Source organism: Schistocerca gregaria, chromosome 2 (assembly GCF_023897955.1).
Source record: "Schistocerca gregaria isolate iqSchGreg1 chromosome 2, iqSchGreg1.2, whole genome shotgun sequence".
NCBI lineage: Eukaryota > Metazoa > Arthropoda > Insecta > Orthoptera > Acrididae > Schistocerca > Schistocerca gregaria.
The window spans coordinates 410,671,834-410,743,922 of NC_064921.1; the positions used below are offsets into that span (position 1 = coordinate 410,671,834).

Consider the following 72,089-nt stretch of genomic DNA (forward strand, 5'->3'; position numbering starts at 1 on the left):
ATACACTCCTTCCACCTTTCTGCTTTCCCTTCTTTGCTTAGAACTGGGTTTCCATCTGAGCTCTTGACATTCATGCAAGTGGTTCTCTTTTCTCCAAAGGTCACTTTAATTTTCCTGTAGGCAGTATCTATCTTACCCCTAGTTAGATAAGCCTCTATATCCTTACATTTGTCCTTTAGCTATCCCTGATTAGCCATTTTACACTTCCTGTCGATTTCATTTTTGAGACGTTTGTGTTTCTTTTTGCCTGCTTCATTTACTGCATTTTTATATTTTCTCCTTTCATCAATTAAATTCTATATATTTCCTCTTACCCAAAGATTTCTACAAACCATCGCCTTTTTCGTCCTTAATCCTTCTCCGCCTTCACAATTTCATCTCTCAAATCTGCCCATTCTTCTTCTACTGTGTTCCTTACCCGTGTTCTTGTCAATTTTTCCCTAATGCTATCTCTGAAACTCTCTACAATCTCTGGTTCTTTCGGTTTATCCAGGTCCCATCTCCTTAAATTCTCACCTTTTTGCAGTCTCTCCAGTTTTAATATACAGTTCATAAGCAATAGATTGGGGTCAGAATCTACAACTGCCCCTGGAAATGTCTTACAATTTAGAACCTGGTTCCTAAATCTCTGTCTTATCGTTATATAATCTGTCTGAAACCTTCCAGTGTCTCCAGGCCTCTTCCACGTATACAACCTTCTTTCATGATTGGATACCATTAAATTATGATCTGTGTAAAATTCTGCCAGGCGGCTTCCTCTTTCATTCCTTACCCCCATTCCATATTCACGTACTACTTTTCCTTTTCCTCCTATCGAATTCCAGTCCCCCATCCCCAGTTTTCGCCTCCCTTCACCATCTGAATAATTTCTGTTATCTCATCATATACTTCCTGAATCTCTTCGTGTTGTGCGGAGGTAGTTGGCATACAAACTTCTACCACTGTGGTAGGTGTGGCCTTCGTGTCTATCTTGGCTACAATAATGCATCACTACCCTGTTCGTAGTAGTTTACCTGTGCTTCTACTTTCATTATCGAACCTACCCCTGCATTACCCCTATTTTATTTTGTATTTACAGCCCTGTCTTCACCCGACCAGAAGTCTTGTTCCTCCTGCTACCGAACTGCTCTCATTCCCACTATATCTAGCTTCAACCTATCCATTTCCCTTTTTAAATTTTCTAACTTGCCTGCCCGATTAAGGGTTCTGATATTCCACGGTACCATCCCTGTCTAGGGATGTCAGTTTCTTTTCTCCTGATAACGACGTCTTCCTGAGTGGTACCCGCCCGTAGATCCAAATGGCGGACTATTTTACCTGTGGAATGTTTTACCGAAGAGTACACCACCATCATTTAACCATACAGTAAAGCTCCATGCCCCGTGAAAAATTACGACTGAAGTTTCCCCTTGTTGTCATCCGTTCACAGTACCAGCACAGGAAGACCGTTTTGGTTAATGGTACTAGGCCAGGTTAATCAAATGTCCAGACTGTTGCCTCTGCAACTACTGAAAAGGCTGCTGCCCTTCTTCAGGATCCACTCGTTTGTCTGACCTCGCAACAGAGACCCCTCCGTTGTGGTTCCTGTTTCTCTTCATTCACATCAGATACATCTTATACCCTAATAGGGCCTTCAGCGTACGCTTTCCACCTACCCGCTGTCTCCTCTGAATTTAATAGTGGAATTCCCGTTGCACTCTTAATATTATCACCCATTACTTTAATATCAGCAACTGTTGTTTTGACTTTCCTGTATACTGAGTCAGTCATTCCGACAACCGTTTCTTTTTCTATTTCTTCACATTTTTCATGCAACCATTTCGTCTTAACTTCCCTGCACTTTGTATTTATTTCATTCCTCAACGACTTGTATTTCTGTATTCCTGAGTTTAACTGAACATTTTTTTACCTCCTCCTTTCATTGATCAATTGAAGTATTTCTTCTGTTAACCATGGTTTCTTCGTAATTACCTTCTTTCTATCTACTTTCCAACTTCGGAGATTTCCCATTTTAGAGATGCCTAATCCTCTTCAGCTGTGCTGCCTACTAAGGTATTTCTTATTGCTGTATACATAGCCTTTGAGTACTCCAAGCGTATCTTGTCATTCCTTAATACTTGCATATCCCTCTTCTCTGTGTATTGATTCTTTCTGACTAATCTCTTAAACTTCAACCTACTCTTCATCACTGCTCAAGTGTGATCTGCCTGTACATCTGCTCATAGGTGCGCATTACAATCCAGCGTTTGATTTCGGAATCTCTGTCTGACCATGAAGTAATCTGAATGAAATCTTCCCGCATCACCCGACCTTTTCCAAGTACTGTATATCCCTTCCTCTTGTGATCCTTGAACAGAATTTTCGTTATTACTAGATGAGATTTATTGCAGAACTCAGCGACTTGTATTTCTGTATTGCTGAATTTCCCTGGACATTTTTGTACTTTCGTCTTGCATCGATCAGGTGAAGTACTTCTTCTGTTACCCGTGGTTTCTTCGAAGTTACCTTCTTTGCACTTATGGTTTCCTTTCCAACTTAGGTGATTTTGCCTTTTAGAAATGTCTACTCCTCTTCAATTGTACTACTTACTGAGCTATTTTTTTAATTTCTGTACCTATAGCCTTCTAGAAACTCAAGGGTATCTCGTCATTCCTTAATACTTCCATATCCCAGTTCTATACATATTGATTCTTTCTGACTGATCTGTTAAGCTTCAGCCTACTCTTCATTACTACTATTTTGTAAAAAAAAATGATCTTATGGCATTGTTGGCCGGGAGGCCCTATGCTGGGGAGTTCGGCCTTCGTATTGCAAGCCCTCTTCAGGTGACGCCACATCGGCTACTTGCGAGTCAATGATGATGAAGGACACACAACACCCGGACCCCTGCCATGAATCGAACCTGGGCCCCCTGCGTGGTCGGCGGTAACGCTATCGCTACACTATGGAGGTGGACTACTACATTGTGATCCGAGTGTATATCTGCTCCTGGGTACGCCTTACGATTCAGTGTCTGATTTCGGAATCTCTCTCTGACCATGATGTAATCTAACTGGAATCTTCTCGTATCACCTGGCGTTTTCCAAGTATATCTCGTCCTCTTGTGATTCCTGAACAGAGTATTCGCTATCACTAGCTGAAATTTCTCCTCTCTTATTGCTGAAATTCGTCTTTCACCTCTCTCATTCCTTGACCCGTGCCCATATTCTCCTGTAGCATTTTCTTCCACTCCTTCCTCTTCAGCTGCGTTCCAGTCCCCGACGACTGTTGAATTTTCATCTCCTTTTAATTACTGTATTATCCGTTCAGTATCCTCATATACTTACTCTATCTCTTAATATTCACCTTGTGACGTTGGCATGTATACCTGAACTATCGTTGTCGGTGTTGGATTGCTGTCGATTCTGACAAGAACAATCCTATCACTGAACTGTTCACAGTAATACACTCTCTTCCGTACCCTCCCATTCATAACGAATCCTACTTCCGCTATACTATTTTCTGATGCTGTTGACAACACCTTATACTCATCTGACCAGAAATTCTTGTCTTCCTTCCACTTCACTTCACTGACCCCCACTATATCTAGATTGAGCCTTTGCATTTCCCTTTTCAGATTTTCTAGCTTCCCTACAACGTTCTAGCTTCTGACGTTCCACTCCCCTACTCGTAGAACGTTATCCTTTCGTTGATATTCATTCTTTTTCTCATGGGGTCACCTGCCTGTTGGCAGTCCCCTCCCGGAGATCCGAATGGGAGACTATTCCCGAATCTTTTGCCAATGGAGAGATAATCATGACGCAGTTACAGGCCAGATGTCCTGTGGATACACGTTAAGTGTTATTAATGCAATAGTTTCCATTGCCTTATGCCTCCTCATGCTCTTGATAATTGCTGATTCTTCCGCCTTTAGTTGTTTCCCTCCCTATGGACAAGAGAGTGCCCTGAACCTATGTCCGCTCCTCTGCCCTATTTGACAAGGCCGTTGGCAGAATTAGAGTGACTTCTTATGCAGGCAGTTTTCCGCCGCCTTGCTGATTATTAATCAAAATTTAAGCGATGACGTTGTGATTACTAATTAAAAACGCTACCGCTGTATCACGATTGCTGCCCGTTGTTATGGTGATATAGAAGACTTGCACTCAGTAATCGTATTTACACTTCACCAGCGTTTGAAAGTTGTCGCTACGAATGCTGGTGATCAGAGAATAAAGACTGCATTGCGTGAATACTCAGGAAAGTCAGTGAAAAGAAAAAGAAGAGGATGAAAGTTAATGCCGTATAAACAGTCACAAAGGGGAATGGGAAAATGTTTTACTCTCGAGATATCTGCCAGTTTTCTCTCACGAGAAGATTATAAAAATGTGAGAAGCGATAGTTGCTGATAGTAACTCTACCAAGTAACCGTCGAATCTCTGGAAATGACACTTATCTGTATATTCGGTCAAAATCAACGTTTTCATTTCACGATACACAATATGTATATCTGACAGTCTGTGCTTATGTGAAATATATATGAAATGAAGATTTCAGGTCGACAGATCCAGTTCTAATTTGGTTGTTACTGTTTATAGAAATAGATCCACTTTGTCCTCCGCGAATTTTGGTCTGGTTTCAGCTACTGTTTAACGTTTCTTCCTTTCGTCGCATGTTTACAATTTCGTACGTGATTCTGACGTAAAGGAGACATGAAAGAGTCTAATACAACATCAAAGTCTTTTGTCAGCATGTTTATATGGAGATGATCTTGACACACATGAATACTTCATGAATGACTCACTCGTTATTTGAACAAAGGAGGTTCAAGATAACGCAAGAAAAAGCCTTTGTCGAGCTGTTGCCACCTCAACACTTGAAATAAATGCTACGAGGAAAGTTCGCAATGACATCGATAATATTCTCGTAAGCACAGTATATCTCCAGATTGTCTACAAGGTTACTGCTCAACGTAGCAGTATCCCAGCTGAACAGCGAAAGAACGGATCTAGGCAGCCGCACAGGCTTTGCATGAGTGTTTGCTAACGACTCCTTAATAACACAGTATTATTCCACTTTACTGATGAAAATAGCATATCTCAAACTATATCTATATTCTGAAAACTGCTTTAAAGAGAATGGAAAAGATTACTTCCTATTGCACCAGTTATTAGGGCTTCCTTACGTTTGACTCCCATATGGAGAGCGGAAAGAACAATTGCTTAAACTCATCTGTGAACAATGTACAGGGTAGCTATAGTAAGACTTTAACTATATGAGCCAGTGTGTTGTATTGTATGTTAACCGGGGGCCTAGGAACGACGGAGATGCTCTTTCCCCGGCGCAGCCGCAGTGGTGCACAATCCGACGACGACTACCGCAGTCCACTTCACCCCTCCGCCGCCTCACACCGAACCCATGGTTATTATGAGGTTCGGCCCCCGGTGGACCCCTCAGGGAACGTCTCACACCAAGAAGACGAGTGTAGCCCCTATGTTTGCGTGGCAGAGTAATGGTGGTGTACGCGTACGTGGAGAACTTGTTTGCGCAGCAATCGCCGACACAGTGTAACTGAGGCGGAATAAGGGGAACCAGCCCGCATTCGCCGAGGCAGATGGAAAACCGCCTAAAAATCATCCACAGATTGGCCGGTTCACTGGACCTCCACACAAATCCGCCGGGCGGATTCGTGCCGGGGAGCAGGCGCTGCTTCCCGCCCGCAAAACCGTGCGTTAGACCGCACGGCCAACCGGGCGGGCTGAGCCAGTGTAGTCGGAAATCTATTTACCATATTGGTATCCAACTTTATAGGAATGATATCCGGAAATGCGCTGTAGGATTTACATTGTTAGTAATGGTAAGGTCAGGGCTTACCGTCAGGCGCCGGTACTGGTTCAGGGAAATAAGGTTGAAGCAAAATTATCAGTGTGCATAACAACTGCAGGCTGTCAACATAGGTCTGGATAAGGTGAACAAGGCTTTACTCGTAAAGCTGCTTTATCAAAACAACAACAATAGTGATGCGCTGCTCTTCACGAGTATCGACGCATGAAAAGATTACAGACAGGTCCTCTTTCCCCACCAGCGTTGAAGGACGTGATTCTGGTGGTTTGGCAGTTGATCCTTGGAGATGTCGACTGAGACTTGCGTCACAAACTGTTGAAGAAGTTACTGTTGCCACTGCTGGACGAAGTGTCACGACAGCTGAATATTCCTCCCTTCAAAAAGGGCTGCGAACTATTGCGAAACGGTGTCCGTACGAACTTCCAGGCTATTGTGGATGACAATGATTGTCATCTTGAACAACTATTGCTACGCAGTTGACAAATGTTACCCTCTCGCGTGGAAATGAGAACGTGTTTCTTTCAGTGGTTGTTTTAGTTGTTTCTGTTCCACATGCCCTTACAAACGTTTTCACAATGTTTCATTGTCCTACTATCACTCCTTTTACGGGGGGCCATCACAAGTAGCCGAAGTTCAATTACAACCACCGTGTATTTAGTCTATTGGTGTCTTCATGATTAGTACGTGGGCGATATGTAAATGGTTTTAGTATAATCCTAGACTCCTCTGCTAAATCAAAATGGCTCGGAGCACTATGGGACTTAACTTCTAAGGTCATCAGTCCCCTAGAACTTAGAACTACTTAAACGTAACTAAGCTAAGGACATCACACACATCCAAGCCCGAGGCAGGATTCGAACCTGCGACCGTAGCGGTCGCGCGATTCCAGACTGTGGCTCCTAGAACAGCTCGGCCACCCCGGCCGGCTTCCTCTGCTAGTGCTGGTGCTTGAAAGTCATACGTACGTACGTTTTCGTGGGTTTGTTTCTATCTTCATGCGTCTCCGAATTCAGATTTTTCAGTTTTTCTAAGGCGCACTCCCCGAGTCAGAAAAATCTGTGCCCATATGTGCTGCCATTATTTGTACAAGTTCAACATCCCGTGATAGTCCTACTGGCCCTATCTGGAAGAGTAATACACAATCACCTGTGATGTATCCAGTTGTTTACCACTGTTTATAGATGACTGAGTATTACTTATCCCAGTACGGTGGATTTAATGTGTTGGTCCAAAACAGACGCGGGGATAGGGGCTGTAACCAGTAAGCAGCCCGCATGAGGAGCAGAAGGTGAGACAGACGTTGTCAGGAGAACTGAGTGGCTTCGGGCACGACGTTGAGCACAGTTAGTGATGCGCCTCCATCGGCTCAGAAACGGCGAGCACTATAGAGCGGGAACGGAGCAAACGGTGGCAGGAAACGACCATTCCGTTCGAGATAAGGAAAAGAGAGAGCGCTGTCGGCTCGGCTGACTTCGAGGTAGAGCGTGGCGTCACACGGCAGTGCACCTCACGCTTCTCGGCTGTTTATCGTAAGAGACCAGAAGCTCAGTACTGTGTGCAAACAATGAGGCCACGGTCGCTAATCATACGTGGAGAGCTTAAAATGCACTATGGCACCTTGCGCTTGAAGGAGGAAAAGTTCCTTTTTTTCAGGACAGGATTGCAGCACGAAAATACCCAGCGCAAAAAATATTAAATATTTCTGGAGAGACTGATTATAGGTACTTCCACGTATTACACATTACACTGTAGTTAATGAAAAGACGATCGAAAGTTCAGAGGTTGGTTTCGCAAGACGTAGTATGCAACAAATTTATCTCCGTGAACACAAAATTATAAGAAATTGCCTGATTTAAGTTACAGAGAGGTAGTCAGTATTTCTAATGTGTGGTGGTTTCCGTCCAGTTAGTACAATAAGCATGATAATACGTTCTCGTGAATATTGCTGGAACGGAGTTACAGTCATATCATAAACGCGGTGTGCAAACTACAGGATCAAATGATTCTGAACTCAGAATTCCGTTGTTTTAATGGATTATATCACTCGCAATTACACTGGTGACCTTCACATTCAATGGTTTCTATGATCTTAAGCCGCTTTTACAAAGCGTAAATTGTTTACCTCAATGAGAATAAAATCTTAATCTCTTACTGGTAGTTTCTTATGTCAAGCAACTCATTTTAGGATCCTGTGCGGCTGTAGAACTTTTACCTTAAATTTTCCGGACATAGTGTTTACTTATCTTGGAACTAAGGCGATGTTGTCGTAGTTCAGTTGGTTGTGATGACCCAGCGTTCATTGTACATCGGGTTATTACCCTCAAGCACATTATAATATCATTAAAAATCCTCCAGTATGCCTGAAAGACTTGAACTGATTCACTGAAAAGACAGAAAATGATAGGTATCTTCGTGAGGAACGAAATAAGATGACCGTAGCCTGAGATGGAGGAGGGGAACGGGGGAATCGGCGACGACGAATTTTTCCTCCATTCTGACACTCAAAAGGGTGTGGAATAACTATTAAGGTATTGTGCATAGTCCGAAATGTTCATTAAAATTTTAAGGAGAAGTTTTTAATGTGTTATCATTTATTTTGTATTGCTATTTTAGTTCTTTTCTTGTCGCACTTGTCTTTTCATTACAGTTTTAGCATATTTCAGGGGTTTTACGTTAGGGGGATGTGAGATAGCGTGCTTGTCAAGGCGACCTTGAGTGAGGTCGAGAGAGAGTGGTATTGTTCTGTAGTTTCACTCAACATTGTTTGTAAAGCTATCAGCCATTAAGACCAGCTAAACCGGTGGTCTAGGGGTAGCTTTTTTGCTCATTACTGATCAAAACGTCCTAGGTCACAGGTTCGAAACCCGCCACCGCTTAAGTTTTGATTAATAATCAACATTGGCGGCGGAAGACTTCCTGCATAAGAAGTCACCTGCATTCTGACATCGACCTTATCAAAGAAGGCGGAGGAGCGAACAGAGGTACAGGGCACTCTCTTGTCCTAGGGGTGGGAAACTGCGCCTAAAGGCTGAAGAATCAGCAATGATCAACGATATGAGGACTCATAAGGCGATGGAAACTATTGCATTAATAACACTTAATGTGTATCCACAGGATATGTGGCCTGTAACAGTGTCATGATGATCTCTCCATTGGAAAAAGATTTTGGAATAGTCCCCCAATCAGCGCTCCGGGAGGGGACCGCCAAGGGGCAGATGACCATGAGAAAAAGACTGAATAACCAAGAAAAAGATAATGTTCTACGAGACAGGGCGTGGAATGTCAGAAGCTTAACGTGGTAGAGAAGCTAGAAGATATGGAAAGGGGAATGGAAACACTCAATCAAAATATAGCAGAGGTCAGTAAAGTGAAATGGAAAGAAGAAAATGATTTCTGGCCAGATGAGTATAGGATAACACCACAATCAGCATAAACTTATATAACGGATGTATGAATCGTTATAAATAGGAAGTTACGGAAGAGAGCGTGTTACTACACTCCTGGAAATGGCAAAAAGAACACATTGACACCGGTGTGTCAGACCCACCATACTTGCTCCGGACAATGCGAGAGGGCTGTACAAGCAATGATCACACGCACGGCACAGCGGACACACCGGGAACCGCGGTGTTGGCCGTCGAATGGCGCTAGCTGCGCACCATTTGTGCACCGCCGCCGTCAGTGTCAGCCAGTTTGCCGTGGCATGCGAGCTCCATCGCAGTCTTTAACACTGGTAGCATGCCGCGACAGCGTGGACGTGAACCGTATGTGCAGTTGACGGACTTTGAGCGAGGGCGTATAGTGGGCATGCGGGAGGCCGGGTGGACGTACCGCCGAATTGCTCAACACGTGGGGCGTGAGGTCTCCACAATACATCGATGTTGTCGCCAATGGTCGGCGGAAGGTGCACGTGCACGTCGACCTGGGACCGGACCGCAGCGACGCACGGATGCACGCCAAGACCGTAGGATCCTATGCAGTGCCGTAGGGGATCGCACCGCCACTTCCCAGCAAATTAGGGACACTGTTGCTCCTGGGGTATCGGCGAAGACCATTCGCAACCGTCTCCATGAAGCTGGGCTACGGTCCCGCACACCGTTAGGCCGTCTTCCGCTCACGCCCCAACATCGTGCAGCCCGCCTTCAGTGGTGTCGCGACAGGCGTGAATGGAGGGACGAATGGAGACGTGTCGTCTTCAGCGATGAGAGTCGCTTCTGCCTTGGTGCCAATGATGGTCGTATGCGTGTTTGGCGCCTTGCAGGTGAGCGCCACAATCAGGACTGCATACGACCGAGGCACACAGGGCTAACACCCGGCATCATGGTGTGGGGAGCGATCTCCTACACTGGCCGTACACCTCTGGTGATCGTCGAGGAGACACTGAATAGTGCACGGTACATCCAAACCGTCATCGAACCCATCGTTCTACCATTCCTAGACCGGCAAGGGAACTTGCTGTTGCAACAGGACAATGCACGTCCGCATGTATCCCTTGCCACGCAACGTGCTCTAGAAGGTGTAAGTCAACTACCCTGGCCAGCAAGATCTCCGGATCTGTCCCCCATTGAGCATGTTTGGGACTGGATGAAGCGTTGTCTCACGCGGTCTGCACGTCCAGCACGAACGCTGGTCCAACTGAGGCGCCAGGTGGAAATGGCATGGCAAGCCGTTCCACAGGACTACATCCAGCATCTCTACGATCGTCTCCATGGGAGAATAGCAGCCTACATTGCTGCGAGAGGTGGATTTACACTGTACTAGTGCCGACATTGTGCATGCTCTGTTGCCTGTGTCTATGTGCCTGTGGTTCTGTCAGTGTGATCATGTGATGTATCTGACCCCAGGAATGTGTCAATAAAGTTTCCCATTCCTGGGACAATGATTTCACGGTGTTCTTATTTCAATTTCCAGGAGTGTATGAACAGTTCAGTGATAGAGTTGTTCTCATCATAATCGGCAGTATACCAACAAAACCAACGGTAGTTCAGGTTTACATGCAAACGTCGCAAGCTGAAGATTTTGAATGGGGAATACAGTACTTAAAAGGAGATGAAAATCTAACAGTCATGGGTAACTACACTGCAGTTGAAGGGTAAGTAGTAGAAGAAAAGGTTACAGTATGAGAACAACCCTGTCATTTAACTGCTGACAATAACACGCTCTCTTCCGTACCTTCCTATTCATAACGAATCATACTTACCTTTTACAAGGTTACAGGAGAATATGCACTGGGGACAAGGAATGAGAGAGGAGACAGACTAATTGAGTTCTGTAATAAATCTCAGCTAGTAACAGCGAATACTCTGTTCAAGAATCACAAGAGGAAGAGATATGCAGTACTTGGAAAAGGCCGGGTGATAAGGGAAGATTTCATTTAGATTACATCATGATCAGACAGAGACTCCGAAATCAAATACTGGACTGTAATGCGTACCTAGGGGCAGATATACACTCAGATCACAATTTAGCAGTGATGAAGAATAGGCGGAAGTTTAAGAGATTAGTCAGGAAGAATCAATACACAGAGAAGAGGGACATGGAAGTATTAAGGAATGACAAGATACGCTTGGAATACTGAAAGGCTATGTATACAGCAATAAGAAATAGCTCAGTAGGAAGCACAGCTGAAGAGGAATGGATACGTCTAAAATGTGAAATCCCTGAATTTGAAAAGTAGATAAAAAGAAGGTAATTGCGAAGAAACTATGGTTAACAGAAGAAACACTTCAATTAATCGATGAAAGGAGAAAGTACAAAAACGTTCCGGGAAACTCAGGAATACAGAAATATAAGTCGTTGAGGAATGAAATAAATACGAAGTGCAGGGAAGCTAAGACGAAATGCTTGCATGAAGAATGTGAAGAAAACGAAGAAAGAAATGACTGTCGGAAGGCCTGACTCAGCGTATAGGATAGTCAAAACAACCATCCATGAAATTGAAAGTAAAGGTGGTAACATTAAGAGTCCAACAACAATTCCACTGTCAAATGCAGAGGAGCGCATAGGTGGAAAGAGTACACTGAAGGACTCCATAAGTGGGAAGATTTGTCTGATGTGAGAAAGAAGGAATAGGATTCGATTTAGAAAAGATACTGGAGCCAGTATTAGAATCAAAATTTAAGAGAGTTTGGAGAGCTAAAGATGAAATACAGAAGGAATAGATAACATTCCACCAGATTTTCTAAAAACCTTAGGGGAAGTGGCAACGAATAGACTGTTGGTGTAGGTGTGTAGCATATATTAATGTGGAGAAATACCATCGCCGGCCGCAGTGGCTGAGCGGTTCTAGGTGCCTCAGTCCGGAACCTCGCTGCTGCTATAGTCGCAGGTTCGAATCCTGCCTCGGGCATGGATGTGTGTGATGTCCTTAGGTTAGTTGGATTTAAGTAGTTCTACGTCTAGGGGACTTATGACCTCAGATGTTAAGTCCCATAGTGCTTAGAGCCATTTTGAACCAATTTTTGAAATACCATCTGACTTTCGGAAAAATATCATTCAAACATTTCCGAAGACTGCAAGAGCAGACAAATGTGAGACTTGTAGTAGAATCAGCTGATCAGCTCATGCATCAAAGTTACTCGCAAGAGAAAAGAAAATTGAGGATGTGTTAGATGACGATGAGATTGGCTTTAGGAAAGATAAAGGCACAAGAGAGGCAATTATGACGTTGCGGTTGATAATAGAAGCAAGACTAGAGAAAATATTAAAACATATACATAGGACTCGTCGACCTGGAAAAAGCGCTCGACAATATAAAATGGTGCAAGGTATTTGAAATTCTAAGGAAAATAGTAGTAAGCTATAGGGAAAGACGGGTAATATACAGTATGTACAAGATATATGGAAGTGCATGTGGCTGCAGACGCTGCTCACAAAACCTAAATGGTGTGTTTTGCGTGTTATGTGGTACGTTGACTTACGGATTACAAATGTAGATAAGTAGAAGAGCAGACGACTTCAAAGTCAGCGCTGGAGATCTTACTCCAATCTAACAAGGAAGTAACCGTGTCCTTGTTAAAAGACTCATTTGTCTTACAACGGACAGTTAGTTGGATTCTATAGCTATTCACTTAAACGTATTTATTTGCTGCATTAGGTACGCAAGCAGGCAAGTAATGATGATTTAGCAATTCAGTGAGAACTATTGTTGTTCTTCACCACAGAATAATGCTTTTAACAAAATTTTAAACGAATCCACTATTCCTTGTCGACAGGTGAGAAGATATTTGTTGGGCCAATAGTTAGCAGGAAAGGTTCAGCGTCCAAAAAATTCCCGTACGAAGCGACATCCGCCCATGCAGCACGTGGTGAGTTACGAACAGACCAAGGTCGAGTCTGTCTGTTGACTGCAGCCGTGGCTAATGCGGCGTTACTTCTGCCGCTAAGGAGCTTGCGTCACGAGCCGTGCAGAAGTGCCGGCAGACGCAACTGCGCCTTTACAGAGCGCGGGGATGTACCCGCAGAAATTAGGCTTAACTAACACTGATTCACTAAGAGCAGTGCTTATGAGGATAGAAGACATCGGAGGAAGGACGTAAGACGAGAAGGCGTAACGGCACATTGTCTAGGGCCATCACTACAGTCGTGCGAGTCAGTATAAAGGCAGGGATATTTCTAGGAAAATTAACATTGTCGATTTCATTACTTGTGCACAGTGCATGTCCAATACTACGAGATTCAGTATATCGACAAATGCAGTCGAGCGGTATCGTATTTGATGTCACTAGTGCACTATACACAAAGACATGAACGATTCAGGTGAAGAAGGTAAAACTCTGTATAATGCATTCTTCTCTGTGCGGAGTTGGTGTGTGGGTATGTACCTTTATTGAAGACAGAAAACAAATATCATTAGTGACAGTGCGAAAATCTAATGTTTCAAAAAGATAATGCATATGTGCATGTTTTTGCTACAAATATAAAGTAGTTTGAAGACAAACATATCATTTTCTTGCCCTGACCTGCACGTACCCTGGATTTGAACCCCGTGATAAGTCTTTAGGAGCAATACTTGCAAGGCGTTTTTATAGCAATGGAAGACAACATTTGACGCCGAATGTGAACTGGAAGAAAATAGTACGAGAAGAGTGGGCGAAAATTTCACTGCAACGAATACAAGCCCTACCTAAACCAATGCCGACGAAAATTTCTGAGCTAATTAGGAAGAACGGAGGTTGGGCCTTATACTAACAATGCAATAACATAACAGAACAGTGAGTGTCTACATACCAGTTTCCATCCAGGAAATGCAAACGCCTTGTTACTAGTGTTAAGAAAGAAACCATGCTATTCCACAGTATGAAAGAAACAATGTAATTCCACCCTAACTACAAATGACTTATATGTATCTACAACTTTCATATTAAACTGGATAAAGATATGCTTCAAAAATTGTACTATTACTTTTGTGGGTACTCTACCGTTTTTTCCCTAAATACGTACATTTCTCAGTATTATATCAACTATATCCCTGACAAATGTACTTTTCTCTTAGAATAAAATATGAAACCACAGTCATTTCGAGGGCTACATAAAAATTAATAAAATTGGTCAGTACTTCGTATTGCACATGTACCAGGACAAAGTGAAAATCCGTGGGTGTGGCAGTGAAATTTTATTTTCGTTATATTGGAACATGATTAGAAGTAATGCACATCAAGCTACTATATACGATTTCTCGACTTTTTAAGATACACATGAGGTAGAGATGTCCACTAACGTGATAACAGACAGGGACGACAAGATACTGGATTTCTTGGTGTCACTGAAAACAGACATGCATTCACTGAACACAGACATGGATTCATTGAAAACTGAAATGGGTTCCATATTTGAGAAATTTGAGAAATTACAACTTAACTGGGAAGGACAATTAAATGCTAAGTTCGAAGAATTTAAAACAAAAGTATTTAAGCATATTAATGATTTACATTCTGAACTTAAAGAAAAAATAAATGAAGTAGGCAGTAAATTTGATATTATTTCACAAGGACATACCGATTTATCAAACAGAGTCAGTAGTTGCGAAAGTAGTTGCCTGAAAACGGGTGTGCGGATCGAGGAACTGTCCGCAAAACTGACAGATTTCGAAAAGGGTACGTGTAAGGGTACTGATAAGTATTTAAAGGAACAAAGTTCAAAATTGGAGGAAGATCTTAATGAATGGACTGAGGTTAAGAATAAGGAGACTGTGGAGAAAGTTAAGAACTCTCTCGAAGTGAAATGATCTGAACTTAACGAAAGGAAACAGCCGGAACACGACGAACTTGTCAAATTGTTAACTGATGAATTTCAGGAAATTAAAGAAAGGATAATTGAAGAACTGCCGAAGGGGCAAAGGGAAAGAATTTTAAAATGTCTGGTTCAGGTCAGAGGTCATCACAAAACGTTTTGACTGACGATAATTTTTCAATGCACAAATTTAGAAACAGTAGTCACTGTAGTGAGAGTAAATGTAACTACGGTACCACAATACCTGATAAATCTTATGATCGTTACGAGAATGAACATGAACCTTTTGTACAGAGAGGGTATCTATCGTCTTTAAAAGTTGAAGCTGGCATATTTAAAACCAGGCAATTTCCGTCATTTTCGTCAGAGAAGCACAACATCCATCCCATCTGCTATTCTGTTATTCTGCTCAACGGATTAATCTGAAATGTACCCTTCACCCTGTGGCTCCTGCAAAATGCAATTTTCACCCCCACACTACTACAGAAGTCAGACAGACGCTCCTAACGTTCTAAAGAGAAATGCCTGAAAAACTTTCAGCAATAAATATGTTCTGGAGTCGTCTGCAGTAAGGAAATGACACAAAAATTAACAACATTTCTTACGTAACTAGTGGGATACTTGGATAACTAGCACAGTTAGTGTAAAAGAAAACATGAAACTAAAGAAAATTTTTATTTATTTTGCAAAAATTCTGAGAAATCACAATGGCACTTTAAGTTATGAATTGAACAAGTTATATCCAGGTTCTTTTCGGAATGTGGAGTTACCTCTCAAGGATAGGATTCACTAATGAAATTTCTATACAAAGTTCAAGATTGTTATTGACTTGGCAGAATGGCTGAGAGAGGCGCCTACTCAACTTGAATAATTATACTTTAGAATGTTGCTAGGTATGGTCGAGGATGTCTCGTGTGAAATGCAGTGAAGTGTACTGTTGTGGAGGAAATATGGGGTTCTCAATAGCTGTAGCGCACAATATGGTAAGCTTCGATGACTGCTGTCTGCGGCGCTCGCTGCTGAAAAATATGATAACTCTCGTTCTATCTGGATTGACATTCGCCAATCAAACTCTCCCTATGCCTTGATGAACTCAAGGATTCCTATTCGCCCCTAGTCTAACTATTGGCGTGGTACACCGGTCAGATAACCAGTCCACTGCGATGTCACTCAAAAATTCGCTTGCAGGCGTTTAACTATTACTCTGTCCGTTCACACCGCACAATAAGTGTGTCAGCCAACATAGTGAACAACGCTTAATAGCAAGGACTCAATATAGATTAGCACTTCGATTCGCTCTCGACAGAGGTGCTCTCCCAGTGAAGTACTGAGGAGAGACTTGTTCCTCGCTCCAAGAGCGACAACGAAACGGCGCCTCTCCACGCCAGACATGAAGGGATATATCTTTCGGTCTCTTCCATTACTCCTTCAGCTCAAGGCGTCAGATATCGTCTGCCAATCAGCATTGCTCTTCTAAAACGGGAGAATGATATTTCGTTTAAGGAGACCAATCCGGAAACCTGTAGTATCGGCGTTAGGTGTTTGCTGTCTCCCTGTGAAAATCTCTGAAACTGCGTGCTATGTGTAAAGTACGCGTAGGATGGCCGCTCCCACACAATGTAGCGGATTTTTTTTAAGCCGAACATGGGGTCGTTCCTCCTTTCACTCAGGCATGCACTGTCTGCTCCAGGAGCGGCCAAGGTTGATTCGTCCTCTTAAGGGGCCGTCCTCCCGGTGTGTGGTCTGCCTCTCTCAAACTAAAAGCTCCTGTGACCGTCGTGTCTGGAATGTATATGTGTACACCAGCCTCGAGTTTTTCAACCGCGGTGCATACTTGTTATTTGCATATCATTTACATGAATTCATACAACATTGACTTTATCTTATCGAGTTCGGGTTAAAATGAAGCATCTTGATGTGCGGAATATGATTGTGAGGGCGGAATATGTAAGCAATGAAGGTCAGGAGACCACGATGTCTTTCATACCTCCCTCCTTCTTACAAAATTTTTGTCTGGGGTTTGTCAATGCCAAGGAAAACATTCAAAAAGTCAGGCAAAAATTGTTCTTTTAGATTTTTCAATTAATTTTTTCTCAGCCATTCTTAACAATTTTTTTCTAATGATTTCTTTATAGCTATTGTTTCTATTTTTTAATGCTAAAATTTATGTTTTGTTGTTAGGCACATATAGACTTTACAAAGAGTAATCAAAATATCCACGGGTGTACTGCCGGTCTATAGTGTCCAACGGGCACATTATTTCGGCGATCAAACATGTCTCCATCATCAGGTGAACTGACGGACTGAGCTCCTGTGAACGCGCCGGCACGGAGATCCGTATGCTATGGCTGCTCAGGTGGAACTGGGTTCGGTCGCGGTGGCGGCCGATTTAAATACCCTCCGCCCGCGGCGCGCCCCCTCCGCCGTCCGCGCCCCGCGCCACGGTAGCGCGGCGGAACAGATTGCGACGGCGTCTGAGATGACGTCGGTGTGACGGCTCTGTCCGTCGTGGTCGTCACAACTATGCGTTTGCTCGATTTACTCTTGATTAACCCAATCGCTGGTTCCCAAGCCTTGCTAAGATTATAGCCACAGTCACGGTTTATGAGGTCGTCATTGGTGCGAATTTCGATGGCCTCTCTAACAACGCTGTCCCAGTATCTCGACGTCTGTACCAGAATCCTCGTACGGATCTCCGTGCCGGCGCGTTCACAGGAGCTCAGTCCGTCAGTTCACCTGATGATGGCGACATGTTTGATCCCCGAAATATTGTGCCCGTTGGACACTATAGACCGGCAGTACACCCGTGGATATTTTGATTATCAAATACGCCGGGAGAAACTCAAGAATCACATCATACACCTTTACGGGGAGGAGATGTATCGCAGCATGAAGAAATTTGAAAAGTTGCGCCACCGTAGATGTCGGTTGCTAAGTACTCTTGCCTTTCTAAAGAGATGTCGTTTCGAGAATGTTGTTCCAAATTTTGCTAAGGTTATGCATCACATCGATTCTGCAGCAGCTAAGAGAATCAAGAAAAGAGCCAGCCTCGCATTGGTACGTGAGAGAGTGCAATTCACGCGCCGGAGCCTTGAGTTTATCTCACAGGAATTACTCAAATTACATTTTCAACCCGCTACTAAGTTCACTTCTTTTTCCTGGGATTGGATCGATGGTGTCACCTGGGTGTCACCTGATTTCGCCCATAAGAAGGCTACGGGACGTTAAACAGCTAAGTTCTCACGTCTCCTTGACAAACCATCTCTGCAGGTTCCGTGCAAGACTGTCATCAATTTGAGTGGCATGGTGTTGAGTGATGATGCGGTCTCGGTTTTGCAGAAAGGTCTCAACTTCGCTCCCACCCCCAAGTTCACTCCGGTCGCAGAAATTGTTAGTGCTGTTGAACAGGTTGCAGCTCGACTTCCGCCAGAATCAGGAAATACGTCGTGAAACTTGTCGTGGGTTGACGAAATCCAAGCCGATGAAGTCAAATATCAGCAGTAAAGAGAGGGCGGCCATTCGTGATCTGAGGGAACGCTCTGAAATTGTTGTCTTACCGGCTGACAAAGGCAATGCTACAGTTGTTGTCTCCCATAAGGACTACACTGATAAGATGCAGAGCCTGCTAAATGACGATTCCTACCGGAAGATCAGCGTTGACCCTACAAAGATGGTGGAGAACAAGACGAGGGTTCTTCTCAAGGACGCAGATTTATCGGAGGGTGACGCTAAGAAATTGTTAACCCAAGGTCCCGTTCCGCCTAGACTATATGGACTCCCGAAGGTTCACAAAGAGGGGGTACCATTACGCCCCATTGTCAGCAACATCAGGGCACCTACATATTTGTTGGCCAAATACCTTACGGGAATATTAAGTCCTTATGTGGGTAAATGCCCTCATCACATCCGTAATTCCGTGGATTTTGTTAAACGCCTTGATAGCTTCAGGTTGGATGAGTCAGATATCATGGTGAGTTTTGACGTCGTTTCCTTGTTTACGAGGGTACCCCTGCGAGAGTCGCTAGAGTTGATTGGTCAGAGGTTTGACGAGAATACCACTGGACTTTTTATGCATGTCTTGACTTCCACGTATTTTCTTTTTAATGGAGAATACTACGAACAAACGGAAGGAGTCGCCATGGGCAGCCCACTCTCACCGGTGGTAGCGAATTTGTACATGGAGAACTTCGAGGAGGAAGCGCTGTCGTCATCCGAATGGAAACCTACTTGCTTTTTCCGTTACGTGGACGACACGTTCGTCATCTGGCCACATGGTATGGATAAACTCCTTGACTTCCTTACACATCTAAACTCCATACACCCCAACATCAAATTCACTATGGAAACTGAAACGGAGGGTAAATTACCTTTCCTTGACGTCTTGGTCAGGAGAAGGGCTGACGGCCCCCTAGGTCATGGGGTGTATCGAAAGACAACACACACTGATCTGTATTTGCACGCATACAGCTGCCACGACCCTTCACAGAGGAATGGGGTACTTAAAACTCTTGTACATAGAGCGCGCACTATCTCTGACACAGAGAGTCTACCCCAGGAATTGGAACATCTGAGAACTGTATTTCGAAAAAATGGGTACTCAGAGTCGCAGATCCAACGTGCTCTCCGCCCAACCACTGCATCATAACCTGTTGAGATGGATGAAGTCACGAGGGAGGAGGTAGGCACTGCATTTATTCCATACACAGGCGCACTCTCGGGGAAAGTCGCCCGCATTCTGAAGAAACACCGGGTCGGAACTGTGTTTTGTACTCCGAATAAAACTCGTGCACTGGTTGGGAGCTCCAAAGATGACCTCGGTTTGAGGAAGGCCGGCGTGTACCAGATTCCGTGTCAATGTGGCAAGTCGTATATTGGTCAGACGATGCGTACCGTCAAGGATCGATGCCGTGAACACCAGAGGCACACTCGACTGATGTATACGAGCAAGTCGGCGGTCGCTGAACATTGTTTGTCGGAAAATCACGCTATGGAGTATGACCGCACGAGGATTCTGGTACAGACGTCGAGATACTGGGACAGCGTTGTTAGAGAGGCCATCGAAATTCGCACCAATGACGACCTCATAAACCGTGACTGTGGCTATAATCTTAGCAAGGCTTGGGAATCAGCGATTGGGTTAATCAAGAGTAAATCGAGCAAACGCATAGTTGTGACGACCACGGTGGACAGAGCCATCACACCGACGTCATCTCAGACGCCGTCGCAATCTGTTCCGCCGCGCTACCGTGGCGCGGGGCGCGGACGGCGGAGGGAGCGCGCCGCGGGCGGAGGGTATTTAAATCGGCCGCCACCGCGACCGAACCCAGTTCCACCTGAGCAGCCATAGCATACGGATCTCCGTGCCGGCGCGTTCACAGGAGCTCAGTCCGTCAGTTCACCTGATGATGGCGACATGTTTAATCGCCGAAATATTGTGCCCGTTGGACACTATAGACCGGCAGTACACCCGTGGATATTTTGATTATCAAATACGCCGGGAGAAACTCAAGAATTTAGAAAGGGTGTTATTCTTTGTCATTGTGTAATGTCCCCACAGCAAATACCCTCTACCACGCACCAGTTAATCATTTTCAACCAAACCATCCACATTCATTCACTTTGAAAAATTATCTGATCTGATTTTCTCGAAATATACGAGGCGAAAGCTCATCGACGCCAAAGTATTTTCTAGTGCATTTATTCTTTGAAATAACAGAGATGCATGTATGCATTCTCCATGGTTGTTAGAGTGGTAACGAGGACAGCTTCTGGAGTTTTTGTTGAGGGATTGACGTGTTTCTGAGAGATACATATTATGATTTTCTTCTCGCTAAAGCGAGCCAATTAACATTTGTGCCTCTAGCGGTTTGTTTTGAAGAGAAAGAGAGTGTAAAAGGAAAATAATTAAGGAGTGGAATCACCAGAGATCTGGGCATGTAATGGAGATGGATTTAATACACGATTTCCTCCATAAATAAGGTTTGCGACTTTTTTTGTTCTGGAGTGAATGAACGAATGAATTTTTTCTGAATCATTTGTTGATCACGTTGGTCCTGTAATTAGTGGGGAAGTTTCAGCTGTGTCGAAGAGAGCCTGCAGTCACTGAGTCTGTGTTAAGTCATCCAAAAAGGCTTCGTACACATCTGGAATTTTCAATCTTTCGTAAAAGGAACAAATTCTCCAAACAATTGATTCCCCCGACTGACTGCTGTGTTTGACAGTAATAATAAATGTAGAGATCTCTTACAGCAAGCCGACCGCTGATTACCAAGACAAAGGACTCCACCAAAGATTCTATTTGGCTGATTCTTTTTATCCATATATCACGTAATGAAATCTTATATTAAAAACTATATATAGATAAAGGAGAGAAAGAGAGAGAGCGAATGAAAATAGAGGTAATACTAATAACCATCCATTAGTCTAATTTTTCGCCTGTCTTACCACGGATCAGCCAAGAACTGGGAGGGCCTTACTTTAGTGTACAGACTTATGTGTGAAGGTGAAGGGATCTCAAAGACAACAGATACACGTCTATACAGAAAAGACACTACACAGAGATAGCGGCTAGCTGCATTGATCATCTATTCTTAGATTAAAGAGACGGTAACTTAATATGCGAACATTAAAATGTTAAAGTTGCCAGTACATGTCTTTGTTTTTCTTTTTAATTTCCAAAAATTGTTTTTACAATATGAATTTTTCTAAACTCGTTAGTGTACAATGTATCATGTTTTAGTGTGGTTATATCTTTTGTTTAGTTAAGCTTCGCGTAAATGTTCGCAAAAGCTCTGTTGTGTTACTTTGTTTTATTTATTTAGGCATTATCTTTTTCTTTACGTGTCACAATTTTTTTTTGTAAGAATGAAGGAGTATTTCCTGTTAATTCTATCCTCGGTATTAATATTATTACCCCAAAAAGGTGTTTTTGAATGTTACTTAAAGAAGAAAATTCTTGCATAAATCCTTTTTTAATTTTAAATATAAAAGAAATAAATAGACTATCCATGAGTTGGTGAGATTATATAACTATACTAACTTAGTTGCTTTACAAAAGGTTTAAGGTATCTATAAATTGTGGACTTTACATATATAATAAAAATAATTACTTTTACAAATATATCATTTTCTTAATTCTACATTTGTGTTTTATGAGTTTCTTCCCTTTTTCGCTGTGTCAGTTTCTGTGCTCGATGATCCCCACTGAAATACTGGAGGCGTCGACTCATTTGTATGGGTGTCAAAAATCATGGGAGAAGCACTCTAGCATGCGATACCGGGTCTTACTTGTTGACATTGTCATCATGGAGTGCTACTTTTAAGCGGTGATGATGACTGTGGTTAACTGACTAAACAGTGATGTCTTGGTACACCTTGCTGTCACACCTGGGACGGTATGGCGGTTTGATGATGTGGTAGGGAGAATACTGTTCATTTTGCTGAATCTATTTCTAGATAATGTTGGTTGGTACTACTTCATATTCCGTTTGCCGTTCTTTTGTATTTATTTGACGATTCAAGGTTTATTTTTGGAGAGGTGGTTGTAGTAGTTGCTATGCCTCAAAGTACATGGAAAGACGTTTGAAACAGTTTGCTTTGTAGGACTTGAAAGAAAGGTATCTTACTTTCTGCCTTCTTCGTCTTGCATCTTATCTTCTTTCTTGCATTCTTCTGTTCTTCTTGGGCTAGGAATATGTGAATTTTAGTGTAGGAGTGATATACGATTTGTAGGATGTGACTGCCTTTCCAACGGTTACTTGATGAGTTTGTAGATCTTAGTAATTTTTTGCACCTTCATTGTCGTCTCGTCATATTATTATTCTCCCCACGCTCTTCTGTTGTGTAGCAGTGTCGTGACATATGAAATGTCCGTGCTGCGTGTTGCCTTCCTTAAGTCCAACCTGGTTGCAAGCTGCACTTCCAGTGTGGCGTTGGTCTTCATGTTGTTGTTCTTGCCCTAAGTGCTTTCTCAGCATGTCTGTACCCTCTCCGCTGCTATCTCGAAGCTTCTGGTGTAAAGGGAGCTGGTGACTGGTGTTGGTGGCGATGTCCCTCTGACACGTAGAAATATTTACAATTTTTGTTTTACATATATTTGTTATTTACAAAAAAAAACTCTGATTTTATATAATGCAAAATTTTTCTGATAGTGGCAAAAATTATTGTATGTATATGATTTCTTTTGTTTATTCTAATTATGTCCTACCACTTTTTCATCCTTTTAATTGTTGTGTATCATTTATTGTCTGTGTGTATGTTTTAGTGTACTTGATACTACAAGAGATTGTTAGTGTGTATTGTGTCTCTTTTTCTTTTAATTAATGTGTCGTTTTGTTGATCTATTAATTTATCTTTTATTTGGTGGTTAGTATAAGATAGGGTGGACGATAGTTTACCTAACGTCTTCCGCATTTTTCAATTCAATCTTTACGTTATGCAGTGTTTGGTGGCCAAATTTCTACTTCTGGTTTCCTTTTCTGTGTTGTTCTTGTCTCTGTGGACCACAATTTCCTCGGTAATTATTCGCGCCCTGGTCTCGCCGGTTGCTGTTTCTAGCATCGTGACCACTTTCAGAGTATTCTTGAGCGTTGGGATTTTGATTCCTAAATCCATATCCGCCCCTGTATGAGTGTCCATTACCGTTCCTATTTCGGTACCAATTATTCTGGTTATCGTTTCTATGCCAATTGTCTCCATTGTGCCACTGTCCTTGTGTGTTAAATTGCCTGAAATTATTAGTGTTAGGATTACGATTATTATTATTATTGGAATATTCGTCCCTTGTCCTCTCCCTTTGCTCTTCCCTTTCCTTTCTTTTTTCTTTCACCTCGTCTTCTTTAAACTTAAATTCAAGTTCCCTTAAAACCTCTTTGAATTCTTCGGTATTTTCATTTTTTCCTACCGTCACCTGTTGATACTTTACCGGTAATTTCATTCTAAACAGACGTATCAGCTCTCCGTTACTGTATGGTTTGAGTAGGTATTGATTCTTTTTGTCCATTGTCTCTAAGAATTTTACCACGCTTTTCTCTCCTGAGTTCTCATATGATGTCATCTGAAGTAACTCTTATTTAATTTTGTTTTGCGCCTCCTTGGACGAATATTTTTCGAGAAATGCTGTTCTCAACTGTAGGTAAGAGGTACAGGTAGCCGCGATCTTTTGCAACACCTCTGCTACTGTCCCTGACATGTGTGCACAAATGAAGTCAAGTTTGTGAGCTTCGCTCCAGTGGTTTGGTAAGCCTACTTGAAACTGGTCGATGAATGTGCGTGCATGCAAGCTACCGCCTTCGTCCTTGACATGTTGAAATATTCTAACTGTAAGGAAGTGGTCTGTATCATAACTACTGATAAATCCGGTTTGTGGCTGATTCATGGACTCAAATAATCTGCCAGTGCTTGTGTCGTCGTGTTTATTCTCTAGTAATCTACTGTCTGTCTGCCTATTCTCAATTTCCTGACTCATATCCGCGTTATATCGTATCACTGGTGAACAAAAGTGTTGTTCGTGTGTTTCTACTCTCGTCGTTAGTGGTATAGTACCTGTGCAGCTATTATGTGGTGTCGTTGGATTTACTGGTTCAATTGCCTGTCTTTCGATTGGTATCGGCTGAAAGCATGTGTTCCGTTTTTTTAGGTACTGTGCCTGCTCCTGTGGCATGTTATATATTACTTTAATCGGGGTTTTCTGTTTCGTTTTCTGCGCGAGTGTTACGTCTAGCCTTGGTTGTACTTGAACTTTCTTAGACGGCGCGTGTTCGTGTACTGAATTAATGCTTGCCGCGGCAGTTGTTTCGCTACAGTTGTAATCGGTCTCGATCTTTTCTTCGATAGTTTGTATCAACTCTGTTCGAAGCTTTTCAAACTGATCTTTGTTTTTAATTCTATTTTATTGATCCGCTGATCATATTTTTTCAGTGCGACCTTGCTTTGAATTGCTTGTTCTTCCGAAATTTGCCCTGCTGTTCGAGTGGCTTTTTTCGTAAAAGTTCCACCTTTTTGTCAACGTTTACGATGTCCAATTGGACCTTGTCCACGTCAGTGCGCAATTGTTGCTGACCTTGTGTTAGTACCTGAATTCTTTCTCTACATTCTTTCGCCTCTTTGTTTATCTGACTGATCTGACTATCAATTCTTGCGATCCCTTCTTTTGACCTGTTGAATCCGTGTCTTTATCTCTTGTCTCAAGTTCTGATTATCCTGTTTCAGTTCCTGATACTGTTTTGTCATCTGTGTATTAATATCCTGATTCTGTTTCGTCATACTAGCGTTCATTTTTTGTAACATCTCCACGGTCGCGTCCTGTCCTGTAACACTACCTTCTGCTGAACTATGTATTCTCGATCTATTGTCTTCCACTCGGCCAGTTACTTCGTTTACTGGGCTATGCTGTGGCGTTTCTAATTTTGATAATTGCAATAACCCGTGCTGTCTGTGTTGAGGATTAGTTGTGTTTGTCATTGAACCATTACGTGGCGCAAACAAATCCGCATTCTGCCCTCTCTGTTGTGTATGTCTTGTATTTGCAGGTACAGTAGCGTCTGTTACGGAACCTTTCTGAGGCGCTGTTAACTCCGCAAAATTCTGTGTCTGCTGTTGGGGCATATTTAGAATGTGTAAGACAGGTTCGACGTATTCTAAATGATCCTCCTCTTTCTCACTGCCTACTGCTCTTTGAACGTTACCTAACTGCCGGTTCATTGACTGTATTGACGCGTATTCTGTACCTGAATATGAGCAAACAAACGCGTTTTCTGTGCTCGTTTCGCTTCTAATCTTTGCTATTTCCTACGTGGGCTGTCTATTTCTGGCTCAGAATGTGCCCTACCTGGAATCTCATATTCTGGAAATTCGATGTTCTCATCCCTTCGATTCCCATCTGTCTGATCTGTCTCAATTTTATTCCAGTCTAACTGAGGCTGCTGATTCTGCAGCTCCCCGACTGTCATAATCTCTGATTCACCGTCTGTCCTATTCTCAGGTTCACCTTCTGTCCTATTCTCAATAAGCTCGTTTGCGTGCTGTCTATCTGGTTAATTCTCCCGCATCTTGTCTACTTGCTGTCTCTCACGTAACCTTTTTGCTTGTGCTCTCGTTAACATGGAAATTCTTTCAACACCTCACAACCCTATCTACAAAACTGTACGACCACTTACGAGTTGGTTGAACCAACTACAACAATAACGACGTGACTTCTTGCTAATGTTCTCTCTGCTCTGCTACAGTCTCCAATCTCTACCTGTGCGCTTGCAAAGGGAGAAAAATGTTATTTCTTAATTCTAACTTATACGATGCTGCGTCACACTGCGTCTCAGCGTCACTCTGCGTCTGTGCCTATCACCTGAAAATTCTATGCCCTATCAGCTACACAAAAATAGCAAAAATGCAAAATTATCCAACGCAATAACACACACCCTTTTCCCTACAATTCTGCTTTCTTCGCTACCTGTATCTTTGCTGATGATAATCTTTGCAAATATCTATTTAATAGATGAAAGAAAGTTCTCCAAAGTGCTACTGCTGCGATGCCACACCTAACTATCCTGACACTTTGCTATCCTGGTACCTTACCTATTTTACTTATCCTGGCAGGGTGGCCATTTTCTGTGAGCGTGGGGTTGATCTGCTATTCTGTTATTCTGTGCAACGGATTAATCTGAAATGTACCCTTCACCCTGTGGCTCCTGCAAAATGCAATTTTCACCCCCACACTACTACAGAAGTCAGACAGACGCTCCTAACGTTCTAAAGAGAAATGCCTGAAAACTTTCAGCAATAAATATGTTCTGGAGTCATCTGCAGTAAGGAAATGACACAAAAATTCGCAACATTTCTTACGTAACTAGTGGGATACTTGGATACTGGAGTAGTGCTAGTTAGTGTAAAAGAAAACATGAAACTAAAGAAAATTATTATTTATTTTGCAAAAATTCTGAGAAATCACAATGGCACTTTTAGTTATGAATTGAACAAGTTATGTCCTGGTTCTTTTCGGAATGATAGGACTCACTAAAGAAATTTCTATACAGAGTTTAAGATTGTTATTGACTTGGTAGAATGGCTGAGAGGGGCGCCTACTCAACTTCAATAATTATTCTTTAGAATGTTGCTAGGTATGGTCGAGGCTGTCTCGTGTGAAATGCAGTGAAGTGTACTGTTGTGGAGGAAATATGGGGTTCTCAATAGCTGTAGCGCACAATACAGTAAGCTGCGATGACTGCTGTCTGCGCCGCTCGGTGCTGACAGATAAGATATTTCTCGTTCTATCTGGATTGACCTTCGCCAATCAAACTCTCCCTACGCCTTGATAAACTCAAGGATTCCTATTCGCCCCTAGTCTAACTATTGGCGTGGTACACCGGTCAGATAACCAGTCCACTGCGATGCCACTCAAAAATTCGTTCGCAGGCGTTTAACTATAACTCTGTCCGTTCACACCGCACAAGAAGTGTGTCGGCCAACACAGTGAACAACACTTAATCGCAAGGACTTAATACAGAGTAGCACTTCGATTTTCTCTCGACAGAGGTGCTCTCCCAGTGAAGTACTGAGGAGACACTTGTTCCTCACTCCAAGAGCGACAACGGAATGGCGCCTCTCCACGCCAGACTTGAAGGTGTATATCTTTCGGTCTCTTCCATTACTCCTTCAGCTCAAGGCGTCAGATATTGTCTGCCAATCAGCATTGCTCTTCTAAAACGGGAGAATGATGTTTCGTTTAAGGCGACCAATCCAGAAACCTGTAGTATCGGCGTTAGGTGTTTGCTGTCTCCCTGTGAAAATCTCTGAAACTGCGTGCTATTTGTAAAGAACGCGTAGGTTGGATGCTCCCATACAATGTAGCGGAATTTGCTTTTAAGCCAAACATGTGATTTTTTCTTCTTTCACTCGGGCACACGCTGTCTGCTCCACGGGAAGCCGAGGGTGACTCGTCCTCTGAAGGGACCACTCCCGGTGTGTGGTCTGCCTCCCTCGAACTAAAAGCTCCTGTGACCGTGGTGTCTGGAATGTATGTGTGTACGCTAGCCTCCAGTATTTGAACCCCAGTGCGCACTTGTTATTTGCATATTGTTTACATGAATTCATACAACATTGACTTTATCTTATCGAGTTCGGGTTCGAATGAAGCGTCTTGATGTGAGGAATATGATTATGAGGGCGGAATATGTAAGCAATGAAGGTCAGGAGATCACGACGTCTTACAACGTCAAGCATATTTTTCCACATAGTTGGTCGGAACAAGATAAGGTTCAGTTCATCGTATCCAGAAATTTAAGGTGAAGCAGCACTGTGGGCTGTAGAAGCAAGCGAGAGCTGTAGTACTTGTGGAGAATTTGAGCAGCTTTTTCTGTCAAAATACTGGTCTATGAGCAAGTAGAAACGGTTGCGTAAGGAAGTGTACCAAACCGAATATTACAACAGTAAGCGAAGTCCACTGCGACAGTATTTCGAAAAATACATTAACAAAACAAGATACTGGAGCGAGCCCATTTCACATCGGGAGGTAATACGCATTATAAAGGGAAAATAGCCAATTCATATTCTCGAAAAACTGATAAATGTACCTGATTGTGATATGGAACAGTTTTTGTCTGTAGTTGATTCTATTGATCTGGTTATGGAAGATGCCAGAATTTGGACTAATAATAAATGGGCTATTACACAGCGTAATGATGCGGGTGTTAATAATCTTGGTGTGGTTGTAATGACGACAACAGAGATAGGAACGCTAAGCCCACACTAACAGAAGGAAAGAAAACGACGCACTGTGACTATCATAAAGTAACAATGAAAGAGATCAATAGAAAGGCGATGCTTATTATACTAAGAAAACTGGAAATAATGGTTATCGCGTAAATTATGTCAACATGGGAAAAGCGTTATCGTAAACGCAGACATGATAGATATCCGGAAGGAGACCATGATAGGATACAACCGCTGGTAGATTATCCGCAAGTATTGTCCCAGCATCACAACTATACCACTGAGTGACAAACCAATACTGAACTCTGAACACAATAGCCATATAGTGGAAGTTCATGAACCACCGATGAAGACATCCACCGAAAGGTTAAACTATAAACGGTCTCCAAAAGCATTCCTAGGATGACAGGGGATGGAAAGGAGGACAGGCGTCACTTTTTCAGTATGTGTATTGAGATATAATAATGATTTGGACTTAAGGGAAGAGTTGAGTGAAGAGGTGCCGAATATTTCCAATAAATGTGGACGAATTTTACAAGCTGCCATGCAAGCAGCAGTCAATGGCACCGATATTGAGATCTTGATCGACACAGGCGCAAACATTAGCCTAATGGCGCAAGATTGTTGTAAATAGATCGGTAGAGGAGGGCGAGTATTAACGTTTCCTATTACTGGATGCACTGTATCCGGCGCATTTGGTGCGAAAGCACAGTGAATCTCAAAACAGGCACGAGTCGACATTATAATGCAGGGGGCTACTACAGTCAGTGCCTTCTTGATTGTTTCGAAAATGGCCGTACCCTGTGTTTGGGATCTTGATTTTTTGTGTAGAGCAGGAGTAGTAATTAATTTTAAAGAAGGGACGTGCATTTTGCACTCCGGAAGCGAGGTTGTGACAATTCCTATGATGAAGGTCCAAGTAGTCCCAGAGCAATGTTGTAATTAGCTAATGGTTAGCTATATTGTTCTTAAGTGCGATTCAGCAAATGAAATTTATTTTATCGAATCATCTAAAGAAGAGAGAGATCAAGACACAATACGAGACAAAGTCTTTGAATCCGAATATCAAAGGGAAGACTTACTCTGTTTGTAAACTAATTATGCACCAGTATTTAGTAAACGTCCAGGAATCATCAAAGAGTTCGAGTTTAATATTCAAACCTGTGCTGATGAAGCCTTTTGTCACACTTCATGCTCTATTCCGTGGTCTAACAGGGAGGCAGTGAAAAAAGAAGTCACAAGATGTTAGCTAATTCTCAATATTCTAGCCGTCTCTTGGCAGTCATAAAATCGAATAGTGATGTGAGACTAATTCTTGACGCTAGGAAAATTAACAAAATTATTATTCCAGTACAAACGAGACCCGAGAGTTTAGAAGAACTTATTCAGAAGTTTAATGGTGCCCTCTTTTTGACATTTCTGGAGATGAGGAGTTCCTATTGGCAGACGAGAATATCACCTGAATCACGGAAGTCAACTGCTTTTATCTTTCTTGGGATAAGCTATCAATTCACGGTTATGCCGTTCGGCTTAAACATCAGCGGAGGAGTGTTAATTTCCGCATTAGATACCATACTACGACAAGATTTCCTTGACAAAGTTATTTTGTATGTAGAAGACCTTTTTATCGCGACTACGACGTGGGAGGAGCATCTCGATTTGTTAGAGAAAGTGCTAATGAAATTTCCAGAGTACGGAGTGTGCCACCCAACGTGCTCTAGAAGATGTAAGTCAACTACCCTGGCCAGCAAGATCTCCGGATCTGTCCCCCATTGAGCATGTTTGGGACTGGATGAAGCGTCGTCTCACGCGGTCTGCACGTCCAGCACGAACGCTGGTCCAACTGAGGCGCCAGGTGGAAATGGCATGGCAAGCCGTTCCACAGGACTACATCCAGCATCTCTACGATCGTCTCCATGGGAGAATAGCAGCCTGCATTCCTGCAAAAGGTGGATATACACTGTACTAGTGCCGACATTGTGCATGCTCTGTTGCCTGTGTCTATGTGCCTGTGGTTCTGTCAGTGTAATCATGTGATATATCTGACCCCAGGAATGTGTCAATAAAGTTTCCCCTTCCTGGGACAATGAATTCACGATGTTCTTATTTCAATTACCAGGAGTGTATATAGGTTTCGATGAGTGAGTTTGCGAATGTCGAAATATGTGACGAAAATGGCCGTATCTTTTGTTTGCAGTGACTTAGAAGCTTAAATTGTGTGCACCGCCAAGGGACCATAGACCTGAGTACGTAACATAAATTTCAACTTGTAAGGTTTCCTAACAGTCGGACAGACAGAAAGTGACCTATAACCCATACGGGTTCCGTTTTTACTGATTGTTGCGCGAAACCCTAGAAACAAAAAGAGCCAGAGAGACTGATCTGACGTTGCACCTAATAATAGAGGCAAAATTTATAGTAAAAACTCATAGGATATGACAACCTAAAAAGTCTATTCAGCAACGTAAAATGGAACAAGATAGTAATTATAAGAAAAAAAGATTGAGTTATAGAGAAACGTGGATAATATACAACGCGTACAAGAAACATAAGGAAATACTAATAATCGATGATGGGGATTAAAAAGGTTATGAGGCAGGAATTCGGTCTTTCTCCCCAACCGTTCAACCGGTACATCGAAGAAGCAATGGCAGAAATAAGATATCAATGATAAGACTCGTAAATTGTGTTGCTATCCACAGTGAAAGTGAAGAAGGTTTTACAGAACCTCTGAATGGAAGGAACAGTCTAACTAACGCAAAATATGAACTCAGAGTAAACGAAACGAAGCAAATGAAAAATGGTCAAAAGCAATTAGAATAACAAAGTAAATGAGATTAGCGACAAGTTTGACACCAAAATTGCTTCCAAATGGAAGGCGAAGTAAAGGAATTCAGCTACGATGGAAGCAAAAAAGCGCTTGATGGACGAAGGAAGACGGCTTTAAGAGGCAGCTTAGAACAGGCTAATGGCTAAAAGAAGTTCACAGGCTTAATTTGAGGATGAAATTTCTAAGACAATACGTTCGGTGTATAGCATTACCTTAAAGTGGACTGTTGAAAACCGGGAAAGAAGACAATAAGCGTTTGAGATGTGGTGTTACAGAATGAGACTGAAAATAGAGTGAACTGATAAGATAAAAGTGCATAATCGGCTAGGAGAGGAACATTTTTTAACACTATTTTTCTTTATATTTCGCTTTGGACGGCAGAGATCATACAGCCAACACTAGTTACAAAAGTTCCATATTAACAAAACTGCAATTTCCACAGCAGAACAATAAAAAGAGTTCAATTTACAAACAATTGTTCTTAATGTGAAGTACAAACTCTTACAACGAACACCAAACAGCCAGCAATAGTTGCAAGAGTGTCAAGTTAACTTTAGCGCAATTTTAATAACAGAACAGAGATAAGAGCCCGAAGTGGAAATCCAAGTTCCTTATATAAATTAAAAGAAACACACACACACACACACACACACAAAAGTACTACCCAGTATAGTCTGTAAAAACACGGACGTCCAAGTTTTTGAACCAGGTTGGTTCCATGGTGGGCAGGGGTGGCGGACACAAGATACACACAATTGATGAGAGAGGAATATGTGAAATAAATACACTAAGTAGAAGACGGGGCAGGGTGATAGGTCATACATTAATGCAGCAGAGGATAATTTCCATGTCATCTAAGGGAGGCGTGGGGGGAAAAAACTGTAGGAGAAAAACTTGGAGTAGATACAATAAGTAATCGCAAATGTTGTGTTTATGTGCAACTCTGAAGACGGAGATGGAGAGTTTGACACAGGGGAGGAAGTCTTAATGGTCCAAACAGCCCAGTCAAAAAACGTCCTACAGTTCAGCTTCGCCTGAACCCCGAACCGAGATCCAACTTCACATTTTTCACGTTAACGAATGAAGGCAAGAGGCGAAAGAAGCGAGAAATAGGAGAACAAAATGTGAGGAATGAGTCCTGACTGAACATCGAACCTTTGGATTTAAAGTTGGGTAATTGTTCACAGTGTGAGACAGCATTTGTGACACAAAATCTGTATCAGTGTTATGCGTACAATTAAGAGATCCAGCTATAGCCTCTTGGACGTCCCACCATTTGCAGAATATCTCCTCCTCGAGCGCTTTTGGATGAGTCACATTCGAAGATAGACCTACTAGTGTGTTCTATGCTCAAGTGACTAAATATTCTTGGAACAAGGACGAACAAATGGAAAAAAGCAAATGGCGGTAGAAAATGGTTCTCAGGTAGGTTTGGTAGGATGGATTCAGCGGTATGGAAAGAAATAAACAAAACGTGAAAAATCAGCAGAAATACGAAGTCGTGTTATATTGAGCAATTATCAAAATTGGCGAAGTTACTTAACAACAAAAGGGTCAAAATTGCTTTCAGGGCAGACAACAAACTGGAGCAGAGCTAAAGCATAAGATTGACACAAGGGAGAACAGGACGGGGAAAGCGGGAGTTTATGAGATAAAGTGTCAGGATTTTAAACTGAAGTGCGTGGGACAAACTGGAAGAAACTTTAGAGTAAGTTTAAAGAGCATAATAAATAATAATGAGAACTGCATATCGGTGGTGGCAAAGCACCTCAAAAATGAGCAGCGTTCCTTTCCCATCAGAAACTGTAGGACGGTATTATACTTTCAGGATAAAGGCTGGTTGTTGTCAAATTTAGAGGAAGTGTACAATTTTTGGACTTCAAGAAATGAATGCATTTGCGTGTTAAATCAGAAGACAAAAGTGTCAAGGGGATATTTCTGGGTCAACTGTAGCGATATCCTCCAAGATATGCAGCCACCAACTAATTCCAATTAGAGGCTTAAAGTTTAATGTTTTCAGTTGGTTATTCTACACAGAAGAGCAAGGAAACTGGTACAGGTATGAGTATTCAAATACAGAGATATGTAAACATGCAAAATACGCGCTGAGGTCGGCAAGGCATTTACAAGGCAACAAGAGTCTGGTGCAGTTGTTAGATCTGTTACTACTGCTAGAATGGCAGCTTACCAAATTTTAAACAATGGCAGCTTATTAAGTGTTAAGTGAGTTTAAACGTGGTGTCGTAGTCGGCGCAGGGGCGATGGAACACATCATCTCCCAGGTAGCGATGGAGTGGGGATTTTTTCTTTTGATCATTTCACGAGTATACCGTGACTATGAGGAATACGGTAAAACATCAAATCTCCGACATCCCTGCGTCCGGAAAAAGATCCTGCAAGAACGGGATCAACGACGACTCAAAAGAATCGTTCAACGTGACACAAGTGCAACCCTCCCGCAAACTGCTGCAGATTTCAATGCTGGGCCATCATTAAGTATCAGCGTGCGAACCATTCAGCGGAACATCATCGATGTGGGCTTTCGCAGCCGAAGGCCTACTCGTGTACATTTGATGACTGCATGACACAAAGCTTTACGCCTCGCCTGTGCCCATCAACACTGGAAATACATTGCCCATCAACACTGACATTTGACTGTTGATGACTGGAAATACATTGCCTGGTCGGACAAGTCTTGCTTCGAATTGTATCGACGTGTGCGGGTATGGAGAGAAGCTCATGAATCCATGAACCCTGCTTGTCGGCAGGGGGCTGTTCAAACTGGTGCGTGCTCTGTAATAGTGTGGGGCGTGAGCAGTTGGAATGGTATTGGACGCCTGATACGTTCAGATACGACTCTGATACAGGTGACACGTGCGTAAGCATCCTTTTTGATCATCTGCATCCATTCATATCCGTTGTGCATTCCAACGGACTTTGGCGGTTCCAGCAGGTCAATGCGACACCCCATTACACAGTTTCTTTTATTAAAGTCTCTCAGCTCATTAATGAGTAACATATAAAAATGTTCTCGACAAGTACGTTTGGGAACTCTATACCTCCCCGTTCCCCCGATTTAACGCCTACGATTTTTACCTCTTGGGGAGGGGGGGTTAAGAGAGAAAGTTTACACATCAAATCCACACACTTTAGATGAACATTCGTCATGGAATTAGTGCTAACGATCCAGTGACTGTACGGAAGTGGGTAGCTGTCAGGCGACCCAAGCTGCTGAGGTGGAGATGCGAGTTCCAGCGATGCGGAAGAAAGGGCTCCATGAAATCTGAGAACGTGAAATGCCAAAACTAATAAATGTACTCCAATTGTTAATCATGAAGATAAATATCAGAAATGTTATGTCGTAGCACAGTAACAGTATACGAGTTGGTAGCTGTTCTCATTTATCATGCATTGAGTTGCAATTCTAAGGATAATATAAGAAGGTCAACTGACTTTCATTTATTAATTATGTGGTGTAGTGAATGAGAAAGAGAAGTTAATTTCTAGCTGGACCCTGATTAATAATACTTAACGGCGACCGAATATTCAGTAAGCAACATTCATTGTATTCTTTTTATTTATGAATTTGGTCAGCTATGGACCTCATACAACTTAAGACTTATGGTGTTTCTTTTTCTTCCGTTCTTCCCAGTACTTCTTCATTTTCTCGCTAACTGCTCGTCTCTGCTCATCTGTCCACACTCTCTTGGGTCGAGGTTCAAATTGGTTCAAATGGCTCTGAGCACTATGGGATTTAACATCTCAGGTCATCAGTCCTCTAGAACTTAGAACTACTTAAACCTAACTAAGGACATCACACAACACCCAGCCATCACGAAGCAGAGAAAATCCCTGACCCCGCCGGGAAGGTCGAGGCTTTGGCTCATCTTCTTCATAGTTTGCGTTTTCTATTAGTAGCCTGAAGTGATTCCTGTCACGTATTATTTCTTCTGTAACACGTATTTTGTTGGCGTCTTTCTTTACTGCTTCCATCCATCCTACATTGTTTTTCAGCTTACTAACGTAATTAAATTTTTTTTGTAATCCGTGTTTCTTTCATTCTTTTTGAAAATCCGTAAAATTTTAGCCGTCTCTTCCTCGTTGTATCTGTGATCTTTTCTGTGTTTTTGTATAAGTCTTCATTTCTCCGTTAATACGCCTATTTTCCTTGTTTTTCTCATGACCTAGAATTTTTCTTAGTATTTTCTAGTTCTCTTAATTCGCCTCTCTTGTTCAATGTTAGGCACTCTGATCCATACGTTGTTTGTGTCCTAATAACTGAATTATAATGTCTAATCTTCGATTGTATGGGTATTGATTTCTTATTGTAGTAGTTTTGTATTAATTTATATGCAAATCTAACTTTTGTATTCTTTCTTTATTTGTTCTGTTATCCAGTACACTGGCTTGGATCCATTCCCCCAGGTATTTGAATCTATCAACTCTTTTAATTTTTCTATATTTTGTTTTCATAAACTTTTCTGTATTATGTTTGTGTTCTGTATACTCGGTTTTCTCATAGGATATTTTTATCTCAGTCTTTTCAGCAATCTCGTGTAACAGATCAGGCATAACTGTTGCGTGTGTTCGGTTTTCAGTTATCAATGCCGTATCATCTGCAGAGGCTAAACATTTCACTTCAATTTTGTTCTTTCCTTGGTCAATGCTTATACCCTTTGTGCCTCTGTTTTTAATGTGCCTTCCCACGTTTTTACTATTTTATCTAAAACCAAGTTAAAGAGAATTGCGGACAGTCCATCTTGTCGAACTTCTGTTTTGATTCGGAATGTTGCAGATATTTCGCCTTCAAACTTAATTCTCGATGTTGTATCTGTGAGCGTTTGTTCAACAAGTCTTCTGGTGTTTTCATCTATCCCTGATCCATAAAGTATCTGGAATAGTGTTTCTCTGTCAAATGAGTCGTAGGCCTTCTTGATGTCTACAAAAGTAACTACTGTATTTTTATTTTGTATAGCTCTCACTCTCAAAATTGTTTTCAAATTAAAAATCTGTTCTGCGCATGAGCTACATTTTCTAAATCCTGCTTGATAATCTCCTATATTAGATCTTGCTTGTTCCTCTATTCTATTTAAAACTGCTTTTTTTGAAGTATTTTGTATGCCACTGGTAACAAGGATATGCCCCTGTAGTTGTTGGTTTCTGTTTTATCTCCTTTTTATGGAGAGGATGGATCAATGCTTGTTTCCAGTCACTGGGTATAATTCCTTTTGTCCAAATGTCTTTAAATACTTTGTGAATTTTCTGTCATTAGGATAATCCCCCTAGTTTCCACATTTCTGCTACTATCGCATCCTCTACTGATGCTTTGTTGTTCTTCAATGCTTTGATAATATTTTCTATTCCTTTTCCTGTAGGTGGTTCTGATGGTGGGTTTTCATGTTGTGGTTTTTGAAATTGTAATCTGTCATTAGGCTCTTCACAATTTAATAGATTTCCAAAGTACTCAGCTAAAATTTGACAGTTCTCTTTATTGCTTAAAACCATTTATCCTCTTAAAACTTCTCTGAAAGTCTTATAGAAGTCTCTTGTGTTGTTCCTTTTAAAGGCTGAATCCATTTCTTCTAATCTGTCTTTGTCATATTTTCTTTTCACTGATCTGATGATTTTTGCTGTTTTTTCCTTTCTTTTTTAAACTCTTCTCAGTATTCATGTTTCTTATTACTGTTTCATTTTCTTCACACCTTTAGTCGATTGTCAATTGCTTCATCACACAGCTCGTTCCACCATCTGTGTCTTGATATTCTTCATGGTTGTCCCATTTCTTTAACTGAATCTAGCATTGTTTCTTCAATTTCTTCCCAATCATCCATTTTTATTGTGTTTAGTATATCACAGAACTTGTCCTGATTTTGCATGAGAAATTTAGTGTTTACCATTGGAAATCATATTGGTTTTGGTTTACGTTTGTTCAGTTGGAACATGGTCTTTCTTTCAGTCAGATAATGGTCTGAGTCTATGTTTAGGTCTTTCCCTACTCTGATATCTAAGATTTCCTTGTAGTTGCGAGTCGTTATTGCCACATGGTCCAACTGATATTCACCTTGATTTGGATTAGGTTAGACCCAAGTTTTTTTCTTTCTTGAAAGTTTCCGGAAACATGTCGACATTAGTTTTAGATCAAATTGTTTACAAAAGTTTATGAGTCTTTCCCCATTTCTGTTGGTTCTTGCATCTGCTGGATAATCTACAACTACTGATTTAAATTTTATTTCTTTGCCAGCTTGTGCATTGAAGTCGCCCACTAAAATTGTTTTATGTTCTTTTGGTGATATGGATGTTTCGTGTTCTAGCATTCTCCAAAAATCTTCCACTTTGTCAATATTTGTTCCATTATGTTGGTTGATAGGTGCATGAGCACTTATAATAGTGTGACGTTTATTGGCTGACTTGAACGTCAGGAATGAAATTCTTTCTGATGGGGAGTTAAAATTAGTTATTGGCTCCATAAGTTGCTGTTTGACCATAATTGCGGTTCCTAATATAGTCGTATTATTGGAATTTTTAATGGCTGGTTTTCCTTTGTAGAGCCTGTATCCACCTGACAAATGCATTTTCATCCGAATACCTTGTTTCTTGAAGTGGTAATAAAAGTGTGTTTCGTTGATTGAGAGTGTCTGTTAGGTGTTTTAGTTTTCCAAGTTTCATAAGTGTGTTGTTGTTGAGTCCCCAGTAGATGTTTTTTCTTGGGTCTTATCTTTGAAGAAGTACTATGAAGTTCCAATTCTTCCTTATATTATATTCTAGGCTCTCCAGAATCCAAAAGCCTAGTTGCACCGCCATGAATAGCGATGGAAGATTGGTTACTTCCTGGAGTAATTTTCCTTTTGAAATTTACCATCATGTCTTAGGTTTAAGTTTGGTTTGGGTTCAAAATGTTCAAATGGCTCTGAGCACTATGAGACTTAACATCTGTGGTCATCAGTCCCCTAGAACTTAGAACTACTTAAACCTAACTAACTTAAGGACATCACACACATCCATGCCAGAGGCAGGATTCGAACCTGCGACCATAGCAGTCGCACGGTTCCAGACTGAGCGCTTAGAAACGCGAGACCACCGAGGCCGGCTTTGGTTTGGGGAAAGGTAGTTGAATGATAGAAATTCAAGCATTTAGCTTAGAATTATAAGTGAGGCCGCCTCTAACATGTGGGACAGACGTTTTTTGTAGCCCCCCACTGTGGGAACAGACGCTACAGTCTGGTGCCGTTGTGGTCTTCACCGTTTCCCTAGCAAGGGACCCTCACGAGGTACTATCACCCAGGCCAGGTGAACTAAGGTTTTTTAACGAGGTGTTACTCCAACCCCTCCTCCTTTTTTAACCGGGCTTGGGACCAGCTTTGGCCGAGTATATACGTCCATTGTATATAAAAGGAGTGTTCAGGTGGCAAGTTATGTAAGTGTTTGGTGCACGAGGAGAAGTATAGCAAACCACCACGCAGACCAAGGCAACCTGGTACACTTCAGGGTATGTACGGAGATACCTGAACTGTGGTCCAGGCAAAAGTGATGAACGGGACTTGTTGCGCGACGTGCCAACTGTAAACTGTGGACTGACCACACACAGTGATGCCTTGTCTGAGGACAACTGCCGATACTGTGTCACGTTCCATACTGTGGAGACAGCCGAAAACACAGTATGCAGCAGTTTGTGAGAGGGGGGGGGGGGTGTCGCATAGTATGCGGTGTCCTTGTGTGGTCGATAGTTTGTTTAAGAGTGCTTCTGCTCAATCGCTCTGTATTTAAAACGGTGTTCTATGAGTACAAGTATTGTAAAAGGCGGCCATTCCTGCGGTAATTACAGATGACCATTTGTGGCTAAGATAAACAGACATTCAATTGATAATTGTATATCTTTCGCAGAAAAACCAGCTGCCTTCTCATTATTAGAATATCTGTTTGTGCATATCGGCCTTCTCACTATATCTATACTCTAAAAACCTCAGTGAAGCACATAGCATAGTGTTGTTCTCATTACACCCCTTTTATGGAGCGCAGGAATAATGCCTAAACATCGCTGTGCACGCTGTAATTAGTGTAATCCCTACTGGAGCGGTACACAATGGGTTGTCATATATATTTACTAGATTCATCACTTAAAGCTGGTTGTCTAAACATCGCAAGTAGACTTTCGCGGAATAATTGGCATTTGTCTTCAAGCGTCTGCCGATTTAGGTTTTCCAGAATCGCTGTGACGCTGCTCCATGGTTCAAACAAATGTGTCATCATTCGTGCTTCCCTTCTTTGTATTCTTTCAGTACCCACTGATAGCTCTGTGTGGCACAGATCCCACATGCTTGAGCAATATTATAGGATATATCGCACAAGTGTTTTGTTAGCAATCTCCTTCGTGGACTGAATGGGTTTTCGCAGTATCCTACGGAAAAACTGCAGTCTGCCTCCTACTTACCTACGAGTGAGTCTATGTAGTCATTCCATTTTACATACTTACAGTTTGTTACAGCGAGGTATTTATATGAGCTGTCTGAGTGCAGTTCTACTAAAAAAACTGATATTCGTATTTACCACCCTGTTTATTAATTTGATTCTGCCTTATGCGTTTCGGCTCCAGCTTCTGAGTGCATTGAGAAATGGCTGCAACATCTCATGAAGCTCCTGATTCCAATACTGTCTCATTCTTAATGTAGTCGTAGGATACTATCTCTTTTTTTTTCTTTTTCTGAATTGCACAGTGCTAATTTCCTGAACATTTAAAGGAAATTGCCAGTCTTCACATCACTCTGAAATCTTAATACCAGATTAAATATTTGTGTAGTTCTATTCGAACTGTTCTTCATTATTGATAACTGTATAATCTTATTTAAGAAAACAACAACCAGTCACTTTCTTTATTGATGGCTTTGAGTATTTCAGCCTTTCGTCAGTCTTCGTTTGGTGTGGCACATATTTCAGCCTTCAGTTACTGCATCGTGAAAATATCGAGTGCAAACTGGATGCGCTAGCCGACGTATGAAAAGTAAAAATTTCTCTTAGCTACTATAAAGGGCGGCCATACCCCGGGACAACTGGAACCACTCAACCCACCACCACCCCCCTCCCACCCACGCTGCCCCCTCTTCCCCAGCTGACGGAAAGGAAAAAATATAGCATAGTCGGTGTTTTTCCTTTAAAGAAAATGATTCGAAAGTCGAAATTGCGCACATTTTTTAACAGGGCCGAAACTGGTTGTTTTTTATGCCTACTTTCATGTTGCCATTCGTTTTACAAAATGTTAAAAATACTCCACGACCCGATATCTAGCGTCGCCCCCCCACCCTCTCCCTTGCCGCTTTCGCATACAAACTATCGTACAGTCACCCTTGGCTACTATAGTCGCGTGTTGCATATTAACGATATATTACTCGTTAGATGTACCTACTTTATACTCTGTTGTTGTTCCGATTTGCCCATTTAACAAGCAGGGTAGGAAGCAAGTACATCTGACCAGCAACACATCATATATATACAAATTGCGAAGTATAGCAGCTAAAAAAAATTGTTTTTCTGCACGCCAATGCCGGTGATCTAAACGGCAGTCGATATTTTAACGACGAACTAACTGGAGACTGAAATGGTCTTTCGCCAATTCAAGATGGCTGGAAGTCCGAAACGCGTATTGTCATAAACAAAGATACATAAAAAAGTACGATATTGCAGTACGTGTGTCCTTTGGACACACATGCATCTCCAAAAACCAGGCATTGTGGCGACTACAGCCGTTAAGAAGTACATTAAATGTATTCGCCGTTGCGAATAATGATAACCATCAATTGTAGAATGGAATGACGACAGTGAAAATTGTCAGCTGACCGGGATGGAACGCGGATTACCCACTTATCGCGAGCGGTCGCCTTACCATGAGGCTATCCGTGCAAGTGTCACGGCCATACCCTAACCTCCGTATGTCGTCAACCACGCGTCTACGACCCGGACACGTACAACCATTATGTGTATTCCCGTACACGTCAGGCGTATTTGGGAGTCACTTGCCCGGTATCGGTAGATAAATACGATATTGCAGTGCCTCTTTTATTCTAATTACAATGCAAAGTTCCTTTGGACATGCACGCATGCATTTAACGTATTTCATAACGTCCGTAGTCGTCACAGAGCCCCTTGCTTTGGACATGCATCCATATCCAAGAAAACTTTGCATCGTAATCAGACGTCTGATGGGAATATACATAATGGGTGTATGAGTCCTGGTCGTAGACCGATGGTTGACGACATACGGAAGTTTGGTTCTGGCTACGAGACGTGCACGGATAACCAAATGGTCGCCGGCACGGTAGCTACCCTCTGTAATATAAAAAAAAAACTGAGTGAAAGGATCAACGAACAACCTGGACGGGTGTCATCGGACGACCGGCCCGAACAAATTCAACGAACAGTATAGAACAAAATAAGATAAAAAAAGGTCAAATGACCGCTTCTGATAAGCGGGAACTCCGCGTTCGAATCCCGGTCCGGTACAAAGTTTCATTGCCGTCATTCCATTCTACAGCTGATGGCTGTCGTTATTAGCAATTACGAATGCAATTAATGAGGTTGGTTAAGGTATATCTTATAACAATATAATCCTCAGCCACAGAGCTCATGAGTCCATAAAATGTATAAATTATTGACAACTGTATCATCTGTGAAATGTCTGAGGTTAGTCTTAATATCGTCTGCCAGATCATTAGTATATCCGTACACCCAGAACGGCTACGGTCTAACACAGTTACTTGGGGCATAGTTATCAATAGCGATCTAGAGTGATGCTACATCTGAGTACTCTCAGTTGCTTTCTCTTTGCCCGATTTGAAGTATGTGTGCAAATTTGTCCACTAGATACTGCTACAACCGAAAATCACTTTGATGATAACATTTATGAAGGCTAATAGCGGATCGGTTCCCAGTGAATGAGAGAAGTGGTTACGGCAGCGGTGCCGATCCACGGTACGCCTTCTAAAGTGACGAGACTATGCCGAGGGCGCCACCGATAGCACCGGCTCCTGGCAATAAAGCTGTGGACCTACTAAGAATGGGATTACGTCACGGCACTGCAACAGCCGCGAGCTACACAAAAGCGAGCCGCATCTTTGCGAAACATGGGGAAACACCGGCGAAAAAGACGAGTGGTGGAGCTGTAGTATATAGACCGGCGGCGCTTTGGAGACCGCAGTCATCGTCCTCCAAGGCGAGTGCTGAAGGGTACAAACAGCCGACAAGAACAACGTAACACGCGAATAGAAGTACACAAAAGGTCAGTTTTGCTAGCCGCACGGATTCCAGAGGCACTACTTTGAGCAGTCTTTGCGGTTGTAATAATGCAGTCTACACTAGACACTAACGGTACGGTAGACATCTTCCGACAGTTGCTCCTTTTGCTCTGACTTTCACAAACTCCTAGGTGGGAAATAATAGTAGGTGTAGAAATATGACACCTGAATTTCTCTATAGTTGGTGGTAGTCGTCAGTGTAGGGCCCGTGAGACCGAGTCTGCAGCGCCATCTTCCTGTAATGGCTGACGACGAATGTCAACACACGGTAACATAAGTGCCATACATCGGTATCTCAAGCCGTAAACATGTCGAGTTTTGTGCCTACCGACTAAGATTAGCCACAGCATTGGTTTTCTATTATCATTTGAAGAAAACTGTTACAGAATCGCATAGAATGATTGTTGAAACTTTCGGCAAACATGGTCTTGGGAAAACAGAGTGTTTCGAGTGCTTCAAAACATTTAAAAGAGGTGATTGTGATATGAGGTTCAAAATGGTTCAAATGGTTCTGAGCACTATGGGACTTAACATCTGAGATCATCAGTCCCCTAGAACAACTTAAACCTAACTAACCTAAGGACATCACACACATCCATGCTCGAGGCAGGAGTCGAACCTGCGACCGTAGCGGTCGCGCGGTTCCAGACTGAAGAGCCGAGAACCGCTTGGTCACAGTGGCCGGCTGATGTGAGGAACGACGAGCGCGGGAAACCACCGAAAAAGATCGAAGACAACAAATTGCCGGCCTTATTGGATGAAGATGATACACTCAACAGGAACTCGCGGAACAATTGAATGTCACGCAGAAAGTCGTATTTCTTCGGTTGAAAGCTACGGGAAAGGATCAGAAAGTGGGAAAATGGGTTCCGCATGAACTGAATGGAAGACAGCAAGCAAATCGAAAGACCACTTGTGAAATGCTGCTCGTCGGATACAAAGGAAAGTCGTTTCTCCGTCGAATAGTGACAGGTGATGAAAAATGGATTTATTTTGAGAATTCTAAGCTTCGTAAATCATGGGTGAGTCGAGGCAAATCGTCTACTTCCACTGCAAGACCAAAGCGCTTTGGAAAGAAGACAATGCTCTGTGTTAGGTGGGATCGGAAGGGTGTCATCTATTATAACCTGCTAAAACCTGGTGGAACAGTCGACACTGATCGTTACCAACAGCAAATGAGCGATTTAAATCGAGCATTACGTGAAAAACGACCGGAATATGGAAAAAGGCAACACAAAGTTATATTGCTCCATGATTACGGCGTATTACACAGAGCAAAACGGGTCTGGGAAACGACCGAGGCGTTCAGTTGGGAAATACCATGGCATGCGGATTATTATACATACTTGTCTCCGTCCGATTATCGTGTATTTGCATCACTGGAACATGCTCCACCTGAACAACACTTCAGTTCGTATGAAAATGTATGAAAATTGCACTCTGACTGGTTCGCTTGAAAAGGAGAAGCGTCTTTTTGACGTGGCATTCGTAGCCTGCCGGAGAGGTGGGAGAAATGTATAAATAACAATTGAGAGTATTTCGTATAAGAAATTGTTTGTTATTTTCAAGCAACACAAGTGTAATTATTCACACAAAATTCCGGTTTCATACTTTTACACCTGGCATACAGTTAGAAATTCGCTTTACGCTCTCAACTTTGTTATTACACGAAGTATGTTTGGACGAAATAGGTGCTCTTCAATCTCTCTGTAAAATGCTTCACGCAAACAAGCTTCTGAATATTACATTTCGTGCATGCATTACTTAACGTCTCTTCAAGCAACAGAAGTGTAATTATTCAAACAAAATTCCGGTTTCATACTTTTACACCTGGCATACAGTTAGAAATTCGCTTTACGCTCTCAACTTTTTTTATTATACGAAGTATGTTTGGAAGTAATAGGTGCTCTTCAATCTCTCTGTAAATATGCTTCACGCAAACAAGCTTTTGAATATTACATTTCGTGCATGCATTACTTGACGTCTCTGTATAGATACAGTCCTTTATGCAATTTTTTCAGTACCACTGTTCTACGAATTTGGCTAAGGTTTTCTATTCGTCCAAGTCACGTATTTTAAGTGAAGAGAGTTACATCTAAGTGACCGGATGCTAAGCTTCGCCGAGAAATAGGGGAAAATGGAAGTAATAAGCCTAAATAATTAGTGTAAATGTCTCCACTATTCCAGGCAGTACTATCTGCATTGGAAGCAGAGTAATATCTTGCTCGAACAGGCATGCAATTAAAAGTTAACGAAAATCACTGCATTAAATCTACAAGTTGGAAAAATGGCATACTGTCCATAGAGATTAAGTGATTCGTTGATTATGCACTTTTATTTTTGTATTTTGCTTGACACAGCTACATGCGCATTTTCGCAACGCCAAAATGATTTTGTTTCGTTTCAGATACACTCACCATGCGGACTTCCGTGTTCTTCATCGTTCTATGTGCCATTACTTTGAGTTACGCATTCCCGACACCGCAAGATGATGTGAGTATTGACCGTGACTCAGTTATGAAGCATTTCGTTTTCTGAATATTAGAGATACTCATCAACCTGTGACTCAGAAGTTAGTCATCACTTGCTACAATCAATAGCTTAGATTACCGTTTCGTTTCATGCCTTCCCACGTAATGTACTCTATCCTCATGCATCGAGATAAAACCTCTTACCTCTTATCACGAGTTCAGGACAGGCCCAGTTGCTCGGTGTTGTTCGCTGCAGATCTGACCACCATCACCAGGCGACCACAGGCCGTGAATACCACACGCTGGCTCCACTACCGACCACGTGGTGCCCCTCTTTCCAGCCTCATGAAACGCGCAGCTGCATAACGTCGTTTTGCTGTTCATACCACCAACGCAGTCTTTAACTACCAAGTGGAGTCTTTCCCTCTACCAAAAGGCTGGAAATTAACTTTGCCGCACGGTCAACTGTCTCCACTTGCTTGATACAGTATTTGTCATTCGTATTCATTCCATCATATCGCACATTTCTTTATTGTTCCATCATTTCCACTCTCTCTTCAATAGGTCCGAAGAACCTCCTCGTAATAATTCTTCCGATGACCTCAAGTTTCGTTTATACACTTCGCTATCTGTCTACGCTACAAAGTCATATAATTGGGCTAATGATACTGCTGCTGAAGATGATGCAGAAGCTGATGATGATCTGCGTGACAGCGATTTGAGCTTCAGTGTATTTCGCAGACTGTGAAACCATCTTATTATATTCGCCTTCAAAACTAGCTGCAATTCATTGTGCTTAACGAACCAGACGCTAATGTGTCTGAATTTTCCAACGTATTTGAACCTTAAGCTTCTGCGTACATATTCAGGCGGATTTCCACAACCTGCTACAAAATGACGTCTGCCATATTTTAAAGATTGTCTTGACTCATCGCCAAAATGTCACCTGCATGTTATTGCTCTACACCATCCGACTGCATGTTTGATTACATGTTTCTACGCTACATTCAATAAAAGTGAGGAGTTGCATCACCATGTCCGAGCTCGCATTTCATTTGAGACCTGTCATACACCAATTACTGCAGTCGATTATCCTGTGTTCAAAAATGGCTCTGAGGACTATGTGACTTAACTGCTGAGGTCATCAGTCCCCTAGAACTTAGAACTACTTAAAGCTAACTAGCCTAAGGACATCACACTCATCCAAGCCCAAGGCAGTATTCGAACCTGCGACCGTAGCGGTCCTGCGGTTCCAGACTGAAGCGCCTAGAACAGCTCGGCCAGATTATCCTGTGTATATTTTTGCTGAAGTTACAAGCTTATTAGATGTGTTAAACTCTGGAGATATCATATAGATATTGCCCATGGATGCTGTCCCTATAGGTGTCGCCCAAAATTAATGTGTACATTCGTATTGAACACTTACACCAAATGAACTGCGTCAACTAAGTGTGAATGTTTCTTCACTGTCACAGCAAACACGTTGCTTACAATGTATATCTTCGTTAAATGTTTTCAAATACCAGATGAATTTAAAAAAAAATCAAGACTTTTGTTGAGTTTTATTAAATCTTGAAACACACTTGTGTAAGTAGAAAGGCGGAAATGATTTTCATCGATGTGAAGTGATGGAGTTTGCTTCTCCGTCAAAGAAGAGTTCAAGAAATTAGATTGCTCGAACCACAGTTGGATGAACTATAGAGTTTTTTCTTTGTTTCCTGGTGGCTTTGGCGAAATGAACGTTTCCATTGGCTCCCTCTTAATATCATCAGACAACTGTGGGCCGTTGTAATACTTATCTCCCGAGCTGCAAGTCTGATTCATGGTTACTGGAACCACTAGATAACACACACAGTTTTTCACAAAGTCTCACAAAGGGCTTGCGTCTCCGTATGATGTAACCAATATCTTTCCAGGATATTGTACAATAAACTACATTCTGCCAGTTCTTCCCTCTTTTAGTTTGTGTGGCAACTGCTCTTTGATTAGCAACGTAACGATGTTTGATAATAATTGAATCTATTGGATTTCGTGTGAAAATTTTCTGCAGCAGTGAATCCGTACGAACAAAATGGCTCTGAGCACTATGGGACTTAACTTCTGAGGTCATTAGTCCCCTAGAACTTAGAACTACTTAAACCTAACTAACCTAAGGACATCGCACACATCCATGCCCGAGGCAGGATTCGAACCTGCGACCGTAGCGGTCGCGCGGTTCCATACTGTAGCGCCTAGAACCGCTCGGCCACCCCGGGAGGCTCCGTACGAGCAGGACAGGCACCAATGTACATTTATCATCACCAAATTGGGGCTGAACATTCCGGACACAGTTCCAAATTCCTTTGCTATATCTTCCGCTTTCACGGCATGCGTAACAACACATAGTAACACATATTTCGGATGGGGACCTCATTCTAGGAAACAGCTCCATGTTCGTCTAGAGAAGATGGGTTTATGCCGGCAGATGGTTTCACCTGTCCCATTCATTCCGTAGCATGATTATTCCTTAGCTTGTAAAATTAATGCTACACTTTTCAAGAAATTAGAGTATCTTTAAAGATACAGACTGACGTACTGCGCTCAGGCCGAATGGATTTTTCGACTCGTACAGTATGTCAAATCCAACTTTATGACTCATCGAGACACCGAAAACATCCACATCGTTTGAGATGAGTGACCAACATTATGAGACAGCAAACGGAATTACCGTATAATTATTTCTTTATACACGTGCTTCTCACAGCTTTGTGACAAAGAGTCATTAACTGCATCGTGAGAACATCCCTCAGTTCTGACCAAGTTTAAGCTGCTTGTAAGGCAATTGCAGCATCTGGAAACGCTCTCCAAAATATCCCCAATTGGAATTCCCTCTGCTCCCACCTCTTATTCGCCGTGAAATCCTCATTCCGTATTAAAGACTTTTAATGTTGGATCAAGTGAACAGCCTTCTCGTTGACGTCGATCATTCCCTGGAAACATGCTGGACACAGCACGAGACGTTCTGTACTTTGTACCAGAACAAATGCTCACTCTTCCTTATTCGGGTAGCCCCTTATGACTACAGTTACACCAGGACAATCCCAACTTCGTAGGATAGACTCTCATCCAGTTGTTGTACCGGACCTGAAACTGTAAAGTATCTTTGCTGGTAGCTCAATAAGCAGGGTTCTGCAATGTCTTCATAAGCTCTTCCTTGACCGAATCTTGAGAGCTGATGTTCGCTTCCGAAAAATTGTGCTACTGGCTTGACTTGTTCTTCACCGGTATTCCAGATGTATCCGTTCTTACTCGAGTGTCAGTGCTGTAATTGGAAGATGAATTTTCTCGTTGGTGTTAGTTTCATTGGGCTTAAGACGAAGTGATGGGCTTGTAACGTTGACGGGGACGGCAGGGTGCCTGCTACGAACTGATCCCAACACCCGGTAAAACTTTATTCAACACAGAAACTGAACTCTAACATCTACAGGCGAAGGATTTATGGCTGTGCACTTCAGGTCATATTTCTGAGTTTGTAGATGATTCGTTTTCGCGAACTCAAAAACTGTTCAAATGTGTGTGAAATCTTATCGGACTTAACTGAGGTCATCAGTTCCTAAGCCTACACATTGCTTAACTTAAATCATCTTAAGGACAAACACACACACACCCATGCCCAAGGGAGAACTCGAACCTCCGCCGGGACCAGCCGCACAGTCCATGACTGCACCGCCTAAGACAGCTCGGCTAATCCCGCGCGGCTCTTCGCAAACTGACTTTCTTTTGCCAATAACTGCCAGGTAATGTGGCTTGTCCAGAAAGTGGGTTATAACGCATTTCAAATTCGAGCAAATTAACATTTATATTTATATTATGTAAACATAGCATTATTTTTGCTTAGTAGCCATTAAATTTCAGTCATTGCCATCAGGCAGCTTTTCTTTCGCTGTGACCCAAGTCTTTTGCGTCAGCTCCATTGACACGGCGTGCATCACCGTTTTTCCATCCGTTCCTTCATATCATGAAGAGTTCAGTTCGTTCTATGTGGGGACTGTAGGCTCCACATTTCAGACCATCCAACTGAAAACTTTCCTTCGACTCAACTATTTTCCGTAAGTTGTAGAGTCGAGGGCTGTCGAATAGGAAGCACTCCTCTTCTGGGATGTACCGTTTTATTTAGAGTAACCCGACGGAGCGTCTTCAAAATTTCACACTATCTTCCATCATTTAAGTTCTGCTTGAGAAAACTACTTGTCGATCGAAAAAGAACATTGCCATTACTATTTTTAAACGACCATCTGCATTATGATTTTATTTGTCGACGAGCATCCAGTGTACCGTCAATGAATCGATTATCTTTCCAGTTCCCGTGTGTAAGAAGCCACACTGATTTCATCCTCCATCACAAGAGAGTGCAGAAATTATTTCCCTTGCAACTCATAACCGGCGAGAAAAGCCGTTGTGAAACATTTTTGGCACACACTGATCTCATAGTTCTTTTTCGTCTTCATGCAACACAACTTGAGCGATTTCTGTATTTGTGCGATTGTTCCGTAGCTGAATGCCTGTATTTGTCAATCAGCCATTCGCGACTTTTACACTTGCGTCAGGCACAGTGAGCAGTCTTCTGATTTTGTTGAGGCTAGCTGGATCTTTAAACTTAAACCACTTTGCCATATTATCAAATGACATATTATCAAATGGCCTTAAACAGTGACAGTAGACAACTAACTTCTCATGTTTCGTGAATGTGAGACAGCGGATGAGGATGTACAATTGACATTTAACATTGCAGGTCAGGCAATTGCCAGGTTCTCGTTGAAACGTACCTTCCGTAGCGTTGGGCAAAATCTCACTGGCGGGCCACGGCAGGTATCATGCTCTCACGGCGCGCGAGAAAAAATTGTGCTACGTTTTTCTCCGAAGATTAATTGATAAACGTTTACTGATGAGCCCAGATCCATTCTCTGCACTGATGCACACAAAATAGTAATAGTCGACAGCCTTGTTTTGACGCGTGTGCCGGCCGGTGTGGCCGAGCGATTCTAGGCGCTACAGTCTGAAATCGCGTGACCGCTACGATCGCAGGTTCGAATCCTGCCTCGGGCATGGATGTGTGTAATATCTTTAGGTTAGTTAGGTTTAAGTAGTTCTAAGTTGTAGGGGACTGATGACCTCATAGTGCCATAGTGCTCAGAGCCATTTGAACCATTTGACGCATATGACAGGTTTCAAGGCCGGCCGCTGTGGCCGAGCGGTTCTAGGCACTTCAGTCTGGAACCGCGTGACCGCTATGGTAGCAGGTTCGAATCCTGCTTCGGGCATGGATGTATGTGATGTCATTAGGTTAGTTAGGTTTAAGTAATTCTAAGTTCTGGGGGACTCATGACGTCAGATGTTAAGTCCCATAGTGCTCAGTGCCATTTGAACCATTTTGATAGGGTTAAACTTGTCACCGATCCACAATCAACCTTAATGCCCTCTAACTGTCTAACTGTTTTCAGCAGATTCTGAGGTCACTGGAACGAAAAACGTACTCACCTAACAGTCAACAAACCACCTCCACCTAGCTCCCCGCAACTTCCTTCCATGACCTTCAACAAGATCTGAAAACAACACCTTCCGCTAGCTGATGTAAGGTTTCTGGCTAAAGAGCAAGTGTTAACTCGCCAAACCGCAACATTCGCCTAGAAAACTGGAAAAGGATTAAGCTGATTTCAGTGGCCGCACACGCGGACTAAGTTTAATGCTTTCCATATTTAACAAGCAATGTTACGCACAGTTAAAACACCCCCCTTCGACCCCAATGCGCCACAACTTTCCTTCCACACTGGTGGGCTCTTGCTTATCTATGTCGTTCTGGAAGCTCCAAACAGCTACAACAAATCCTTTTAACATCTAAGCGTTTCACCTATTTGTCTCTGGAGCACTCCCAGTCCTTGCTCTCCCTAATAGCACTCCTTCGCAAAGTGGTGCTTGCTGAGTGGACTTATTTCTGGCAAGTGCTGGAAAACTCCTGCGTTCACGGCGAAGTTATAAGCGAGTTAGCACGATAGGCTCAGACAACTTACTTAGACTGACTCTGAAAAGACCTGCTGATCATCTTCAGGCTGGACGAAGTTGCCTTCAAGTGGACACTGGAAACCGGCTATGCTGTGCCCGCATCTCGTGGTCGTGTGGTAGCGTTCTCGCTTCCCACGCCCGGGTTCCCGGGTTCGATTCCCGGCGGGGTCAGGGATTTTCTCTGCCCGTGATGGCTGGATGTTGTGTGCTGTCCTTCGGTTAGTTAGGTTTAAGTAGTTCTAGGGGACTAATGACCATAGATCTTAAGTCCCATAGTGCTCAGAGCCATTTTTGAACCGGTTATGGTGCCCGAGTAGCCAAGCTGCCGAAACAACAGGGAAGCTAGTACTCATATCCTACAATGTCCACACAGTCGCCCCAGCCATCAAGCTGCTGGTCTCTATTACAACTTATTCTCTGCGCTACCTAATACTTTCTCACAGGAGTACTAAACTTTACTGAGACAAATGTCCATCGACGGTATAGATACAGCGTAACCTTAAAATTGATGAATCCTTTCAACGTCTTGGCTCCTTTCATCATTTGTGTTTAAGTTAGTTACCTTGTTCTTCCTCTTTCTATCCGTTAGCTATATTAACATCGATCTCGAGTGTGGGTGTCCAACCGGAAGCCACACTGTGCCAACATTATCTTTAAGCTTTCCATGTGGCCACAGGGACATAGGCAAATCAGTATTTCAGGGTCGAGCAGGGTGAGCAGTTGCGCGTTAGGAAGCAGTTATCCAGCAAGGCAAAATACATAACATCCAAATACCTATGCTTATTAACACTGTCGTGTAGTTAGGTAATTTTATGAATGTTATCAGCAAACGTCTTCGCCACGTACTAAGAAATCGTCAGACTGATGTTCTCCATTCTTCCGGCCGATATTTGCTATGTTGTTTCTGTAATGTGTAGCTAGAGTCAGTCCAGACAAATACTAATCGTCACGTCTTTCATCCCACGCTCAGTGTCCACGGAAAGCGTCGGCTTCTTTCTCGTTACAAACAAAATGACTTTTAAAGCGGCATTTTACGGGCCCATTCGATAGAGCAGCCCCATATCTGTCTAGAGCGACAATCATTTTATCGGTATGTGTTTAACAGAGACGGTAAGACTCGAAGAAATACCAGGTCTCCAGCCGCGATAGCGCAGCCCGTTCCTCATTGACTGGTATCGCCACACAGCAGCGCTGCAGGAGTACTCGTCATTTTTCGAGTTTTACTATTCCTGTTCATAAATACTGATAAAACGAATATAGCATTAGAATCCTTTGGGACTTCAGTACCTAAAGGACATAAAGATTCCCCTTTAAAAATAATTTGTTTTATAATCGGAAACAAAGTAACGCTTTCTACTGGCAATGACATCACATGAACGACATGATAAGCAATATCTGGACTGACTCAGGCTACAGATTTGAAAACCGAAATTGCAAATATCTGGAGAAACTTCCTGGCAGATTAAAACTGTGTGCCCGCGAACTCGGGACCTTCGCCTTTCGCGGGCAAGTGCTCTACCATTTTTTTTTCTCATTTTGTTCGCTTTTGTTCGTTATATCTGCTCGGGGCGGACGTCGTAAGACATCCGTTTGAGTTCGTTGTTGATCGATTAACTCAGTTTTTTTATTACAGAGGGCAGCTAACCCTCTGACCGAACACGCTGAGCTACCGTGCCGGCGATCTGAGCTACCGAAGCACGACTCAGGCCCGGTACTCACAGCTTTACTTCTGCCAGTACCTCGTCTCCTACCTTCCAAACTGTACAGAAGCTCTTCTGCGAACCTTGCAGAACTAGCACTCCTGAAAGAGAGGATACTGCGGAGACATGGCCTAGCCACAGCCTGGGGGATGTTTCCATGGCACTTGCCCGCGAAAGGCAAAGGTCCCGAGTTCGAGTGTCGGTCGGGTACACAGTTTTAATCGGCCAGTAAGTTTCATATCAGCGCACACTCCGCTGCAGAGTGAATATCTCAATCTGGAGAAACATTCGGGATGCTTTCAGCCTCGTGAAGCCAACTGAAGAGCTACTCCACCGAATAGTAGCGGCTCCGGTCAAAGAAAACCATCATATCGACCGGGAGAGCGGTGTGCTGACCACACGCCCCTCCTATACGCATCCTCAGCTGAGGATGACAGGGTGCTCGGATGGTCCCGGTGGGCCACTTGTGGCCTGAAGAATGAGTGATTTGGAGAAACATTAGAAAAAATTCTTCTGACGACTGTTAGGAGGGACACCCTGTAAATAAGATGCCAATGACGATGAAAATGAACTCCCGATACTAGTACAAAAATAAATAATTAAAAAGTAGACTCTGTTGATCAATTTAAATATTGAGTCCGTTTGAATATTAATTTAGTCGACTCAGTATTTTTAATTGTTCTTGGTTTTGAAAATTTATTCCGATCATTGATCGCACATATATGATAGCCAAATCGTAGCAAGTTACTTATTTGAGTGTGACCGTCACTAGTGATATGGCTCAGAATTAAATGTGGCATCCTTCAGGATATTTCACAGCAAGAAACATGAATCACTTTACCTTTTCATAAAGATGTGGGTGCTTTACATTTATCAAGATGTATACTACTTGATACAGAACCGTAAGGAATGGTGGGCTACGCAGTCTTAATGGACGATGAGGTCAGTAGCAAGGATTGAGGTTCAAGTCAGTCAAGCTCTTTAAAACTATTTCCATAGATGGGAAAGGCTTTTTGGAAGATTTTTTAATTATTTATCGCTTTGCTGTCTACTTTGTGCACTTCTGTATCCTGTTTCATCTGTCCCATGAACATGTTGCTCCTATGTACGTTTTATGTACCAGAGAACGTACGATGTATAAGTACCCTCTTTTCTGAAGTATGGGTGACCTTGATTCACGCTATGATTCCTCGTAGTTGTTAAAGACACGATTTATGACCTAGCTTCGGACTACTGGGCCAATTCACGTCAATGAGTGTTTAGAGTACTCCGGCCGCTGTGGCAGAGCGGTTCTAGGGGCTCCAGACCGGAACCGCGCTGCTGCTACGGTCGCAGGTTCGAATCCTGCATTCGGGAGGACGACGGTTCAAACCCGTCTCCGCCCATCCCGATTTAGGTTTTCCATGATTTCCCTAAATCGTTTCAGGCAACTGCCGGGATGGTTCCTTGGAAAGGGCACGGCCGTTTTCCTTTCTCATCCAACCCCAATCCGAGCTTGTGCTCCGTCTCTAATGACAGGACATCAACACAAACCTCCTCTTCCTTCTCCTCCTAGAATCCTGCCTCGGGTATGGATGTGTGTGATCTCCTTAGGTTAGTTAGGCTTCAGTAGTTCTGTTCTAGGGGACTGATGGTCTCAGATGGTAAGTCTCACAGTGCTCAGAGCCATTTTAGAGTGCACTTATATAAAAAATAACTTGACCCATACACGGACAGGCAGTGTGGCAGTTGAGAGGCGAACGGTTTGAGCGACCACCACAAAGAACAAGCGTTACAGATCAACAGGTGAAGCCTCGTCCGGAGTGGCCGTGCGGTTCTAGGCGCTACAGTCTGGAACCGAGCGACTGCTACGGTCGCAGGTTCGAATCCTGCCTCGGGTGTGGATGTGTGTGATGTCTGTGATGTCCTTAGGTCAGTTAGGTTTAATTAGTTCTAAGTTCTAGGCGAGTGATGACCTCAGAAGTTAAGTCACATAGTGCTCGGAGCCATTTGAACCATTTTTGAACAGATGAAGCCCACTCACAACCTGAGCACCGAAGCTACAGGTAGCGATCCTGCAGAATATCGTTTTAACAGATTACACCAGCACGATGAGTAACATGACAAGTCAGTAATCTGTGACTAGAGTACCGAATAAGAAAATCAACACAGGAACAACTGAATTGTCAGTTTATAACGGACGATGTGCTCATTTCAGAACAACTCAGCCACCCCTTCAGAACAATTTGGTAGACTCGTACAGCACTGAGAACAAGAATGCATTTCCGGACAGACGCCAAGTCATTTTGTGCAAGCTGTAGCATAAGTTGGTTTCGAAGCCAGTTTGAGCAAGGATAGCTGACGATATGACCATGCCCTAAGTACATGAAGTCATCAGTCGTGCGAAATAAGTATCACACGATTTGTTTTAAAATTCATCTTTTATTCTACATGTTTGAAAGTTTTACAGTGTGTAGATACATCCTTTAGGAACAATACTTTCATTTCTCCACGTAATTTCCATCCCTCTCAAGTGCCTTACGCGATCCTGGAACCAGCGCCTGTATAACCGCTCGGTAAAATTCTGCACCAACCTGCTGGAGTCATTGTTTGGCAGCTTGCACAAGGTAGTCATCATCTTCAAACCTTGTTCCACGAAGTGTCGTTTAGTTTTCCAAACAGATGATAGTCACATGGAGCCAGGTCAGGACTGTAAGGCGGGTGTTTCAGTGTTGTCCATCCGAGTTTTGTGGTCGCTTCCACGGTTTCTTGACTGACATGTGGCCGTGCATTGTCGTGCAACAGCAAAACATCCTGCTTTTGCGATGTGGTCGAACACGACTCAGTCGAGTTTGAAGTTTCTTCAGTGTCGTCACATATGCATCAGAATTTATGGTGGTTCCACTTGGTATGATGCCCACAAGCAAGAGTCCTTCGAAATCAAAAAACATCGTAGCCATAAGTTTTCCTGCAGAAGGCGTGGTTTTGAATTTTTATCCTTGGGTAAATTTGCACGATGCCACTCCATTGATTGCCTCTTCGTCTCTGGTAAAAAATGATGGAGCCATGTTTCATCACCTGTCACAATTCTTCCAAGAAATTCATCTCCACAAATCTCGTACAGTTCCAAAAGTTCGCCTTACCGTTTTTCTTGTTTCTTTGTGAGGCACTATCAAAATCCTGGGAACCCACCTGGCATAAACCTTTTTTTAACGTCAACACTTTCAGTAATCTGCAAACTCTTCCTTCCCCTATCCCAACGTAGCGTGACAATTCGTTCACTGTGATGCGTCTGTCAGCAGTCACCAATTCGTTAACTTTCTGCACATTGCCTGGAGTGTGTGCAGTACGATGCCTGCCGCTGCGAGGACAATCCTCAATATTGCTGTGCCCACTTTCATCGCGTAACCTGCTTGCCCACCGACGAAATGTACTGCGATCGACAGCAGCATCTCCATACACCTTTTTCAACCTCTTGTGGATGTTTCCCACTGTCTCGTTTTCACAGCACAGGAATTCTACGACAGCACGTTGCTTCTGACGAATGTCAAGTGTAGCAGCCAACTTGAAGACATGCTGTGACGGGGCCACTCACGGGAACAGGTTGAACTAAGTTTGAAACCTAGAGGGAAGGATGTATCTACACACTGTAAACATTTCACACATGCAGAACGAAAACTGTATTTTTACAAAAATGGTGTGCATTTCTTTTGGAGTGACCCTTGTAGGATCACACACACTTACATTTGTCAGTCTTGCCTTCCGGACGCGCCTTGCAGGGCTACCGCTTTGCTCTACAGGCGTCACGAGGGAGTCTGGCAGTGGGCGTGCAGCGGGCGAAGGGCGGCGGCACGGCGCTGGACGCCAGCGGCACGGCCAACGTGTGGCGCAGCCGCGACGGCAGCTCCAGCCTGGACGTCGGCGCGTCGTGGCGGCGCGTCTTCCACGGGCCCGGCGCCGGCAGGCCCAGCTACTACGCGGGCCTCACCTTCAAGCACACGTGGTAGCCAAAGTCTGGCAGTCACTTCCAGCACCGGTGTTCAGCACCGTCCGTTTTCCTTCCGAAACGGAACGCCTGTTGTCAGGCCGACGGTCTCTCTGAACGCCAGATTATTAGGCACAGTTAATCTTCTGTATCTGTTGTTGTAATGTGAACCATTAGAATTCAATAAAACTTCTATGAAATGTTATAAATTCAACAAAAGAACATTCGTGACAAAGCTATTCCACCTGTTAAGCAAGATGCGGGAGACAGGCGAAAATATCTCATATTTCAAGAGGACTGCAATAACTCCACTTCCAAAGGAAGTAGGTGCTGACGTGTTAAAAGGTTACCCGAAACATAAGTTCAGTAACTCATTATTGTAAAATACTGATGGAAATTACATACAGAAGAACGGGAAGACTAGTAGAAGCCATCATCGAGGACGATCGGTTTCGATTCCAGCGAGTCAAATTAAAAAACAAACTGAAGAATGTAGACTTTCACGGCCGGAAATGTCATGTCCATTATAATTATCCGGACTGTTATGCCGTGGTCGGTTGATGACTTCTGTGTCAATTCCCAACGTTTCGTCCCCGTCTGCGGGGGACATCTTCAAGGGGGTCTGTAGCTCTAACACACCCCAGATCGGATTACTCCCCTTTCATTATTATTTCCGGAATGTGACTATTTTCCTCGGACAAAGACCAATGCTGTGAATTGGATTCGTGGGCATGCCATTCACTACCTATTTGGACAAACTGTAGACTCTGTACTCGATTTTTGGACATACTTCGATGACCGTCATTATGTCGTTGTCCGTCACCCAAAATACTGACAATTTTTCTCGATCTTCATTGGGAGTGCTTCCCACGACCCGCCTCGCAGCTGGAATGTGTTAAGCCAAGAGAGAAGACGGCTTCCTGTTTGAACCAATGAACATTTCTGAACAATTGAACGGAACAATTTCGAGTAGACGTGACTCAACATATTACCAGCGGGGAGCAGAAGGCCTCTGATCAATTACACAACAAAAACTAAACAAAATAATAATAATAATAATAATAATAATAATAATAATAATAAAGTAAAAATAAAAAGAATAGAAATAAAAATAAAATTCAGAAAAAAATGGCCGTTGCCATCACCTGGTGGTGGACGGGTGGTTCACATCTTCGTCAACACAGGCAGTCAGTAGCGAGCCAGTGGGTATGTTGGACCTTCCATCGAACTACAGACCCCCTTGAAGATGTCCCCCGCAGACGGGGACGAAACGTTGGGAATTGACACAGAATTCATCAACCGACCAAAGCAGAACAGCCCGGATAATTATAATGGACACAAACTGAAGAATACCAACGTCCGTTTAGAGCATTTATATATTTAGAGAAACGATCCGCCCAGATTTCAACGCGCCTTAGAAAGCCACTTCCGGGATATATATATATATATATATATATATATATATATATATATATATATATATATATATATATATGATTTCTGAATATTATTAATGTAAATACGTTGTTTGTTCTCTATCAAAATCTGTCATTTGCTAAGTATGCCTATCAGTAGTTAGTGCCTTCAGTAGTTTGAATCTTTTATTTAGCTGGCAGTATTGGCGCTCGCTGTATTGCAGTAATTCGAGTAACGAACATTATTGTGAGGTGATTCATCAAATGTATAGGTTATTGTTAGTCAGGGCCTTTCTTTTGTAGGAATTATTGAAAGTCAGATTCCGTTGCGGTAAAAATATTGTTTGTCAGTTTAGTGAAAAAAAAAAATGGTTCAAATGGCTCTGAGCACTATGGGACTCAACTGCTGTGGTCATTAGTCCCCTAGAACTTAGAACTACTTAAACCTAACTAACCTAAGGACATCACACACATCCATGCCCGAGGCAGGATTCGAACCTGCGACCATAGCAGTCGCACAGTTCCAGACTGCGCGCCTAGAACCTCGAGACCACCACGGCCGGCGTCAGTTTAGTGTTCATCAGAATAAGTAAAGAGAGAAATGTCTGAGTACGTTCAGTTCTGCTCAGCTTTTTGAAAACCAAATAACGTAAGTGGTTTACGAGCACAGTAATTCACTAATTTTTCTAAGGCGAAGTTTCAACATCATTTGACATTCTGAAGGCATCACGGACAATATATGTCCACGGAAAAATTATCTACAACTTGTTTTGAAACCAGACTCCAGTTACAAGAATCGGAGCACCTGAGAGGCGGGAGAAGCGAGTGAAACAAGATTATTGCCTACCCTGTACCTGTATACGAGGAAAGGAGTAACTGGAACGATACAGAATTATTGAAAAGGGACCTCAGTGCACGGAGAAGAAATAAAAACTTTGATGTTTGCCGATAATACTGTAATACTTTCAGAGAGAGGGAAGGTGTCTCGAAGGTCCTTTGAACGGAATAGTGTTGTAAAGGTAGTAACAGACTGCTGCTATTGTTGCAGTCAAATATCCACAGTAGCACATAAAAAGAAATTCCCTGCTACAGTTCCTAAAGAGCAGCCATTTTTCACTATGGTTACTAAACTTGTTTGAGAGGGCAGCTCTATAACTGTAATATGGCAACACAATAAGAAATAACAAATAATATTCATTAAGAATATGTTACAGCAAAGTACTTAACTTTAGTACAATTTGTTGCATGGCACTTGATATCGTAAACCTAGTATAATGATACCTAAATAACTATGCTATCTCTTGGTAGACTATGATATTATGCTTATAGCTGTTAGTAACTACGCAGACAACATGTTAATGTTCCAACTTCTCCATAAACAGCAGCTACGAAGTCGGAAGATATTCTTTAGAGCAGGGGTTCCCAACAAAATTTTCTCGAGGACCCTCTCATCGACCATGATTGGTACCTTGTCTATCACAGTATCAAGTACCTAAAAAGCCAAATTAAGAGTCTTTTTATAAGTTTTCTATTTTTGGTAGTTAGGAAAAACATTGACTTATTCCTTATTGAAAAAAATATTGAGCTTAAAACTTTTTCAATTTAGCCATCCTTGTCTTCAAATCTGGGTGTTTAGTGTAACTCCTTAAAAAATGAAAATTGAATATGAACTGAAAATGACAGGAAAAAATTAAAACTGAGTGTATTGGTCTTTCAAGTACTACACTTGAGATTGCATCGAGTAGACATTTGTGAAAAATAAGAAAATACTCATTTCATTCCTTCCGAACTGACTATGCGAATGTAGACGACATGTGGCTCAAATTCAAAGATATAGTAGCAACAGCAATTGAGATATTCATACCTCATAAATTGGTAAGAGATGGAACGCATCCCCCGTGGTACACAAAAAAGGTCCGAACGCTGTTGCAGAGGCAACGGAAAAAGCATGCGAAGTTCAGAAGAACGCGAAATCCCGAAGATGGGCTAAAATTTACAGACGCGCGAAATTCGGCACGTACTTCGATGCGAGATGCCTTTAATAGGTTCCACAACGAAACATTGTCTCGAAATTTGGTAGAAAATCCGAAGAAATTCTGGTCGTATGTAAAGTACACAAGCGGCAAGACGCAGTCAATACCTTCGCTGCGCAGTGCCGATGGTACTGTTATCGACGACAGTGCCGCTAAAGCGGAGTTATTGAACGCAGTTTTCCGAAATTCCTTCACCAGGGAAGACGAATGGAATATTCCAGAATTTGAAACACGAACATCTGCTACCATGAGTTTCTTAGAAGTAGATACCTTAGAGGTTGCGAAGCAACTCAAATCGCTTGATACGGGCAAGTCTTCAGGTCCAGATTGTATACCGATTAGGTTCCTTTCAGATTACGCTGATACTATAGCTCCCTACTTAGTACTCATATACAACCGCTCGCTCACCGATAGATCTGTACCTACAGATTGGAAAATTGCGCAGGTCGCACCAGTGTTCAAGAAGGGTAGTAGGAGTAATCCATTTAACTACAGACCTATATCATTGACGTCGGTTTGCAGTAGGGTTTTGGAGCATATACTGTATTCAAACATTATGAATCACGTCGAAGGGAACGATCTACTGACACGTAATTAGAATGGCTTCAGAAAACATCGCTCTTGTGCAACGCAGCTAGCTCTTTATTCGCACGAAGTAATGGCCGCTATCGACAGGGGATCTCAAGTTGATTCCGTATTTCTAGATTTCCGGAAAGCTTTTGACACCGTTCCTCACAAGCGACTTCTAATCAAGCTGCGGAGCTATGGGGTATCGTCTCAGTTGTGCGACTGGATTCGTGATTTCCTGTCAGGAAGGTCGCAGTTCGTAGTAATAGACGGCAAATCATCGAGTAAAACTGAAGTGATATCAGGTGTTCCCCAGGGAAGCGTCCTGGGACCTCTACTGTTCCTGATCTGTATAAATGACCTGGGTGACAATCTGAGCAGTTCTCTTAGACTGTTCGCAGATGATGGTGTAATTTACCGTCTAGTAAGATCATCGGAAGACCAGTATCAGCTGCAAAGCGATTTATAAAAGATTGCTGTATGGTGTGTCAGGTGGCAGCTGACGCTAAATAACGAAAAGTGTGAGATGATCCACATGAGTTCCAAAAGAAATCCGTTGGAATTCGATTACTCGATAAATAGTACAATTCTCAAGGCTGTCAATTCAACTAAGTACCTGGGTGTTAAAATTACGAACAACTTCAGTTGGAAGGACCACATAGATAATATTGTCGGGAAGGCGAGCCAAAGGTTGCGTTTCATTGGCAGGACACTTAGAAGATGCAACAAGTCCACTAAAGAGACAGCTTACACTACACTCGTTCGTCCTTTGTTAGAATATTGCTGCGCGGTGTGGGATCCTTACCAGGTGGGATTGACGGAGGACATCGAAAGGGTGCAAAAAAGGGCAGCTCGTTTTGTATTATCGCGTTATAGGGGAGAGAGTGTGGCAGATATGATACACGAGTTGGGATGGAAGTCATTACAGCATAGACGTTTTTCGTCGCGGCGAGACCTTTTTACGAAATTTCAGTCACCAACTTTCTCTTCCGAATGCGAAAATATTTTATTGAGCCCAACCTACATAGGTAGGAATGATCATCAAAATAAAATAAGAGAAGTCAGAGCTCGAACAGAAAGGTTTAGGTGTTCGTTTTTCCCGCTCGCTGTTCGGGAGTGGAATAGTAGAGAGATAGTATGATTGTGGTTCGATGAACCCTCTGCCAAGCACTTAAAAGTGAATTGCAGAGTAGTCATATAGATGTCATGTAGATGTAGATTTCATACAAGGTATTATTTATTTGAAAAATACAGTTACAACAGAGTACTCCATCAGTATACAGTTAGTTTTAATTTTCAGTTCTCAATGAGATGACTTCAATCTGACCTTTGGGTCCATTATTTCTGAAATATTAGGTTCCAAACTTGAAACTTTCACCCTGAAATCCGACCGCATGTTGAGCGGATTCCTATATTTCTTTTTCATGAAACACATGGAGGGAAATGCTTGCTCACACCGAAATGTGCTTGCAAATGGAAGGATCTTTTTCACTGCTTTATCTCCAAGTTTCTTGTAGTCACTGCGTGCTGATGCCCAGAAGTCTGTAATTTTATCACCGATGAAAATGTTTATCATCGTACCACAGCCCACAGCTGGACAGATCCACAAGTTGATCTTGCTCTTCTTCAGTGAGACCTTAGATTTTGTCTGTTTCTTCACAGCTGAAGGGATTTCGAATCCATCTGTCGTCAAGGTCAGGTTCAGGTAAATACTCTCTAAAAGTGGTGGCTAGGCTGCGTAGATGCTCGGCACATTGATCTTGATTTGGTCGAGCAAACTCTCCTCGGATGACTCCAAGAGTTGTGTTAAAGCAGAAAAGTTAGTGACTCGTTTTCTATCCTTACTCCCAGATCTGAGACTTTTTGACCATAGCACTAATCTTATCCTCAACTTTGAACATGCCTACATTTTTTCTTGTAAACTCAAGTTTAACACATTCAAGCACTCAAACACATCAGCTAAGTACGCAACGGGGCAAAGCCAAGAGAAATTAGTCAGAAAATCCAGTGTTTTGTGCCAAGAAGGAAGACACGAACCTCGTCTCTAAGTTTATAAAATCTTGACAAAATCCAAGCTTGAGAAAGCCATCTTACTTCCGTATGAATAAGAAGTTGCTCATGCTCACTGCCGATCTCTTTACACAACAAAGAAAATAATCTGGATTGCAGATCTCGAGTTTTAATGTAGTTGATGATATGAACTACTTCGTTAAGTATGTTTTGCAAAGGTTCAGGCAATCTTTTGGCTACAAAGGCTTGACGGTGGATACAACAGTGAGTCCATTTCACCTCAGGGGCTACTGCTTAGATCCGAGCTAGAAGCCCTGTTTTTTGGCCAGCCATTGACTTTGCTCCATCCGTCGACAAGCTTACACATTTTTATCCAGGTGACATCTTGTTCATTGAGATAATTATTTAATGCAGTAAAAATATCGTCTGCCGTTGTATGCAATACTTCGCACGAAAAAAGAAAATCTTCGAACACTTGGTCCTCCCATAAGAAAAGTGCGAAAACCAACCTTATAGGTTTGTTTGATATGTCTGTGCTTTCATCCAATTGTAGAGCGTACATGTCACTCATGCAAAGTCTAGCCAGCAATGTTTCTTCGATTTTAACTACCATATCAGTAATTCGTCTTTGAACAGTATTATTTAAGAGCGGGACAGTTCCTATTACCTTAACAGCTGCATCACCTAACATTCTCTTGCAAAGTATTATTGCTGATGGAAGTATAAGTTCCTCAGCAATTGTGTGGTTTTTCCCACTTTTAGCAACAAGTTGAGCCACCTCGTAAGACGCAAGGGTTGCATTTTCATGTACGTTTGCACCACAGTGTTTGGTAATTTCTTTACGAGATGTTTTCAACTCTCATAATTTATTTTTGAAACATCTAATGACTTACTTTTGTACTTTGGGTGCTTTGTTTCAAGATGGCGTCGGAGTTTTGCTGGTTTCATAAATTCATTCGAAAGGCTTTCATAGCAAATTACACGTTGAGGTTTTGGCTGTTGCTCAGGTCCACTGAAAGTAAAACCGATTTCCAAGTAATCAGTGTTATATTTTCTAATATGTCCAGTAAGCTTAACACTGATCTCGGAAGGGTTAGGTTCAAGGGATGCCGACGATTTAGGTTCATTGGACACTGACAACTTCGGTTCGAGAGTCACTGACTTATTTGCTTGAACATCAAATGCATTATCTTTCTCTTCATCTGTAGGCCTTTATCGTTTTAACGAACCACTTTTTAACCCACGGTCCAATTTTAACTCGCGAACTGTAGCTTCAGCGGAAAACAACGCTTTACATACACTACTGTTTTAACACAGAATATCGAATATGTAAACAACACGGTCTGTGAAAGCACTGGCAATAAATTAACAATGTCCGATTGTCGTCTGAAATGCGAGTTTCTGTGTTAAGTGACTGTCAGTTGTCAGGTGCAAAGAGGCAGCGTGCGCAGTCTAACCGCATACAGCAGAACTACTTGCCTCTATCTAATTCTAGTTTAGCGCTAGATTGTGCTAATGTCAGTTGGCTCTAGGAAGACGCTAGACGCAGAAGTTAGCGTTCGCTAAAGCTCTGCTCATGCAGGAAACGGTCAAAACGAAAAATCTGCTATCATACGACATATATTTAACATATTTTTGTTCTAATAGCATCTTGCGGACCCCTCTGGCATAGCTCGCGGCCCCTGGGGGTCCGCGGACCACCTGTTGGAAACCACTGCTTTACAGCGTCCTAGTGAGTTGACTGCAAGCACTGAACTGAGCTGTCCAACAGATGGTCCGTAACGGATTGTGTGTCCGCAGCCTGTCGTGTCTTGGCGCCTGTCGGCGGTAGGATATCCATGTCTGCCAGCACAAGGCGGACAATGCGGTCCGCAGCTGACAGCCTTTTCTAGTGGCTACTGTCCCACTGCCGAAGGAGGTATACGGTGCCCCGAAGGAAGTGGCGCAGAAGCAGGGAGAGGTCTGGGTTTCTGAGTGCCATTTGGAGGCCCCTGCACGAAACTGAGAAGCGCCTGGTGTGTGGTTGTGCTTCTGTGACAGTGACCTCTCACAGTGTTCGTTGTGTACTTGTTGCTTGGTATACAACAAACAGTGTCTGCAAAAGCGTAAGGCGACTGTGATCAACAAAAGTAAAGCAGTGGTGATGAAGTGTAGTCGAATTAATTCAGGCAACGCTGAGTGAATTACAGTAGAAAATGAGACACTAAAAGCAGTAGATGAAAGTTTGCTACTTCTGCAGTGAGATCAATGACGATTCTCGAAGATATAAGATGCAGACTGCCAACGGCTAAAACATTTTAGACAGAGAAATAATTAAACATCTAATACAAATTTACGTATTACAAAATATTTTCTGAAGATATTTATCTGATGTTCAGCCCTATATGGAGTGAAACATAGACCTGAACACTTCAGACAAAAATAGAATAGAAGTTCCTGAAAAGTGGTGCTACACAATATATAGCGACCGGGCCAAATATTGACGAAATATGCATCAAATGAAAAAACTACAAAGAACGAAACTCGTCTAGCTTAAAGGGGGAAACCAGATGGCGCTATGGTTGGCCCGCTAGATGGCGCTGCAATAGCTCATACGGATATCAACTTTTTTTACAATAGGAACCCCCATTTTTATTACATATTCGTGTAGTATGTAAAGAAATATGAATGTTTTAGTCGGACCACTTTTTTCGCTTTGTGATAGATGGCGCTGTAATAGTCACAAACGTGTAAGTACGTGCTATCACGTAACATTCTGCCAGTGCGAACGGTATTTGCTTCGTGATACATTACCCGTGTTAAAATGAACGGTTTACCGATTGCGGTAAAGGTCGATATCGTGTTGATGTATGGCTATTGTGATCAAAATGCCCAACGGGCGTGTGCTATGTATGCTGCTCGGTATCATGGACGACATCATCCAAGTGTCCGGACCGTTCGCCGGATAGTTAAGTTATTTAAGGAAACAGGAAGTGTTCAGCCACGTATGAAACGTCAACCACGACCTGCAACAAATGATGATGCCCAAGTAGGTGTTTTAGCTGTTGTTGCGGCTAATCCACACATCGGTAGCATACAAATTGCGCGAGAATTGGGAGTCTCAAAAACGGCATTATGGGAGGAAGGATGATTGGCCCCCATTTTATCGATGGCAATTTAAATGGTGCAATGTATGCTGATTTCCTACGTAATGGTCTACCGATGTTACTACAGGAATAGCGATGTACTTCCAACATGATGGATGTCCGGCACATAGCTCGCGTGCGGTTGAAGCGCTATTGAATAGCATATTTCATGACAGGTGGATTGGCCCGCACGTTCACCGGACAGATGTCCCCGGATTTCTTTCGGTGGGGAAAGTTAAAGGATATTTGCTATCGTGATCTACAGACAACGCCTGACAACATGGGTCAGCGCATTGTCAATGCGTGTGCGAACATTACGGAAGGTGAACTACTCCCTGTTGGGAGGAATGTCGTTACACGTGTTGCCAAATACACTGAGGTTAACGGACATAATTTTGAGCAATTGTTGAATGAATGTGGTATTTACAGGTAATCACTCTGTAACAGCATGCGTTCTCAGAAATGATAAATTCACAAAGGTACATGTATCACATTGGAACAACCGAAATAAAATGTTGAAACGTACCTACGTTCTGTATTTTAATTTAAAAAATCTACCTGTTACTAACTGTTCGCCTAAAATTGTGAGCCATATGTTTCTGACTATTACAGCACAATCTACCACAAAGCGAAACAAGTGGTCCAACTACAACGTTCATATTTCTTTACCTACTGCACGAATATGTAATAAGAATGGGGATTCCTATTAAAAAAAACGCAGTGGATATCCGTTTGACCTATGGCAGCGCCATCTAGCGGGCCAAGCATATCGCCATCTGGTTTCCCCCTTCATGCTAGACAAGTTTCGTTCTTTGTAGTTTTTTTCGTTTGATGCTTATTTCGTGAGATATTTTGCCCGGACACGATCAATGGACCACCCTGTATATGTATATATAATACTGTCAAAGCACAAAAAAGGCGAATATGTGCTGGGCAGACTTACGGATGTTAAAAGAAGGTAACTAGCATTTGGACTTATCTGACAGTTCAGATGCATATAAATTAAAACATCTTGACATATTCACACTTTTTTACTTGTTAGTATTAGTACTCTTAGTACCCATGACACGTTATATAGCCGGCCGTTGTAGCCGAGCGGTTCTCGGTGCTACAGTCTGGAACCGCGCGACTGCTACGGTCGCAGCTTCGAATCCTGCGTCCGGCATGGATGTGTGTGATGTCCTTACGCTAGATAGGTTTAAGTAATTCTAAGTACTAGGGGACTGATGACCTCAGATGTTAAGTCCCATAGTGCTCAGAGCCATTTGAACCATTTTGAACACGTTGTATAAGACACATCGTGTGAAGCAAAGGAACATAATACATGCTGTCATACATTAATCATGACACATACCATACTGCTGTCCAACATGATATTTTTCATGTCGTGCAATATGATACAACGTGTCATTAAAGTTTAGGACGTATGTGTCCCTACTCTGGGATTCTAGTCGCAGTGCCACTCTCTGATACTCCCTATTGTAGACGTATCTCTCTAAAAGCACACAACTTTATGTCTGTTTGTTCTTAGGACCCTTACCATACATGTAATGGTGAGTTTGGGGGAGAAATCAAGCGTACCCTCCACCCGGAAACCAAAAAATTGTCTAGCGTCCCACCAAGGACAAATATACTTCAGGAATCTTGTTGTTGTTGTTGTCTTCAGTCCTGAGACTGGTTTGATGCAGCTCTCCATGCTACTCTATCCTGTGCAAGCTGCTTCATCTCCCAGTACCTACTGCAACCTACATCCTTCTGAATCTGCTTAGTGTACTCATCTCTCGGTCTCCCTCTACGATTTTTACCCTCCACGCTGCCCTCCAATGCTAAATTTGTGATCCCTTGGTGCCTCAAAACATGTCCTACCAACCGATCCCTTCTTCTAGTCAAGCTGTGCCACAAACTTCTCTTCTCCCCAATCCTATTCAATACCTCCTCATTAGTTACGTGATCTATCCACCTTATCTTCAGTATTCTTCTGTAGCACCACATTTCGAAAGCTTCTATTCTCTTCTTGTCCAAACTAGTTATCGTCCATGTTTCACTTCCATACATGGCTACACTCCAAACAAATACTTTCAGAAACGACTTCCTGATACATAAATCTATATTCGATGTTAACAAATTTCTCTTCTTCAGAAACGCTTTCCTTGCCATTGCCAGTCTACATTTTATATCCTCTCTACTTCGACCATCATCAGTTATTTTACTTCCTAAATAGCAAAACTCCTTTACTACTTTAAGTGTCTCATTTCCTAATCTAATTCCCTCAGCATCACCCGATTTAATTTGACTACATTCCATTATCCTCGTTTTGCTTTTGTTAATGTTCATCTTATATCCTCCTTTCAAGACACTGTCCATTCCGTTCAACTGCTCTTCCAAGTCCTTTGCCGTCTCTGACAGAATTACAATGTCATCGGCGAACCTCAAAGTTTTTACTTCGTCTCCATGAATTTTAATACCTACTCCAAATTTTTCTTTTGTTTCCTTTACTGCTTGCTCAATATACAGATTGAATAACATCGGGGAGAGGCTACAACCCTGTCTCACTCCTTTTCCAACCACTGCTTCCCTTTCATGCCCCTCGACTCTTATTACTGCCATCTGGTTTCTGTACAAATTATAAATAGCCTTTCGCTCCCTGTATTTTACCCCTGCCACCTTTAGAATTTGAAAAAGAGTATTCCAGTCAACATTGTCAAAAGCTTTCTCTAAGTCTACAAATGCTAGAAACGTAGGTTTGCCTTTTCTTAATCTTTCTTCTAAGATAAGTCGTAAGGTCAGTATTGCCTCACGTGTTCCAACATTTCGACGGAATCCAAACTGATCCTCCCCGAGCTCTGCATCTACCAGTTTTTCCATTCGTCTGTAAAGAATTCGCGTTAGTATTTTGCAGCCGTGGCTTATTAAACTGATAGTTCGGTAATTTTCACATCTGTCAGCACCTGCTTTCTTTGGGATTGGAATTATTATATTCTTCTTGAAGTCTGAGGGTATTTCGCCTGTCTCATACATCTTGCTCACCAGCTGGTAGAGTTTTGTCATGACTGGCTCTCCCAAGGCCGTAAGTAGTTCTAATGGAATGTTGTCTACTCCGGGGGCCTTGTTTCGACTCAGGTCTTTCAGTGCTCTGTCAAACTCTTCACGCAGTATCGTATCTCCCATTTCGTCTTCATCTACATCCTCTTCTATTTCCATAATATTGTCCTCAAGTACATCGCCCTTGTATAAACCTTCTATATACTCCTTCCACCTTTCTGCCTTCCCTTCTTTGCTTAGAACTGGGCTGCCATCTGAGCTCTTGATATTCATACACGTGGTTCTCTTCTCTCCAAAGGTCTCTTTAATTTTCCTGTAGGCAGTATCTATCTTACCCCTAGTGAGATAAGCTTCTACATCCTTACATTTGTCCTCTAGCCATCCCTGTTTAGCCATTTTGCACTTCCTGTCGATCTCATTTTTGAGACGTTTGTATTCCTTTTTGCCTGCTTCATTTACTGCATTTTTATATTTTCTCCTTTCATCAATTAAATTCAATATTTCTTCTGTTACCCAAGGATTTCTAGCAGCCCTCGTCTTTGTACCTACTTTATCCTCTGCTGCCTTCACTACTACATCCCTCAGAGCTACCCATTCTTCTTCTACTGTATTTCTTTCCCCTATTCCTGTCAATTGTTCCCTTATGCTCTCTCTGAAACTCTGTACAACCTCTGGTTCTTTCAGTTTATCCAGGTCCCATCTCCTTAATTTCCCACATTTTTGCAGTTTCTTCAGTTTTACTCTACAGGTCATAACCAATAGATTGTGGTCAGAGTCCACATCTGCCCCTGGAAATGTCTTACAACTTAAAACCTGGTTCCTAAATCTCTGTCTTACCATTATATAATCTATCTGATACCTTTTAGTATCTCCAGGGTTCTTCCACGTATACAACCTTCTTTCATGATTCTTAAACCAAGTGTTACCTATGATTAAGTTGTGCTCTGTGCAAAATTCTACTAGGCGGCTTCCTCTTTCATTTCTTAGCCCCAATCCATATTCACCTACTATGTTTCCTTCTCTCCCTTTTCCTACACTCGAATTCCAGTCACCCATTACTATTAAATTTTCATCTCCCTTCACTATCTGAATGATTTCTTTTATTTCATCGTACATTTCTTCAATTTCTTCATCCTCTGCAGAGCTAGTTGGCATATAAACTTGTACTACTGTAGTAGGTGTGGGCTTCGTATCTATCTTGGCCACAATAATGCGTTCACTATGCTGTTTGTAGTAGCTTACCCGCATTCCTATTTTCCTATTCATTATTAAACCTACTCCTGCATTACCCCTATTTGATTTTGTGTTTATAACCCTGTAGTCACCTGACCAGAAGTCTTGTTCCTCCTGCCACCGAACTTCACTAATTCCCACTATATCTAACTTTAACCTATCCATTTCCCTTTTTAAATTTTCTTACCTAGATGCCCGAATAAGTGATCTGACATTCCACGCTCCGATCCGTAGAACACCAGTTTTCTTTCTCCTGATAACGACATCCTCCTGAGTAGTCCCCGCCCGGAGATCCGAATGGGGGACTATTTTACCTCCGGAATATTTTACCCAAGAGGATGCCATCATCATTTAATCATACAGTAAAGCTGCATGTCCTCGGGAAAAATTACGGCTGTAGTTTCCCCTTGCTTTCAGCCGTTCGCAGTACCAGCACAGCAAGGCCGTTTTGGTCAATGTTGCAAGGCCAGATCAGTCAATCATCCAGGCTGTTGCCCCTGCAACTACTGAAAAGGCTGCTGCCCCTCTTCAGGAACCACACGTTTGTCTGGCCTCTCAACAGATACCCCTCCGTTGTGGTTGCACCTACGGTACGGCCATCTGTATCGCTGAGGCACGCAAGCCTCCCCACCAACGGCAAGGTCCATGGTTCATGGGGGGGTCAGGAATCTTATCTCTCCAGAAAAACCTATTTATCTATCACATCTATGTTCTTTAGCCAAGTGACGTCGTATACACTGCGGTGAAAAAAGTCATGGGATACCTTCTAATATCGTGTATGGCCTCCTTTTTCCCGGCGTAGTGCAGCAACTCGGCGTAACATTGATTGAACAAGTCACTGGAAGCCCCTTGTAGTATTGTTGAGCGATGCTGTCTCTTTAGCCATCCATAATTGAAAAAATGTTGCCGGTACAGAATTTTGCGCATGAACGGACCTCTCTATTGTGTCACATAAATGTTCTACGGGATTGATGATGTCGGGATATCTCGATGGCCAATTTAGCTCGAATTATCCAGAATGTTCTTCAAACCAGTCGTGAACAATTGTGGCAACGTGACATGGCGCATTCTCATCCATGAAAATGAAGTCCATGAATGGCTGCATAGTCTCCAAGTTCTCGATCATAACTATTTCCATCAATGATCGGTTCAGCTCGACCACAGGACCCAGTCCATACTATATAAACAGAGCCCCCACCATTATGGAGCTACCACTAGCTTGAGCAGTGTCTTGTTGACAACTTGTGTCCACGGATTGGTGGTGCCTGCGCCACACTCGACCCCTCCCATCAGCTCTTACTAACTGAATCTCAGACTCATCCGACCAGGTCACGGTTTTCCAGTAGTCCAGGGTCCAGCCGATATGGTGACGAGCCCAAGAGAGGCGCTTCAGGCGATGTTGAGCTTTAAGCAAAGGCACTCGCGTTGCTCTTCTGCTGCCATAGCCCATTAACACCAAATTTCGCCGCACTGTTCTAAAGGACTCGCTCGTCGTACGCTCCACATTGATTTCTGCTGTTATTTCATGCAAACGCCCCTACTCTCAGTCGTTAAGTGAAGGCCGTCAAGCGTAGCATTATCGATGGTGACAGGTAATGCCTGAAATTTGGTATTCTGCTCACA

General features: G+C 42.6%; 1 protein-coding gene across 2 annotated transcripts; it reads left to right on the top strand.

Annotated features, from left to right (window-relative positions):
* Positions 1-13,465: 13,465 nt before the first annotated feature.
* Positions 13,466-57,206, top strand: LOC126323091 (uncharacterized). 2 transcript variants are annotated; one of them, XM_049994606.1, is made up of 3 exons: positions 13,466-13,635; positions 45,275-45,360; positions 56,857-57,206. In XM_049994606.1, the coding sequence occupies exons 1-3, from the start codon at positions 13,566-13,568 to the stop codon at positions 57,061-57,063; spliced, it is 363 nt and encodes a 120-aa protein (XP_049850563.1). In that variant the 5' UTR covers positions 13,466-13,565; the 3' UTR covers positions 57,064-57,206. The 2 variants fall into 2 exon arrangements, with proteins under 2 accessions (XP_049850563.1, XP_049850564.1); XM_049994607.1 differs by lacking the exon at positions 13,466-13,635 and adding an exon at positions 42,780-42,851.
* The last annotated feature ends 14,883 nt before the right edge of the window (positions 57,207-72,089 follow it).

Excerpts from the sequence above, each read along its gene's own strand:
- LOC126323091 (XM_049994606.1), top strand. The coding sequence starts at position 13,566 with ATGAACGATTCAGGTGAAGAAGGTAAAACTCTGTATAATGCATTCTTC. Across the intron at positions 13,636-45,274 it reads TGTGCGGAGTTGGTGTGTGG|ATACACTCACCATGCGGACT; the intron begins GTATGTACCTTT and ends GTTTCGTTTCAG. Across the intron at positions 45,361-56,856 it reads TCCCGACACCGCAAGATGAT|GCGTCACGAGGGAGTCTGGC; the intron begins GTGAGTATTGAC and ends TTTGCTCTACAG.